The sequence below is a fragment of the Hemiscyllium ocellatum genome, chromosome 36 (assembly GCF_020745735.1).
Source record: "Hemiscyllium ocellatum isolate sHemOce1 chromosome 36, sHemOce1.pat.X.cur, whole genome shotgun sequence".
In the NCBI taxonomy this organism is placed as follows: Eukaryota; Metazoa; Chordata; class Chondrichthyes; order Orectolobiformes; family Hemiscylliidae; genus Hemiscyllium; species Hemiscyllium ocellatum.
Window position 1 is genome coordinate 42,705,026 of NC_083436.1, and position 65,209 is coordinate 42,770,234.

Below are 65,209 nucleotides of genomic sequence, written 5' to 3' on the forward strand. Positions count from 1 at the left end.
CACTGAGGAGTTTTCAGGCAATGGTACAAGGCAACTTCACCTCAATATACAACTCAGCATTGGATACACAGTATAACTTAAATCATTTCATATAATCAACTTAAGAAAAAAAATCTTAAAAGTTAGGTGATAAAAATGATGAATTTCCTATGTAACTACCATTTTCATTTGTCCTCAAATTACCTTCTAAAATAATTTTATCAAACCAGAATTAGCAACTTAAGGCTTTGTGCAAGTTATGATCAAGAAATAAAATTAAATTTACGTACATAAGAGCAGAAAATAATTGTCAAAGATCAGAAATTTCCAATAAGAAAATAACGTTAAAAGCATATAACCAAAAGCTACATTTATATAAAGCAAAATGTTAGCAATTGAAATACATACTCTTTGCACCTGATGCAAATAAAAAATCTTAGTCTCTTTACAAATTTCCAAACTCAAACAAGCTGCGCAGCATAAAGAGGGTAAGACATGGTGGCAAATTAGTAATGCCTCAGAGATTACAAAGGATGTGCAGCAGAGGAAGAGGCCATTCAGCTCAGGTGATCCCTGTACACAATTATATTCTATATGAGCCTCTTCATCACATCCAATCAACATATCTTTTCATCTTTTCACCCAAGCAATTATCCAAGTTTATTTTGAATGCATCCATAATATTTGTCTGATTCCTTATTAGATCTATTAATAACTCCTTAATTTTATGGCCTGGAACTTTAATTTCCCCCTCAAATAGAAGCATCTTCTCTGTGGGCGGCACGGTGGCACAGTGGTTAGCACTGCTGCCTCACAGCGCCTGGAGACCCGGGTTCAATTCCCGACTCAGGCGACTGACTGAGTGGGTCTGTGTGGGTTTCCTCCGGGTGCTCCGGTTTCCTCCCACAGTCACAAAGATGTGCGGGTCAGGTGAATTGGCCAAGCTAAATTGCCCGTAGTGTTAGGTAAGGGGTAAATGTAGGGGTATGGGTGGGTTGCGCTTCGGCGGGTCGGTGTGGACTTGTTGGGCCGAAGGGCCTGTTTCCACACTGTAAGTCTAATCTAATCTACAAGTACACAATCAAACCACTTCATAATCTTGAAACAAAAACAGAAATTGCTGTTCTGAAGAAGGGACAATGGATTCAAAATGTTCTACTTTCTCTCCACAGATGCTGTCAAATCTGCTGTGTTTTTCCAGATTTGTTGTTTCAGATTTCAGACGCTCGCAGTTCTTTTGGTTTTTCATCATCTTGAAACCTTCTTTCAGGTTATCCCTCATTATTTTTCCTCCCCAATCTGCTCAGTCTTTCCTGTTAGGTATAGCTTCTTATTCCTCACATCAAACTTACATGTTATATCCAGGGCTCAATATCCTTCTTGTATTTTGGAAAATATCATTCTGCATAGTATTTAAATGAGAATGTATTTTTCTTAAACTGTATTGATTGCCTGGTTTCTACCATGCTCTGTCAAAACGTCTCCCAGTTTACGTTTTGTGGTTCTATTCTCAATCCTTCAAAATTAGTTTGTCTCCTCCACCCTTTAACTATCACCTCTGTCTAACTAATCATTTTGTCAATTTTATTATGTTGTGAACGCGAAGAAATATTCCCGGATGCTCACTTCTAACTTATAAGTCATCAGCAAGAATCTGCAGAACTGATCATCTCTCTTGTTTCTTTGTCAAGGGAAGCTGCATGTTATGCAGAAAACCAGAGGAGAGATCCCTTCATGCCCATAATAAAAAGGTACTTCTCAGTTTATTATTTTCTGTCTTTACTTACGCCCAAAAATCTTCCACTGTATCAAATTTGGATATCAGACGCAAATTTGCTTGCCAAGTTTTATTTTTGTCATTCTTGAAGAACCAAAGTGCCCATCTACAAGAAAAATTATATATTCATAGTATTGAAAAGTACACAAATCTGGAAACAATTTTAATTAATGTTACTGAAAGCTAAGATTAAGGTTTCCCTATTGGAAAAACAAAATAAAAATCTTTAAAATAAATAAAGTTGAAATAGAAGGACCTAAGAAATCAATACTGTTGTTCCAAACAATCATAAATAGTTATAAAGTATTAATTCTGGGCTTTGTAGCAGACAGAATTTCCAATCATGGATAAGGTGCATTTTAAACAAAATGCTTTATATTCATTTTGTTTAATATTGGTAAAATTTGGCATATGTTGAAAAATCCAAATTTCAAATAATAATTTGCACTAATGGATTTTCTGAAACATATTGAGATTAAGCAAATCAATTCAAGTTATACACCAAACCAACACTGCAAATTTATCAGAATAAAATAGTATTTCCATATGATCTGATCACTTCCTCAGAATATCTTAATGCATTACTTTAGAAGTAAATCTTATTATTTAAGCAAATATGGCAGACAACTTGCAGAAAGATTCAAACAGCAAATTGCAAATTAATCAGTTTCTGGTGTTGGTTATTAAAGGAGGAATCTCAATCAGGACACCAAAAGAACTCTTGAGCTATTCTGAGTAACATTATGATCCAGTTATCAGGGCACTTGATTTTATATCTCAGCCAATAGACAAAACCTCTAAATACTACAGCACATTCTGTACCTTGTTGAGATTCCAAAGTGGAACTTGCTTCTAGAAGTTAGAATAGGAAGGAAGAATTATAAAGTACAGAAGAGACCCTTTGGTCCATCAATTCAGAATTGCCAAAAATATACTATTACATAAACTAGTACAACATTCGATACTTGTTAAGACTCAAGTTTTCCACTTCACTTCAAGTATACTCAATGACGCAACAAAGTCTGGCAAATGGAATCTGTCAACATTTAAATTATTCCAAAAAGAATTTGTCGGAAACTGATGGGTTCCAACTCTCTGCTAGTTCTCTTTCTATTCAATGCATGAAATGTCACACCTCTAACTTTAAAAAAAAATCACTAAATATGGTCAATGTTGGACTTTCTCAATCAATATGTGCTTGAAGTTCAGTTTAGAATTGTACAAAGAGGAGTCCATCAATTTTAGGACTGGCTAAATAAAATCATAATAGTATATGTCTGTGTCCTGGATCTAATTACTCTCAAAATGTTCAAGAAATCATCATCTTTTAAAAAAAGACTTAAAGTTGAGTGCCAAATTTAGAAGTCCACGAGAGCTTTGCCAAACTGTGTTTAGGAAAGAATAGCTTTTTATAATTGGTCTCAAACCAATGAGATGCAAGTTAAGACAGAATATTGTCTTTTAATGAGACGACATAGGAGCAAAACTAGGCCATTCAGCCCATCAGTCTACTCTGCCATTCAATGAGACCATGGCTGATCTAATAATCCTCAACTACACTTTCCTGATTTTCTTCCCTCAAAACCTTTGACTTCCTTACAGATTGAAAATCTGTCTACTGCAGCATTGAACATACTTTAAAGACCCCAGATTCAACAGCCCTCTGCAGTATAAACTTCCACAGATTTACAACTTTCAGAGAAGAAATTCCTCATCCATCATAAATGTGTGACTCCTCATGCTAATATCATGGCCTCCAATCAAATACTCTTCCACATGGTGAAATAACATTTCTACATCTACCCTGTCAACTCCCGGGAACCTATATGTTTCAATAATGTTCTCTTTCATTTTTCTAATCTTCCAATGAGTAAAAGCCCAATCTCGTCAATCTCTGCTCAAAAAAGACAATCTCTCCATACCCTGTATCAGCCTTATGAACCTTCTCTGGACTGCCTCAGCTGTCAGTGCACCTTTCCTGACATAAAGGACTGAAAAAATGTTCAATTTTCCAGCTGCAGTCTAACTAGTGCCTTAACAAGATTTCTATATTTTTATACTCCATTCCCTTTCAAACAAAGGTCAACACTTCATTTGCTTTTCCTATTATCCACTGGATTTAAATGCTATGTTTTGTGATTTATGCTCGAGGACTTCCAAATCTCTCTGTTCTGAAGCTTTCTACAGTCCATCTCCATGTAAATATTATATGGGAAACAGGGAGGAGTTTGGATTTGCCATGCACTCCAAGTTGCTGCCACTTTAAACTTAATGGAATTGAATGTGTAGTAGCATTCTTCACCATTCCAACACTACATAAATGATTGTGTAAACATACTGTGAACAGTTAGCAGCTACAGGGACTTGTTAATTAAGTCAACAATGAAAACCATCAAATGTTTTGTTGTTATTCTTTTACCTATTTTGTAATGGATGCTTTATATAGTGTTCAGGCTTCACTATTTCTGGACTTGCTGTCTCAGTTTTACTTTCTTCTTCTGAAGATTGCGATTGTGTAGTGGTTTCCTGCAGAAGAGAAATTATGGCCAGAAATCCTAAATACACAAATTTAACTGGATATGATTACATTACAATAAATGGTTAATATTGTGCAAATTGGATACATCAACAGCAAACAATATTTAGCTCCAACAACTGACCTTGCAGTTCCTGCTGGAAAGTGCTCAAAGAGTCATAGAGATGTACAGCACGGAAACAGATCCTTCGGTCCAACTCATCCATGCTGACCAGCTATCCCAACCCAATCTAGTCCCACTTGCCAGCACCTGGCCATACCCCTCCATACCTTTCCTATTCATATACCTATCTAGATGCCTTTTAAATGTTGCAACTGTACTATCCTTTACCACCTCCTCTGGCAGTTCATTCCACACATTCACCACCCTCTGTGTGAAAAGTTGCCACTTTAGTCTCTTATATCATTCCCCTCTCACCCTTAAACCTATGCCATCAAGTTCTGAACTCCCCCGCTCAAGGGAAAATACTTTGTCTATTTATCATATCGATACCCCTCATGATTTTATACAACTCTAAAGGTCACCCTTTAGCCTCCAACGCTCCAGGGAAAACAGCCCCAGCCAATTCAGCTGCTCCCTATAGCTCAAATCCTCCAACCCTGGCAACATCCTTGTAAATCTTTTCTGAACCCTTTTAAATTCCACAACATCCTTCCAATAGGAAGGAGACCAGAACTGCATGCATATTCCAAAAGTGGCCTATCCAATGTCCTGTACAGTCGCAATATGACCTCCCAACTCCTGTACTCAATACTCTGACCAATGAAGGAAAACATACCATATATCTTCTTCACTCTCCTATCTACCTGCGACTCCACTTACAAGGAGCTATGAACCTGCACTCCAAGGTCTCTTTTTTTCAGCAACACACATCAGGACCTTACCATTAAGTGTATAAGTCCTGCTAATATTTGCTGTCCCAAAATGCAGCACCTTGCATTTATCTAAATTAAACTCCATGTGCCACACCTCAGCCCATTGGCCCATTTGATCAAGATCCCATTGTAATCTGCAGTAATCTGCTTCACTAGACCTCCAAGTTTGCACATGACGCCAAAATATGTTCACGTCACTTGGGTGAATATTTAGTGAGCTCAGGATGAAGATCCACAGTCAAACAGTCCACAGACTGTCAGGGTCTAATTTCACATGGGAGTGCTGGAGTTATCCCAGTAAAACATTTCCCAATGGGAGAGACAAGTCTGCATTTTTTTTAATCTTTTAAAAGCAGCATGCATGTTTTATGCGTTGCATTCGGAAAGAATAATTGTAACACGCAAACTATTGCTTGTGACTAGATTAATACTGAAACTCCACAAAGTTCTTTGAATTGCCTAGTGAATAGTCAGGAATAGGCAGAGGACATCCATGCCTGGTGACCCTAGGTTTAAACTCTAGTGGATGATGAACTTCTTGATTGCAGCTGGAGCTTCATATTTGGTTCTGTGGCTCTGGGCTTTGGGTAGAAAGCATTAAGATTTGAAAACTCCAATTAGAAAATGAAAACATTAGGAGTGCCTGATGTAGAGATGGGGCCACAGTAAAGAATAGCTAACAATACGACATAGAATGTGAGCAAGAAAAAGAATGATAGGAGGCAAAGATGTTCTTCAACTCATGAGACAATTCAGTGCACAGAAGCCTCTAAGGCTGATACAAACAATATTTATCTATTCAGGTCTTTTCATTAAATCAGAGAAAAGAGCCAAAACTACAGGTTTTTTGAGCAAAGGGAGAGAAAGCGCACACCAGACAGAGAATCCCATGTGGTTTGTAGACGGGTGAGATACGTACCACTGGTTTCCAGAAATTTAGAACTTGAAGTGCAAACGAGCAAGCTTCTGCATGGAGAATTGATGTAAAGTTTGAAGGGGCTGGTTTATCAAGTACTACTATATTACGCACAGGATGGACAGAGTACAAACTGGCTCACGCAGCAAAAAGTCTTTAATCGCCACGCGAAACCCTTTATAAAAGAGGGGTTAGGTGACCACTAGTTTTCGAGCTACATCATTTGCAAAGTTCATTTGTAAGGCTTGGGACTCTTCCATGCAATGAGGGGTTCATAATAGGAGGCTTCACCTTTTCACTAAGTCATAATGCTATGCTCAACATTTCACATGCCTGCTAAACTAATGAGCAGCAATATACAAAACTGCCAGGAGCAGAAGGGGAATTTAGATTTCAATGTGCTGAGTCCAGCTAAAGTTCCAAGAAACATGCATAACATATGACATTTAGGGTGGATTGCTTTATTTTAGTATGGTTGCCCCTAACTCTGATTTGCATAGAGCACTGCAACTAAACATTTATTGTTCAGTTAATGCCAGAGCTGTGGCATATTGCAAAATTTGCTGCACAATTATCACAGTCTTTAGGAAGGGTGTGATAACATTATTCACGAGTATGAACATCTGAACTATTCGTATCTACCATTTCTGTCCACGACTTAAACCTCAATATACCCATTTCCTTGCACAAAGGCAAAATTCCTAAAACTAGGTTTTAGAGCAATTGCAGATACATTTACATATTGGGCTGAGTCCACAGTAAAAATTCGCATTTCAATAAGCATGTCATTAGCTACAGTTCAAAAACTATGTGGCAAACTACCTGTGAAAAAGGAACATGTAGTAAAATTGTTCACTTTTCATTTGTTCACTTTTTACATGTATGATTTAATTCAGTGCCATTTAGATATTCAGAAAAATGTAAAAATGCAAAACGGAAATTTGTGGAGAAGTTCGAATTAAATCTATACGGACGTTTCTTTTGGAAACTATTGTTCTTGGGAAAGAATACTAATGACATGTTAAAGCTTTGGAAACAAGGCAAATCCACAAGGAACAAAACCAGGAGAACCGTGTAGTAGATGTAATGAAAAAGCAATTTGTGTGTGTATTTTTAATATGGTAAAACAAAATACATATTGGAAACAACAACAAACAATGGCAATCCTGCTCATGAATGGTGTCACAAGACCTACCATTGAACTGAACAGTTTAAAATCAAATCAGCTCCAGAAGTGCAGCACACCCACAGTACCACCCTGGACTGTCACCTCAACAAGATTTTTGACTCTTTAGAATGGGATTTTAATCAATTATATTCTAAGTCAGGCACAAAGAATGCTGCCACTGAGCTAACTGACATGAATGCGTAATGTATTAAATCCAAAGCTAAGGAAACCCAAATAGACAAACAAGTTTCATTATCTGAATACATACCTCATAAATTAACAAGTGTAAATGTGGCATTCTTTACATACAGAAAAACATTACAATCAAAGTGTATGAATTTGGTCCAACTTCTCAGCTGATCAAAAACGTGTGCAGGATAAATTTGTTGATGCAGACTAAAATTTCATGAAGCTTGTGGCAAGACGAAATGAATAGTAAAATTATAAAAGTCAATGTAATTAGCTACTAGACATTATTTACAGTGAAAACCAAAAGCAGCAAAAGTAAAGCGAGACACTTAAACGAGTATGAGTATCAAATGATTAATTGAAGCACAAAAAATATTCTTTACACACTATAACAAATTATTTTTAATGGATTTTTCTACGGTACTTACATGCACCTGGAATTTCATCAGAAATCACACAAGGCCTTCAAAAAGACAGCCCATGATAAATAGAGTAACTTTAAATTGGTTCATGAAAATCAAGGTCTATTATCACATTTGTGCCATAGGGCCATTTCATAGCAATGAGTAGTTTTTTTATATGCAAATGCAGCAACACATCAGCACAGCAAAATCTAAATGAGGTTCGTAACATTTCTTTGGCTGATATCAAAAGGGATGGCTATTGACCCTGGTCTCAGAAAAACCTCACTGCTCTTCAAATCATGCCAGAGTTTTCTTAAAAGTATACATCCATGCAGCAGACTGAGGCTTAGTTGAAATTCTTATCGAAATGATGATATCTCTGACAATGTAGCATCAACAGATACTGCACTGACATATCAGCCTAAATTATGTCCTGCAAGTCCTTGGAGTGGAGCAAGAATTGACAAGATGGCATTGCTATATAGCTCAGTCATCAAAATAAACTCTGGCGTTAAGGCTGTTTTGTTTAAAGATTTACAAGTGGGATTAGAAGACATATTTAGGACCTTAAAGTGATGGAAGTGATAAATTCTTTCCATCTGCCTTAGTTATTTAGGAAGCAAAACGATGGAAGAATTAAAAGGGCATAATTATAAAGTGATTAGAAATTAGGGGAAATACTGGGAAGTATTTCTCATCACAGAGCACCACAGCTTTCTGAAATAGAATATCAAAGGCCGAGTGAGTTTGGATTTCTTGCAGTTCTCCAAGAGAAACTGGACAAGTTCCTGAGACAAGAGGACACCAAGTTATAAGATAGCTTGCAAAGTGGCTTGAAATAGAGGAATCAAGTTACTGCAGGATTACTTTCAATTGCTTTAGAGGGTTGGAAAGGAACTTCCACAGTATTTTTCTTTCTCCCTAAGTTGGAGCACAACAACAACATTGCACCGAGCTCTGGACAAAGTAGGTTTACAAAGCCAGTTAGTGTTTTTCCCATTTTATTTGTCTGAATGTTACTATAGTACAACCACAGTTTCACTGTCTAGACTATGCCTCCTTTATTATATTAAATAAATAACCTGTTCAAAGGTGTTATCACACAACTCTGGAGCAGGTGGGACTTAAATACAGGTATCCCAATCCAGAGGAAGGGACACAAGCCTTGCATCACAAGAACCCTTTCCTTATTTGTATACGTTTTTCCTTGCTACCGCAGAATAGAGACCCAGATACACTTTCTTTTCTATTAAACCTATTCAGAGATGTTATGACACACCTCTGTAGCAGGTAGAACTTAATCCCAGTTCATTCTTTGTACAACTACTTTACTACTTCCACCTGTCAGTAGTCAAACTTGAATATTATTTGACTACTATTACTTCTAAAACACTATTTTTGCCTCACATTAAAGTCAATCAAAACAACAAAGGAAAACTTGGAAGTATTTTCTTATTCAATTATAACTTAAATGTACAAACATTCAAACACCAAATGAGGTACTGAGAAGCAAAGTACATTTTCCTGCATTAGAAATTAGGGATGGGATGAGATGGTATGATGCACAGGAAGATATGAAGTCACAGAAATCTCCACATATAGCACAATTCATATTTGAATTACATTATTTGAATCAAAATGCATTGAGTTAAAGAATGTTTTTGGGCTTTACAATTTCCAAAAAGGGAAGTTTAGTCACACCTTAATTTATTAACAGGATGTTGGCATCAGTGGCAAATTCAGCATTTATTGCTCCATTCCAAATTGTCCTCGAATTCAGAATCATTTCAGAGGACTGTTAAAAATCAATCATACTGCTGTGGGTCCAAAGTCACATGTTGGCCAGGCCAGTAAGGATGGCAGATTTTCCTCCCTAAACGACATTCATGAACTAGATGGGTTCTTCTGATAATCAATGAGTTACATTGTCATCATTGCTGAGACTTTAACTGAATTCAAATTCCATCACCTGTTATGATGGGTTTTGAATTTATGTCCCTAGAGTATTAGTCTGGGTCTCTGGACTACTAGCCCATTGACATAACTAGGAAGTCACCATGTACCCAGTGATTTCTCAAATTTCCACTTACCCAAGATTCACGCTGAGCTACAGTTCCATTGACACCAGCAAGCCTTAGTATCTTAGCTAAGTAACCATTCACCATATTTACATCATGCAAGCAAGCACTGGTGGCCATTCAATTGTATAGGAAATAATCAACTCATTCTGCCTTGTTCCACATTAATACAAATGGAGTTCCACCACTGAACGTGAAATTTTCTCCCCTTTAGCATATTGTCTTCAGGCTATGTTATTGAACCTTGGTGATGGAAAATGTGCAAGCTGATAGTATAATCTACAACAGCCTAATAAAAGTAACATGGCACAAAAAAATGGCATTTTTAAGTATAGGGAGTATTTTGTGCAGGCAATGCTCTTTTCAGTGATAGCTTCTCTAATCAGAAGCTGCAACACAACTCAGTTTTCTGCATTATGATTACAATGATTCCTTACAGTGAGAGAACTTTGAGATGTTTCCGTACAGCCAAAAGTAAAACCTTACAGTTACATTTAAGATTATGCTGTATTCATAGAATCCGTGGTGTGGAAAGAGGCCCTTCGGCCAACAAGTCCACACCGACCCTCCGAAGAGTAACCCAAAGGACAAGCCTCATTCCTGACGAAGGGCTTATTCCGGAAACATCGAATCTCATACTCCTCGGATGCTGCCTGACCTGCTGTGCTTTTCCAGCACCACACTCTCAACCTCCATTCCCCTACGCTATTACTCTACATTTACCCCTGACTAATGCAGCTCACCTGCACATCCCTGAACACTCTAGGAAATTTAGCACGGGCAATTCATCTAACTTGCACATCTTTGGATTGTGGGAGGAAACCGAAGCACCCAGAAGAAACCCATGCAGACATGCGGAGAATGTGCAAACTCCACACAGACAATCGAACCAAGGTCCCTGGCACTGTGAGGCTGCAGTGCTAACCACTGAGCCATCATGCCACCCTAAGATCATCTTCTTTCAATATTATAAAGCTATAAAATTCAAGTAAATTTTCAAATATCAAGCTTTTTAAAAAAACAGATTAAAGGATTCATTCAGAACATTTAAAAGCACAGGGAGAATCAAAATCATATTCGTTGTTTGGCTACTGAGCCATAGATGAATATGAACAACATAATAAAAGTAAGTGAAAGGTTAATAATCTAAGTGGTAGATCTCATTTTACCATCTGTTGGTCTGGATAGCTGCCCCATCAGCTGTTAATATTACACTGTAAATGGCTGTTCTCAGAGATGAACATGGGCCAAAGATGTACACCATCCCCAATTTTCATTTCTAAACAATTTTATACTTAAAATGACTGGAAAGACAAAAGAAGATCAACACGTGAGAAAGAATCAGAAGTTCAAAAATGGTGGAATAGCATTGTTGAGAGTATAGTCCTGAGCCTTTAACGCATTTTTATAAAGATCTCAATTATAATTCAGAAATTCATTTGAGACACTGGGGAGGGGAAACGCGTTCTCCTTTACGACTTCTATCGACTTTGAATGAAGAACAAGCGATGCTACAGGTAGTGACTTTAAGTAACATCCACTCAGAAAAACTGACAAATTTTAAAAGAAAACAATGGCAACAGCGGATGGGGGACAAGGGTATTCAGCTTCTCCTCCCTTCTTTTTGAGGAGCGGGGTTGCGAGAAAGAAGGAAAGATGGGACGGACTAAAGAAAGAAGATTGGTGGAAGATGTAAAGTATAGGGACATGGGGGGGGGGGGGTGAAGGTGAAAGACTAGTGGGTCACCCTCCTCCTCCCCTCACCGCCACCAACACACACAGATACATAAGAAGTGTCAGCCGAAGATGAGGAGAAAGGATCACCTTCACTGACCGGCTGAGAGAATGAATGGTGGGGCCAGGTTGGATCTGAGCGGGGCCTGGCTCCAGCCGCCAGCTGCACAAACAGAGCGCCATGCTGCTGCTGCCGGGCCCCTATGCGTGTGTATGTGTGGACATGGATTCGAGGTTTTGTCCCCCAACCCCCAACATTCCCTCTCCGCCGGACGGTTGACGTCCGTTAATTACGCCTAGCCCCCCCCCCCCCCCCCCCGTCCGTGCCCCTCCTCCCGTTCTCGGGGTGTCCGTCTCTGTTGCTGCCTCAGCTGCCCACTCCTGAGGTAAATGTCACTCACCGACTCCACGGTCGCCATCTTGTGTCTGACTCCAGCCTCGAGCGCACCCACCGATTGAAGCGACCCGGGTCACGTGGTGCCGGCCCCGCCGGCTGAGCCCCGCCCTCCAAATCCCAACCCCACCCCCCCCTCACGGGAGCGCGCAACCGCCTCCCTCTCCCCCCGACACACACATGGCACAGGCTCACGTGATGCGTTCGCGCGCCGTCTCCCATTTTGAAAGAAAAGGTGACTCAAACCGCCCACTTCCACACCTGCCACGCCCCTTCCACTCATAACCACGCCCACTCAAGGCAGGCCCATGCCCTTTTCGATTCGCCCCGCCCTTCCCATTCAAACCACGCCCATGTTTCAGCCAAGTCACGCCCACATTGCGCTCCGCCCATCGTCACCCAAAACCGCGCCCCCATTCCACTCAAACCACGCCCCCCGTGAGTGCAGTCCACCCCTTTCCATCCAACTCATGGTGAAGTGCTCCAGCTGAAACTGGTCCTTACCCTCAATGATTTCTCCTTTGAATCCTCCCACTTCCTCCAGACAAAAGGGGTAGCCATAGGCACCCACCCAGCTATGCCTGTCTCTTTTAGGAGAAAGTGAGGACTGCAGATGCTGGAGATCAGAGCTGAAAATGTGTTGCTGGAAAAGCGCAAGAAGGGCTCATGCCCGAAATGTCGATTCTCCTGCTCCTGGGATGCTGCCTGACCTGCTGCGCTTTTCCAGCAACACATTTTCATGCCTGACTCTTTGTCAGCGACGTGGAACAGTCCATCTTCCATAGTTACACCTACCTTGTCCTCCGCTACATTGATGGCTGCATCGGTGCCACCTCATGCTCCCACACGAAGTTGAACAGTTCATCAACTTCACCAACACATTCCACCCCTTCCTTAGGTTCACCTGGACCATCTCAGACTCCTCCCTCCTCTTTCTGGACCTCTCCATCTCCAACAACAGTGCCCAACTCACCACTGACATCTTCTACAAACCCACCAACTCCCTCAGCTACGTGGATTACACCTTGCCACATCCTGCGTCCATTAAAAATGCTATCCCTTATTCCCCAATTCCTCCGCCGCATCTGCTCCCAGGAGAACCGGTTCCTCCACAGAACACACCAGATGGCCTCCTTCTTTAAAGACTGCAATTTCCCATCCCACGTGATTGATTATACCCTCCAGTGCATCTCATCAATTTCCCGCACCTCCGCCCTCAAACCCCATCCCTCCAACTGCAACAGAACTCCCCCCCCACCGGTTTTCACCTCCCACCCCACCAACCTCATATACATTGCGTCATCTCCCACCATTTCTGCCACTGACAGACACCACCACCACGCAAAGAACCATCCCTCCGCAACTACGGTGGCACGGTGGCACAGTGGTTAGCACTGCTGCCTCACAGCGCCAGAGACCCGGGTTCAATTCCCGACTCAGACGACTGACTGGAGTTTGCACATTCTCCCCGTGTCTGCGTGGGTTTCCTCCTGGTGCTCCGGTTTCCTCCCACAGTCCAAAGATGTGCAGGTCAGGTGAATTGGCCATGCTAAATTGCCCGTAGTGTTAGGTAAGGGGCAAATGTAGGGGTATGGGTGGGTTCCGCTTCAGCAGGTCGGTGTGGACTTGTTGGGCCGAAGGGCCTGTTTCCACACTGTAAGTAATCTAATCTAAAAAAAAACTACCTCGTCAGGTCCACACCTCACCCCCAACAACCCACCCTCCCCTCCTGACACCTTCCCCTGTCACCACATGAATTGTAAAACCTGCACCACACCTTCCCCCTCACCTCCGTCCAAGGCCCCAAAGGAGCCACCCACATCCATCAAAATTTCACCTGCACTTCCACACATGCCATTTATTGTATCCGTTGCTCCCGATGTGGTCTCCTCTACATTGGGGGGAAGGATGCCTACGTGCAGAGTGCTTCACAGAACATCTCTGTGACACCCGCATCTAGCAACCCCACCACCCTGTAGCCAAACACTTTAACACCCCCTCCCACTCCGCCAAGGTCCTGGGCCTCCTCCATCGCCACTCCCTCACCATTCAACGCCTGGAGGAAGAATGCCTCATCTTCAGCCTCAGGATCCTCCAACTCCATGGCATCAATGTGGATTTCACCAGTTTTCTCATTTCCCCTCCCCCACTTTATCCCAGTTCCAACCTTCCAACTCAGCACCATCCTCATGACCTGTCCTACCTGTCCATCTTCCTTTCCACCTATCCGCTTCACTCTCCCCCGACCTATCACCATTACCCCTACCTCCATCCACCTATTGCACTTTCTCAGCTACTTTCCCACAGCCCCACCCCCCTCCCATTTAACTCTCCACCCCCTAAGCTCTCAGCCTCACTCCTGATGAAGGGCTTTTGCCCAAAACATCGATTTTCCTGCTCCTTGCATGCTTCCTGACCTGCTGTGCTTTTCCAGCATCACATGCTTGACTCATGCCCCATTGCAATCAACCCCACTTTCGAGCCAAACCACACCGCTCCGTTACTAAGTCACGACCACTCCTGGCTCTGACCCCAACCAAAGCCACACCCCTGAAGTTCCACTTGCTCTGATGACTCACCAGGGCCCCGCTAATATGCTCCACTTCCTTGCTGCCAAACGTTCAATTTCCATTAAATCCACGTAGAGACAGGCACGGAGTGCACACTCATAGTTTACAGGATCTTCAACACATGATCAATGGGAAATGCAACAAAATCTAGTTCTGATGAAGGGTCACTGGAATCAAAACATTCACTCTGTTTTTCTGTCCACAGATGTTGCCTGACCTGTTGAGTTTCTCCACACTTTTTTTGTTTGTTTCTGGTCTCCAGCATTTTACATTAACAAAAATCTAATTCCTGGCAAATAAGAATCAGCGTGTCCTTTAAACTCGCCAACTTTCAGGGCATTTTAATTGTCATTGGATAGGCATATGAACGAGAATGGAGTAGTGTAGGTTAGATGAGCTTCAGATTGGTTTTACAGGGTGGCAACATTGAGGGCTGAAGGGCTTGCACTGCGCTGTAATGTTCTATGTTTATCAATTATTGAAATAAGCACATTGACTCCCACAGACTTTAATCTCCATTTCCTAAGGGTTTAATAAGGGAAAATATGTTTAACATTTTTTTCAATTAATGCCACCATCAACAGAAAAACTTTAAAAATCAGACAACACCAGGTTGTAGTCCAACAGGTTTATTTGGAAGTACTGGCTTTCGGAGCACCCCTCCTTTTTCAGCTGGTTTGGAGTAGGATCATAAAAGACAGAATTTAGAGCAAAAATTACAGTGTTATGCAAGTAAAATAATATATTTAACTTAGTGCACCCCAGTTCAACACCAGCTCCTCCACATCATCAACAGAGAAAAAAAAAATTCCTTTGGGGAAGATTAGAGAGGGAAATTTTACCAATTGCCAATTTTTTCCTTCTTTCCTTAGATATGGGCATCACAGGCTACATTGGCATTTTTTGCTGGACAAGGTGGTGTTGAACTGCTTTTCTGAATTACTGCTGTCCATGGGGTTTAGTTCCACCCACAGTATTGATTTCCAAGGCTTTAACTGAGCAACAGTGACTTTGTTCCAAATCAGGATGGAGTGTGGCTCAGAAAAGAACTTAGAGATAATGATACCCCAATGTACCTGCTGTCCTTGTCCTTCTAGTTGGTGGTGGCCAAATGTTTGGAATTTGCAGCTAATAAAGACTTGGCAAGTTACTTCAGTGCATCTTAGAGATGTAGTGCCTCCTTCAGCTGCTTTGCAAGGTGCTGCTCCTCAGTGTGAGGACACATTCTCAGTACTAGCCTGATCATCTTTCTGGAGGCCAGGAGTCAAGACGGCAGGGAAAGTTACCCTCCCAACTTATCACTGTTCCTATCTTGGACAAGATAACCTCTCACAGGTCCACGAAGAACACAATCAATGTCGGTGTAGGGCTAGGTTTTTGATCTAAAAGCCTCCTCACTTTTGTTAGAAACAAAAAGAAAGTGCAGATGCTGGAATCCAAAGCAAACAAGCAGGAGGCTGGAACAACACAGCAAACCAGGCAAAATCAAGAGGTGGAGAAGTTGACAGTTTGAGTTATTTGGCTAAGACATTGCTTAAGTGACCCTGGAGAATGAACACACTGTGTATGCTGGTAACATAAGGCATCCTCCAATCTGTGGGCATGGGAAAGATTGGCAACTTCTTCCCTAAGACAGCTCCCCCAGGATCAAGGATGAATGCTTCCCCTCCAGTCCGATGGGTTCTGAAATGGATGTTAGGTCCAGTGCAAGACCTGCAATCTCTGCACATACGTGACAGAGGTTACTTCAGAGATTGGGTAGGTGGGTTGTTTGGAAGTTTGTAGGCTTCTTCTAACATCTCAACCTCACCTCTAAATATTCCTGAGAAAATCTCTTGATGGTCTGGATGTAGGTTTGCTCACTAAGCCGAAAAGTTAGTTTTCAGACATTTCGTCACCATACTATGTAACATCACCAGTGAGCCTCCGAATAAAGCACTGGTGGTATAGCCCGCTTTGTATCTATGTGTTTTGGTTTCCTTGGGTTGGTGATGCAATTTCCTGTGGTGATATCATTTCCTACAGTGACATCATTTCCTATTCTTTTTCTCAGGAGATGGTAAATGAGATCCAAGTCAATGTGCTTGTTGATAAAGTTCCAGTTGGAATGCCATGCTTCTGGGAATTCCCTTGCATGTCTCTGTTTGGCTTGTCCTAGGATGGATGTGTTGTCCCAGTCGAAGTGGTATCCTTCCTCAACTGTATGGAAGGATCCTAGTGAGAGTGGGTCATGTATTTTTGTGGCTAGTTGATGTTCATGTATCCTGATGGCTAGCTTTCTGCCTGTTTGTCACATGCAGTGTTTGTTACAGTTCTTGCAAGGTATTTTGTAAATGACATTAATTTTGCTTGTTGTGCTTTGTCCGGAGACTCACTGATGAAGTTACCGAGTATGGTGATGAACGTCTGAAAACTAACCTTCCAGCTCAGTGAGCAAACCTACATCCAGAGCCTCAATCTGAACTACCAATCCTCTTGATGTATTTGGTATCATCTGAATGAGCCTTCTCCATTTGGGTCAGTCACAGGCCAGGATCTCTCATGTGGGCCAAGAATGTTTCACCTCATCAGGGAGATGTTGAGTACATCCTTAAGTATTTGTACCTTCCTGTGAGGTTTGTTATGGCCTAGGTCAGACCACTCAAAACATTCTTGAGCAGGCAACCCAGACCATAATTTTGCAGTTTGTTTTCATAAATGTACAGTGAGAATTACACAGAGTAAGCTAGCTAGACTGACTACTAAGTTTTAAAACAGACAGAAATTTATATTCACAAAATTACGCAATGAAACCCAAAGAACAGAATAAAGAACCCCGACAGAACTCAGTCTATCTGAACTAGACTTAATTGTGCTGTTCCGAACAACAATCCCAATAAGCAAACCTCCTTTAAAAAAGTTTAAAAATGGAACAGATGCTTATAGGGTGAAGTTAGAGGGACAGAAAGAGAGAGAGTTCCTGTTTCTATATAGCTGAATTCCTAACTGATTCTGGACTGAACTGCTCAGCTAGAGATTAGAGTAGTGCTGGAAAAGCACAGCAGGTCAGGCAGCATCCAAGGAGCAGGAAAATAAACGTCTCGGGCAAAAGCCCTTCATCAGGAAGAACTTCTAACCTTGATTCTAATCTCCAGCATCTGCAGTACCCACTTCTGCTCAGCTAGAGAGCTGACCACTCCCCTTTCATTGTACAGGTCACTCTAAAACATGACCACTTTGGCCTGAAGTCTCATCTGTTTACATATAAACAAAAAGGCCTCTCAATGCTCTTTAATCTCTCTATCAAACCAGTCTAATTGGAACTGGGAGCAGGTTTACAAACCCTCTAAAAAAAAACAAGGACACAGCATCCTTGAGAAAAGGAACAGCTTTCAGAAAAAAGGGACCAGCTTTGTTACAGGTTCCTGCAATGATTAAGTTCCAAGTCGAGCAGTTGCTCAGGAGTCTGGTGTCAGATATCACAATCAACATATCCTACCCACTGGAACTGGTTTTGAGGGATGACAGTCTCCATGCTGGATAAATTGCCTTGGGTGAGGATGTTTCTTTTGGACTAGTTAGTTGCCACCAGATATGGACAATCTTGTGAAGAAATCCCTGATGCTATTTCTTCAACGCTTTGACATACCTGCTGTAAATTGTCCAAGTTTCCAAGGCCTATGGGAGCCTGGAGATCACTGCTGCTCACTGACCCAAAACATTATGTTAGTTTTTATATCTTGGTCCTCAAATATTCTTTATCACAGCCTGATAAAGGCTGAGCAGGTAAATCGGAGGCAATGATGAATTTTGTTGCTTGTCTTCTTTCACTGAGAGGACACTCCCAAGATTAATATCAGAGCTATCACAGATGCTGCGATTGTGAATATTGAAGGGAGACAAGTCTGGTGTGGTACCTAATCCATTCTATCTGTCACAGGGAAGACCATTGTAAGGATCCATTTCAACCACCTCAGTATTCAAGGAACTCATTCCAGAATCACAGTGGGCTCCTCACTATTGACAGGCACCAGAGACATGATCTTCACAGTGCAGTAAATTCAAGAAAAGTGCAAAGAACATCGCCAATTATTACACAAGGCCTTTTTCAACCTCTCAGAAGTTTTTGACTCTGTTAACCATGAAAAGTTATCAAGAATCTTCCTCAAATTTTATGACCCTCAGAAATTTGACTCATCCTCTGCTGACATCATGCTGACATACAAGCTGTGATTCTCAACAATGGAACCACCACAAAGCTTATCTCACTAAGAACTGAGGGCTGTGAAGTTGCTCCAACACTCGTCATTTCCTTCATTGCAAAACTGTACTTCATCTCAAATTTCCACAGGCATGGAGATCATTTACAGAACTCACAGAAAACTGTTCAACCTTTACTGCCTTCAGTCCAAAACCAAAATCACCCTAACCTCAGTCACTGAGCCTCCATATGCAGAGGCTTGTGCATACATATGGACTCAATCAGAACTGAGCACCAGATCATTGTTGACTCCTTCCCCAAGGTATGGGAGAAAATGGACCTAGCACTAAACACCCAGAAAAATAAGGTCCTCTTTCAAACAGCACTCACAGTAAAACAGAGCTGAAAATGTGTTGCTAGAAAAGCGCAGCAGGTCAGGCTGCATCCAAGGAACAGGAGAGTCGGCGTTTCAGGCATAAGCCCTTCTTCAGGAATCCTGAAGAAGGGCTTATGCCCAAAACGTCGAATCTCCTGTTCCTTGGATGCTGCCTGACCTGCTGCGCTTTTCCAGCAACACATTTTCAGCTCTGATCTCCAGCATCTGGAGAGCTCACTTTCTTCCCACAGTAAAACATCCTTTCATCAATTAGGATCACACTGACGTCCTGTTGTGAAAAGCAGATAGGAAACAGATTTACACTTTGATATTCTCTTAAGTTAGCTCTATTAAAATTTGCAAACTTCTTTCCTTGCCTTTAGAAAGGTAATGCTTTTTGTTTATCTCAATCCAGTTCATGATTTAATCATTCTAAGTGATAGTCAAAAGTAGCACGTTTGTGTGATACCTGAGAATCAAAGAATGAGAAAGCACAGGGCCATTCAGGAGAAAGTGAGGACTGCAGATGTTGGAGATCAAAGTCAAAACGTATGGTGCTGGAAAAGCACAGCCGGTCAGGCAACATCCAAGGAGTAGGAGAGTCAACATTTCGAGCATGAGCTCTTCATCAGGAATCAGCTCTCCGGATGAAGAGCTCATACTCAAAATGACGACTCTCCTGCTCCTCGGATGCTGCCTGAATGGCTGTGCTTTTCCAGCATCACACTTTTCAACATTTGCCATTCAGTCCATTGTAACCATGGTAACACTTTGTTGAAGCTATTTAATTAGTCCTATCTTCTCCTTACTGTCCCTTTTTTTCTCACAGTTCAACAAGTTTTTACCTTTCAAGTATTATTCAAGCTCGAGGAACAACATTCCATTTTCCACTTAGGCACTTTATAGTCTTGAGGTCTCAATGTTGAATTCAATATGTTTAGAAACTGACTGCATTGTATCTGTTCTCTATTTTTCTTACATTGTCTCTCCTGACCCCCACAAAGGCCTTGTCTTGTTTAATTTGCACTTAGTAAAGACCAATTTTTTTCCTTTCACGCCTTAATTTAGTCATTTTACTTTTTTCCCTTTTCTATTAAAACGCCATTTGTCTTTTGTATTGGGCCTCTGCCTTTGTCAAAATCTTTCCAAAACCTTTTAGTTCAGATGAAGTCATGCCAGACTCAATGTGTTAACTCTGTTTCTCTCTCCATAGATGTTGCCAGACCCACTGTGTTTGTTTCAGATTTCCAGCATCTGCAGGATTTTATCTTTGTTCCTCAGTTTACCTGTATTGTAGACCAAACCTGACAAAAAGCACAGAACATATTTCTGTAATTAACAAGAATTTCAACTTATTATAAGTGAATAGACACTAGCTACAAGTAATAAAAAGCAGTTAGCATTTACCTCTAATTAAAACTCTAACCCATTTTAAACTCCCCCATTTACACACACACACACACAAACATGGATGTTTACAGAGAGATCTGGGTGTTCTTGTACACCAGTCAATGAAGGCAAGCATGCAGGTACAGCAGGTAGTGAAAAAGGCTAATAGCATGCTGGCCTTCATAACAAGAGGAATTGAATATAGAAGCAAAGAGGTGCTTCTGCAGCTGTACAGGGCCCTGGTGAGACCACACCTGGAGTACTGTGTGCAGTTCTGGTCTCCAAATTTGAGGAAAGACATTCTGGCTATTGAGGGAGTGCAGCGTAGGTTCACGAGGTCAATTCCTGGAATGGCGGGATTACCTTACACTGAAATACTGAAGCGACTGGGCTTGTATACCCTTGAGTTTAGAAGACTGAGAGGGGATCTGATTGAGACATCTAAGATTATGAAAGGATTGGACACTCTGGCAGCAGGAAACATGTTTCCGCTGATGGGTGAGTGCCGAACCAGAGGACACAGCTTAAAAATACGGGATAGACCATTTAGGACAGAGATGAGGAGAAACTTCTTCACCCAGAGAGTGGTGGCTGTGTGGAATGCTCTGCCCCAGAGGGCAGTGGAGGCCCAGTCTCTGGATTCATTTAAAAAAGAGTTGGATAGAGCTATCAAAGATAGTGGAATCAAGGGTTATGGAGATAAGGCAGGAAGAGGATACTAATTAGGAATGATCAGCCATGATCATATTGAATGGCGGTGCAGGCTCGAAGGGCTGAATGGCCTACTCCTGCACCTATTGTCTATCGGATGTAATGTGCAGAAGGAAAACTAGGAAAGCAGTCCACTGGTTTGTGGAGATGATTCTTGTGCTGATCAGATGACTACTCCTTGGTTTTCTTGATCCACATGCTTTCATAAGTTTGTAGGAGACACAAGATCAACTTATAAAAGGTCTCTGACTTATTAATTGAAAGTTACAGCAACTAGTAAAGGGAGAATAAACTAAAGTTTTTCTTTAGGCTTGAACTGCAGAGAACAGAGGCAGCTCCCAAGCTAGTGGAGATCTGTTGACCTCCCTCGATGTTGTTCAAGTCCCAGATTATTCAGTGACAGCAAACGAAACACACAGTCATTGGCAGATCCAAGGCCTTTAGCATCAATAAATGGTCATTAATCACAGACCAATCAGTTACGTTGTGCTGGCTAAATCTCCATTTGGACACATCCCAAGCTCCAGCTCATCTGCACCTTCTGCAACTACTGTTTGAAGTAGCAGTTGTGTAAACAGTGCTTACATTGAGCATCAGATTATTCGCTCTTTAAAAAAATTCTTCAGCAAGCCTTGGTTTTTAAAATATAGGATTTTTAAAAAAAAACCTATTTACATGTTTAATTCACTGCCAGTTCTTTTCCAGGAATGTTTCACCTTAAAAAAAAACAGTTATTCTCTCTCTGATGGGATTCTCCAATATGTCTTTCACCTTCGTCATGAGAAAAACTGTTAAATCTCAAATACCTTTCAGTTCTGATGAGAATCACTGATCTGAAATGTTAACTCATTCTTTATTGATGTTGTCCAACATAGCATTTTATGTTTCCAGTAATTTTCAACTTTTACTTCAGATTGTCAGCATCTGGATAGTTTTGCTTTTGTGCCAATTTTAACCTGCAGCAGAAGGCTTTGTTGATCAATGACAGCACAATGGTTGCTAATGTGGCATTTGTTGGATTCTGGATATTTGAAAAGGGCAGAAAGGCAAAGGATTTGATTAATGAGCGTGCCCTATTTTGTTGAGACAGTAGACAGCCAATATCTCTGTGACGGTAATCCATCAAAAAGTTGAACAATCAGCCTACAGGATAGTTCCGTTTCTCAATATCACAAAAACCTGGTTTCCTCCGGGTGCTCCGGTTTCCTCCCACACTCCAAAGATGTGCGGGTCAGGTGAATTGGCCATGCTAAATTGCCCGCAGTGTTACGTAAGGGGTAAAACTGTAGGGGTATGGGTGGGTTGCGCTTCGGCGGGTCGGTGTGGACTTGTTGGGCCGAAGGGCCTGTTTCCACACTGTAAGTAATCTAACCTAATCTAATATACATTTGAAGCTCATTGAATAAAGAAACAGCTTTGCTAAAGAAGGAAAAGATTTCATTTATAAAAAAACGATTAGAAACTGATGTGAATAACAATTTGGGACACACATTTCCACATCAACTTCCTTTTACATAAAATGTGCTTAATTGACTTGAGATGTTTGACAGGAATATTATGTAAAAAAAACTAAGCTACATAAAAATTAGATATTAAGCGAAATAAGAGGAAATAAGGACAGGTGACTGAAATGCACATTTATAGAAGTAATTTAAGAGGAAGAGAGAGAGAGAGAGGTGAAAAGTGGCCTCAGTTTGAAGGCAGCATTTCTGACCTGTGTGCCAAAGCAGCTGAAGGCATAGCTGCTAACATTGGCCAAATGGAATTGGGAATCAGTGAGGCCAGAACTGGAGCATCTAAAAGGCTCTTAAGAAATAAATATATGATCCCATTTCCTCCAATCTCAACTGTAACCCTCAGTTGTACGAAATCATGTGTGTTACACTTTAGGAAAGGCGTCAAGGGATTGAAGTGAGTGCAGGAGAAATCTCAGAGATTGTAGACTCTGAGGAAGTTAGAGAGGTATAAAAGGAACAAGGCTGTGAAGGACATTGAGCACAAGGATGAGAGTTTTATAACCCAGATAATTTTTGGATCAGGAGCCAATGCAGGTCAGAAATCACAGGAGTTTGACATTTGAAGCAAGTTCGGATGTGAGCAGTGTCGGACATGCTTGAGTTCAAACAGAAAGCGCAGGTCAGAGACAACTAGATGCTTTGTTTTCTCTTTATGCATTACTTTCTTTCTACACATTTGACTCATCTGTCTTTGTCTCCTTTTGTCTTATTTCTGTTTCAAAGTTTATTTGACAAATATAATGCAACAATTTTTTTGATGAATTTTCAGGTTCCGTGGTACCTTAAATATTATTAGCTGCTTAGAGATCGACAAGTTCATGTGGAGTACAGGATATTTATACAAAATTGACCAAGACTCTTTGCCACAGTGGTAGTATTCCTACCTCTAGATCAGGTGACCTGGGTTCATGAATTGGTTGCTCCAAAAACATGTCATAACACATCTGAACAGGTTGATTAAAAATATCTCCAGTATTAACAGGGAAGAGATATAAAAACAGAAAATCATAAACAAAGATTCACAAAATGACAATTATTTACACAGAATATGTACAGAATGAAAGCTAGATTCCCACATTTCATACACCAATGTTGTTGTCTCCCTTGATTTAGTACTTGTTTTACTTGCATTGAGAGAGTCAGGGTTTTATGCACTCTATTCTCTGATATTGCCAATTAATTCCCAAATACCCAAACAGCAGAGATAATGACCATCTTGAATAATCTTATTAGTTTTCCAATCATTAATTACTTCTGATAAGAAAGGATCAATTCCCTCCCCAATATAAATTCTATTGTTACCACATACACAGAAAGCTCTGCAAAAATTGTAGATGATTGTAGATGCATTGCAATTACCAGATTGCATAAGAGGTTTCAAGGTGGTAAAATAAATAGTTTGCCAGTTAACTAAAATAGCCATAGAGTCATGGAGATGTACAACATGGAAACAGATCCTTCCCTTTGAGAAGGGCACTGTTTGTCACTGGCCACTGGCACTCCACTGGTCACATACCACCAGTCTGAAAAATAACCCTCCACCACCACCCTTTTACCTTTGAGCTGGTTCTGAATCCAAATGGCTAGTTCTCCCTGTATTACATGAGATCTAAGCTTGCTAACCAGTCTCCTATGGGGAACCTTGTTGAACACCTTACTGAAGTCCACACAGATCACGTCCATCGCTCTGCTCCCATCAATCCTCTTTGTTACTTCTTCAAAAAACTCAATCAAGTTTGTGAGACATGATTTCCCACGCACAACGCCATGGTGACTATCCCTAATCATTCCTCGCCTTTCCAAATATGTGTAACTCATATCCCTCAGGATTTGCTCCAACAACTTGTCCACCACCGACATCAGGTCTATAGTTCCCTGGCTTGTCCTTACCACCTTTCTTAAATAGTAGCACCATGTTAGCCAACCTCCAATCTTCTGGCACCTCACCTGTGACTATCAATGATACAAATATCTCAGCAAGGGGTCAAGCATCACTAACCGGGCTTCCCACAGAATTCTAGAGTACACCTGATCAGGTCATAGAGTCATAGACATGTACAGCATGGAAACAGACCCTTAATTCCAACCCGTCCATGCCGACCAGATACCCAACCCAATATAGTCCCACCTGCCAGTACCCAGCCCATATCCCTCCAAACCCTTCATATTCATATACCCATCCAAATGCTTCTTAAATGTTGCAATTGTACCAGCCTCCAGCACATCCTCTGGCAGCTCATTCCACACACGTACCACCCTCTGCATGAAAATGTTGCCCCTTAAGTCTCTTTTATATCTTTCCCCTCTCACCCTAAACTTATGCCCTCTAGTTCTGGACTCCCCAACCCCAGGGAAAAGACTTTGTCTATTTATCCTATCCATACCCCTCATAATTTTGTAAACGTCAATAAGGTCACCCCTCAGCCTCCAACGCTCCAGGGAAAACAGCCCCAGCCTGTTCAGCCTCTCCCTGTAGCTCAGATCCTCCAACCCTGGCAACATCCTTGTAAATCTTTTCTGAACCCTTTCAAGTTTCACGACATCTTTCCGATAGGAAGGAGACCAGAATTGCACACAATATTCCAACAGTGGCCTAACCAATGTCCTGTACAGCCGAAACATGACCTCCCAACTCCTGTACTCAATACTCTGACCAATAAAGGAAAGCATACCAAATGCTGCCTTCACTATCCTATCTACCTGCAACTCCACTTTCAAGGAGCTATGAACCTGCACTCCAAGGTCTCTTTGTTCAGCAACACTCCCTAGGACCTAACCATTAAGTGAATAAGTCCTGCTAAGATTTGCTTTCCCAAAATGCAGTACCTCGCATTTATCTGAGTTAAACTCCATCTGCCACTTCTCAGCCCATTGGCCCATTTGGTCAAGATCCTGTTGTAATGTGAGGTAACTCTCTTCGCTGTCCACTACACCTCCAATTTTGGTGTCATCTGCAAACTTACTAACTGTACCTCTTATGCTCGCATCCAAATCATTTATGTAAATGACAAAAAGTAGAGGTCCCAGCACCGATCCTTGTGGCATTCCACTGGTCACAGGCCTCCAGTCTGAAAAACAACCCTCCACCACCACCCTTTGAGCCAGTTCTGTATCCAAATGGCTAGTTTTCCCTGTAGTCCATGAGATCTAACCTTGCTAATCAGTCTCCCATGGGGAACCTTGTCGAACCCCTGACTGAAGTCCATATAGATCACATCTATTGCTCTGACCTCATCAATCTTCTTTGTTACTTCATCAAAAAACTCAATCAAGTTTGTGAGACATGATTTCCCACGCACAAAGTTATGTTGACTATCCCGAATCAGGCAAGGACATGTACATCCTGTCCCTCAGGATTCCCTCCAACAAATTGCCCAACACCGAGGTCAGGCTCACTGGTCTATAGTTCCCTGGCTTATCCTTACCACCCTTCTTAAACAGTGGTACCACGTTTGCCAACCTCCAGTCTTCCTGCACTTTACCTGTGATTATCGATGATACAAATATCTCAGCAAGAGGCCCAGCAATCACTTCTCTAGGTTCCCACAGAGTTCTCAGGTACACCTGATCAGGTCCTGGGGATTTATCCACCTTTATGCATTTCAAGACATCCAGCACCTCCTCCCTTGTAATATGGACATTTTCAAGATGTCACCATCTATTTCCCTACATTCTATATCTTCCATGTCCTTGTCCACAGTAAACACTGACGCAAAATATTAATTATATATCTCCCCCAACTCCTGCAGCTCCACAAGTAGGCTACCTTGCTGATCTTTGAGGGGCCCTATTCGCTCCCTAGTTACCCTTTTGTCCTTAATATACTTGTAAAAACCCTTTGGATTCTCTTTAACCTTATTTGCCAAAGCTATCTCATATCCCCTTTTTGCCCTCCTGATTTCCATCGTTACTCCTACTTCTTTTGTACTCTTCTAAGGATTCACTTGATCTCTGTTTATACCTGACATATACTTCCCTCTTTTTCTTAACCAAACCCTCAATTTCTCTAGTTGTCCAGCATTCCCAACACTGTACAATTCCAATTAATAACTATTGAAGTGTTCTAATTGAGGCTTATATGGTAATTTATTTTCACAACAACAGGAAACAAATACAGATATTCTTACTTTGGTGGAGATCTTTATTTCTTTATTGTTTTATTTGGGATTTGAGCATTTAAGACCGTAAGACATAGGAGCAGAAATTAAGCCCTTCAGCCCATCAAATCTGCTCCACCAATCAATCATTGGTGATAAGTTTCTCAACCCCTTTCTCTCATAACCCTTGATCCCCTTGACAATCAAGAACCTATTTATCTCCATCTTAAATATATTCAATGACCGGCCTCCACAGCCTTCTGGCAGTGAAGTTGTTGGCCAACTTTCATTGCCTTTGAACTGAGTGACTTGTTTGGCCATTTCAGAAGGTGGTTACACAAGAACCACATCGCTGAGAGTCTGGAATCATGTCAGCCAGATCAAGTAATGAGAGCATATTTCACACTGTTGAACCTGATGGGTTTTTGATAGTTTCACGGTTACTGAATCCAGAGGCAGGTTAAGCAAGTGAGCAAAAACCCGGTCGATGAAACATAATATGTAGATACATATTTTATAGATAGTTTATACGTTTTGGCAAGAGAGAAATAGAGGGGTTGAATATTATTTAAATAAAGAGAGATTGCAGAAAGTTACAGAACTGAGAGATTCATGTTTCTATGAATTATGTCAATGGACTGAGGAGTGGCAGATGGAGTGTAATTTGAATAAATGCAAGGCATTGCATTTTGGTAAAATAATGAAGGGTAGGACTTATATTATTAATGGTCGACCCTGCGCAGTGTCGAAGAATAGAGAAACTTAGGGGGTTCAGGCACATGATTCTTTGAATTTTGCATCACATATAGACAGAGTGATTAAGAAAGCCTTGAGCATGCTTGCCTTCTTTGCTCATTGAGTATAGGAGTTGGAACATCACGTGGAGGTTGTAGAGAATGTTGGTGAGGCATCTTCTGGAGTACTCTGTGCAGTTCTGGTCGTCCTGTTATAGGAAGGATATTACTAAATTGGAGAGGGTTCAGAAACATTTACCAGGATATTGCCAGAAATAGAAGGTTTGAATTATAAAAAATAGGCTGGAAAGGCTGGGACTTTTCTCATTGCAGTGTAGGCGATTAAGGTGTGACCTTAGAGAGTTTTATAAATCATGAGGGGCATAGGTAAGGTGAATAGTAAGGGTCTTTTTCTCTAGCATGTGGGAGTCCAAAACTAGGAGGCATATTTTTTAAGGTGAGAAGAAAAAATTTTAAAAAGGTACCTGAGGGGCAACTTCTGTACAGACAGTGATTCATGTGTGGAAATTAACTTCTCGAGAAAGCAATAGATGCAGGTACAGTTACAACATTTAAAAAAACATGTTGTACATGTTCAGTAGATGAATAAGAAAGATTTGAAAGGATATGGGCAAAGTGCAGGCAGGTGGGATTAGTTTAACTTGGGAACATGGTTGGCATGGACAAATTGGATTGATTAATGACGACAAGAGCTGAAAATGTGTTGCTGGTTAAAGCGCAGCAGGTCAGGCAGCATCCAAGGAACAGGAAATTCGACGTTTCGGGCAAAAGCCCTTCATCAGGAATTCCTGATGAAGGGCTTTTGCCCGAAACGTCGAATTTCCTGTTCCTTGGATGCTGCCTGACCTGCTGCGCTTTAACCAGCAACACATTTTCAGCTCTGATACTCCAGCATCTGCAGACCTCACTTTTTACTTAGTGACGACAAGAACCGAGCAGCCAGGTTCAGCGGGAAATAGAGAATGTAAATGGCATTTTGGCCTTTATTTCAAAGGGAATGGAGTAAACAGTTAAGAAAGTTTGGAGCACAGCTGGAGTAATGTGAACAGTTTTGAGCTCCTCATCTAAGGAAGGACATACAGGCATTAGAACCAGTCCAGAGAAAATTCACTCGGTTGATCCCAGGTATGAAGGGGCCGTCTTACGAGGAGAGGTTGAGTAATTGGACCTGTACTCATTTGAATTTAGAAGAATGAAAAGTGATCTTATTAAAACATATAAGATTCTTAGGGAACATAACAAGGTAGATGTACAAAAAGATGGCTTTTCCCTTGTGGGAGAGAGTGTAGGACCAGAGAGTTATCATCTTAGATGATTTTTCTGGTAAGATAGCAGTGGAGGAGGGCTCATCAGGCTCAGGGTAGACCACCCCGTCACACACTCTCTCTGTCCTTCCCCACTGTCACACTCTCTCTGTCCCCACACCTTCACTCACACATTCTCTCTAGTCTACCCACTACACTCTGTGACTGAAGGACAGGGTCCTGCCATGGGCCGCATGCGCAGTGCTGTCTCCGAGCTGGGGTCCTCCACGATCCCGGCATGCCGCGGGTGTCCATCATGGCGGCGGACGGGGAGGTGGTGAGGCGCGTGTGTGAAACAGACGGTTGTGACAAGGAGGCGCGGCTGCAGTGTCCCACCTGCATCAAGCTCGGGATCCAGGGCTCCTTCTTCTGTTCGCAGGTAATAGCAGCCGGAGGGAGAGGTCACGGTGACGCCGGGAGGCCGCCCGCCGGACCCATGTCAGTGTTGGAGCCTGACCCTTAACCTCGACCCTCACCCCAACCTCTGACCCCTACACTCACCCTGACCCACGGGTCCCCCTCCCCCGCATTCCCTCTCTCCGGACACCCCTCACCCGACTCTATCTCCCCCGCCCCGGAGTATCCCCCAGACCGACTGCCCCCCCCACCCCCGCAGATACCCTCATACCTGGACAATCCACACCCCCCCCCCGACAACACCTCCCCCCCCGACAACACCTCCCCCCCGACAACACCCCCCCCCGACAACACCCCCCCCCCGACAACACCCCCCCCGACAACACCCCCCCCGACAACACCTCCCCCCGACAACACCCCCCCCGACAACACCCCCCCCGACAACACCTCCCCCCCGACAACACCTCCCCCCCGACAACACCCCCCCCGACAACACCCCCCCGACAACACCCCCCCCGACAACACACCCCCCGACAACACCCCCCCCCGACAACACCCCCCCCGACAACACCTCCCCCCCGACAACACCTCCCCCCCGACAACACCTCCCCCCGACAACACCCCCCCCGACAACACCTCCCCCCCGACAACACCTCCCCCCCGACAACACCCCCCCCGACAACACCCCCCCGACAACACCCCCCCCGACAACACACCCCCCGACAACACCCCCCCCCGACAACACCTCCCCCCGACAACACCTCCCCCCGACAACACCCACCCCCCGACAACACCCCCCCCCGACAACACCTCCCCCCGACAACACCTCCCCCCCGACAACACTTCCCCCCCGACAACACCTCCCCCCCGACAACACCTCCCCCCCGACAACACCCACCCCGACAACACCTCCCCCCCGACAACACCTCCCCCCCGACAACACCCACCCCGACAACACCCCCCCCGACAACCCCCCCCCCCGACAACACCTCCCCCCCCCGACAACACCTCCCCCCCCGACAACACCTCCCCCCCCGACAACACCTCCCCCCCCGACAACACCTCCCCCCCCGACAACACCTCCCCCCCCGACAACACCTCCCCCCCCGACAACACCTCCCCCCCCGACAACACCTCCCCCCCCGACAACACCTCCCCCCCCGACAACACCTCCCCCCCCGACAACACCTCCCCCCCGACAATACCCACACCCCGACAACACCCCCCCCTCGAAAGCACCTCCCCCCGACAATGCCAACCCCCTAATGGCACACCCCCCCGACAACACCCACACCCCGACGACAACACACCCTCCGTCAACACCCCCCCGACAACACCAACCCCCCGATAGCATCTACCTCCGACAACACCACCCCCGACAACACCACCCCCGACAACACCACCCCCGACATCGCACACCCCCCGACAACACCCCCCCCGAGAGCGCCCCCCCCGACGACAACACCACCCCCGACAGCACCCCCCCCGACAACATCCCCCCGACGACACCCCCCCGACGACAACACCACCCCCGACAAGATCCCCCCGACAACACCCCCCCCGAGAGCGACCACCCCCGACGACACCCCCCCCGACGACGACACCCCCCGACAGCACCCCCCTGACAATACCCACCCCCGTAAGCACCCCCTCACGATAGCGCACCCCCAACAACACCTCCCCCCCGACAACACCCCCCCCGACAACACCCCCCCCGACAACACCCCCCCCGACAACACCCCCCCCGACAACACCCCCCCGACAACACCCCCCCCCGACAACACCCCCCCCCCCGACAACACCCCCCCCCCGACAACACCTCCCCCCGACAACACCTCCCCCCCGACAACACCCACCCCCCGACAACACCTCCCCCCCGACAACACCTCCCCCCCGCCAACACCTCCCCCCCCCGACAACACCTCCCCCCCCGACAACACCTCCCCCCCCGACAACACCTCCCCCCCCGACAACACCTCCCCCCCCGACAATACCCACACCCCGACAACACCCCCCCCTCGAAAGCACCTCCCCCCGACAATGCCAACCCCCTAATGGCACACCCCCCCGACAACACCCACACCCCGACGACAACACACCCTCCGTCAACACCCCCCCGACAACACCAACCCCCCGATAGCATCTACCTCCGACAACACCCCCCCCGACAACACCACCCCCGACATCGCACACCCCCCGACAACACCCCCCCCGAGAGCGCCCACCCTGACGACACCCCCCCCGACGACAACACCACCCCCGACAGCACCCCCCCCGACGACACCCCCCCCGACAAGATCCCCCCGACAAGATCCCCCCGACAAGATCCCCCCGACAAGATCCCCCCGACAAGATCCCCCCGACAAGATCCCCCCGACAAGATCCCCCCGACAAGATCCCCCCGACAAGATCCCCCCGACAACACCCCCCCCGAGAGCGACCACCCCCGACGACACCCCCCCCGACGACGACACCCCCCGACAGCACCCCCCTGACAATACCCACCCCCGACAGCACCCCCTCACGATAGCGCACCCCCAACAACACCTCCCCCCCGACAACACCCCCCCCGACAACACCCCCCCCGACAACACCCCCCCCGACAACACCCCCCCCGACAACTCCTCCCCCCGACAACACCTCCCCCCGACAACACCTCCCCCCGACAACACCCACCCCCCGACAACACCTCCCCCCCCGACAACACCTCCCCCCCGACAACGCCTCCCCCCCGACAACACCTCCCCCCCCGACAACACCTCCCCCCCGACAACACCTCCCCCCCGACAACACCTCCCCCCCGACAACACCTACCCCCGACAACACCTCCCCCCCCGACAACACCTCCCCCCCGACAACACCTACCCCCGACAACACCTCCCCCCCCCGACAACACCTCCCCCCCGACAACACCTCCCCCCCGACAACACCTCCCCCCGACAACACCTCCCCCCCGACAACACCTCCCCCCCGACAACACCTCCCCCCCGACAACACCTCCCCCCCGACAACACCCACCCCGACAACACCCACCCCGACAACACCTCCCCCCGACAACACCCCCCCACGACAACACCTCCCCCCCGACAACACCTCCCCCCCGACAACACCTCCCCCCCGACAACACCTCCCCCCCGACAACACCTCCCCCCCGACAACACCTCCCCCCCGACAACACCTCCCCCTCGACAACACCTCCCCCCCGACAACACCTCCCCCCCGACAACACCCACCCCCGACAACACCCCCCCCGACAACACCTCCCCCCGACAACACCCCCCCCGACAACACCTCCCCCCCGACAACACCTCCCCCCCGACAACCCCTCCCCCCCCGACAACCCCTCCCCCCCCGACAACCCCTCCCCCCCCGACAACCCCTCCCCCCCCGACAACCCCTCCCCCCCCGACAACCCCTCCCCCCCCGACAACCCCTCCCCCCCCGACAACCCCTCCCCCCCCGACAACCCCTCCCCCCCCGACAACCCCTCCCCCCCCCGACAACCCCTCCCCCCCCGACAACCCCTCCCCCCCCGACAACCCCTCCCCCCCCGACAACCCCTCCCCCCCCCACACCCCCCCCCCCCCCGACAACCCCTCCCCCCCCGACAACACCTCCCCCCCCGACAACACCTCCCCCCCCGACAACACCTCCCCCCCCGACAACACCTCCCCCCCCGACAATACCCACACCCCGACAACACCCCCCCCTCGAAAGCACCTCCCCCCGACAATGCCAACCCCCTAATGGCACACCCCCCCGACAACACCCACACCCCGACGACAACACACCCTCCGTCAACACCCCCCCCGACAACACCAACCCCCCGATAGCATCTACCTCCGACAACACCACCCCCGACAACACCACCCCCGACAACACCACCCCCGACATCGCACACCCCCCGACAACACCCCCCCCGAGAGCGCCCACCCCGACGACACCCCCCCCGACGACAACACCACCCCCGACAACATCCCCCCGACGACACCCCCCCGACGACAACACCACCCCCGACAAGATCCCCCCGACAAGATCCCCCCGACAACACCCCCCCCGAGAGCGACCACCCCCGACGACACCCCCCCCGACGACGACACCCCCCGACAGCACCCCCCTGACAATACCCACCCCCGACAGCACCCCCTCACGATAGCGCACCCCCAACAACACCCACCCCTCGACAGCACCCCCACCCCCCCTGACAACACTACCCCTGACAATGCCAACCCCTTAACAGCACCCCCCCGACAACTCCCACACCCCGACGACAGCACACCCTCCGTCAACAACCCCCCGACAGCGCGCACCCCCCCGACTCTCCCCCCCCCCCGACTCTCCTCCCCCCCCCCGCCCCCCTTCATACTTGGAGAAGGATATCAACTTTACAAAAGTTGGCTATGTGGAATATATAATTTTATAGTGCTGCTCTAAATAGTTGTATTTTGGAAAATGCACTTTCAAAAAAGGATTTTGCGGAAAGATTGTGATATACTGTATGGAAGTTACAGTGGTGCCTTGCAGCATTATTATGGTTATTAGCTGCATTGTTGTGAGATGTGTGTGGCGGTAAATCATGGAAATATTAGGCTGTCAGTATGGTTTTAAATGTCGTTAAAACCTTCAGTGTGTTTATTGTCACCTACTGCGTTTTGTATGTGTTTGTTTAGTCTAGTGCAGTCAGGCTGTAATATACTATTGTCACTTTATTTCCATCTTTCTCTGTTTTAAGAAAGAAAGACAATTAAAAATAAATGTTCTTCTTGTTTTTGGTATGCTAACAGTTCATGAAATGGTCAATGAAGTGGGAAGGCAGTAATTGCAAACTTGAGCTGATGGTATTTCAGTAAGATATTTTAAGGGGACTGGGAGAAATGTTTGGTGAAAGAAGTTTCGGAAAGCAGCTGGAGGGACGAGAGAGATGACAAAGATGTGCAAGTAAATCAAGGGGGACAGTGTCTTACACTATTATTCAAAATAGTAAAAGATGCCAAAAAGCTACGGGAAAGTAGAGTAAGCTGTACAACCATAGAAAGGTTTGAAGATGATGATTTTGATACATTGGGCAGAGATATAAATAACCAATGACAGCAACAAGGATAGGAAATAGATGACCAGCTGTTTCTACTTCTGGAGTGTGGTCAGTGATGTTCTGTTTGTATTGATGTTGATCAATTTTTTAAAAAAAACCCACCTCCTGTGACATGGTTGGCTTAGAGGGAGGAGAATTCTTGAAATATATCCAGAAGAGACTTTTAGGAACCTTCAACTAGAAAGGGGCAAAGAGGATTTGAAATTTAATGTCAGGTCCTTTGCAATTTTGTCCCCTGCCTCCCAAGCAGGCTGAGATACATTTCATGTGACTTGAGGATGTACCCAGTTAACTGAGTGGCTAAATTCTCGGAAACAAAGCTGGGAAAGTGGTAAAAATGTCTGTGGAGTATATTTCAATGGTAGTGACCATAACTTGGTAAAGATTTAGGGTAGTTATGGAAAAAGCCAAAGATGAATCTTTGTCTGCTATGGTTAGCAGTGAAGAAGATTGACATTAATCTGACGACCAAGGACTGGGCAACAATTAATGTACCATTATTCAAGATAAACTAGGGAACTACAGGCCAATGAGGCTAACCTCAGCACTAGGACAGAATTAATCTCCACTTGGAGAGAGTAGGATTAAACAAGGCTAGTTAGCATGGCTTTGTCAGGGGGAGATCATGTGTATCAAGGTTGTCTTAACTTTTTAAGTTAAAAATCATACAACATCAGGTTATAGTCCATTAGTTTATTTGGAAGCACTCGCTTTCGAAGCGGTGCTCCTTAGTCAGCTACCTGATGAAAGAGCAGCACTCCGAAAGCTCGTGCTTCCAAATAAATCTGTTGGGCTATAATGTCGTGTCATGACTTTTAACTTTGTCCACCCCAGTCCCACTAGCACCTCCATGTCGTGGTTAAATTTTTAAAGGTGTGCATTCTTGTAGAGATGAGGGTGTTGTGTGATACATTAATTGTCGTCCAGTCCTCTAGGACCTCTTCTGTCGTCAGATTAATGTCATTCTTCTCCATTGCTAACCATAGCAGACTAAGATTCATCTTTGGCCTTTTCCATAACTACCCTAAATCTTTACCAAGTTATGGTCACTACCATTGAAATATACTCCACAGACATTTTTACCACTTTCCCAGCTTTGTTTCTTAGAGTTCAGTTAACTGGGTATACATCCTCAAGCCACAATGAAATGTATCTCAGTCTGCTTGGGAAGCAAGGGACAAAATTTGTCAATTCTCACATGGGAGACCAGTCAAAAATAAAAACCTATGGGATCCGGGGCTGTTAGGCAAATTGGATCCGAAGTCAAAAAGTGTAGAGCTGGAAAAGCACAGCAGGTCAGGCAGCATCCGAGGAGCAGTAGAGTCGATGTTTCGGGCATAAGTCCTTAATCAGGAATCAAAATTGACTTCATCACAGGAAGCAGAGGGTGATGGTCAAAGATTAATTTTGTGACTTGGAAGCCTGTGTCCAGGAGAGTACCACAGGATTTGGTGCTGTGTCCCTTGTCATAGGGTACGTTAATGATCTCAACACAAATCTAAGAGAGATGACCAGTAAGTTTGCAGATGACATGAAAATTGGCGTGGTGAATAGTGCAGGTCCAAACCTTGTACTACAGGATCATATTGATGGGATCGTCAGATGGACAGAACAGTAGCATGTCGAATTTAAAAATATGAGGTGATGCCTTTGAGAAAACTAACACGGCAAAGGATTATAAACTGAATGGTGGCACCCTCGGAAGAACACGAAAACCTTGGATAGTGTACGTGTCCAGAGATCCTTGAAGGAAGCAGGGCAGATATAAGCAAGGTGTTTAAGAAGGCATTTGGATACTTTTATTAGTTGAAGCATGTAATATAAGCGAAGGGAGGTTATCATGGAGCTGTACCAAACTTTAGTTGGGCCACAGGTGGAATAGTACATTTGCCTCCAGTCGTTGCACTGTTGGATAGATGTGATTTAACTGGAGAGGGTGGGTAAGTGATTCACCAGGATGTTGCCTGGGCTTGAGTGTTCCAGTTATACAAAGAGATTAGAAAGACTGGAGTTTTTCTCTGTGAGGTGAAACCTGATTAAAGTGTACCGAGTTATAAGGAACATTTAGGGGATAGATAGTAGAGAGAGTCAATAACTACAGGGCAAAAATTTAAAGTAAAGTGCAGGAGGTCTAGTGGAAAATAATTTTCAACAAAAGGTAGGTGTGTATCTGGAAATCACTGCTTGAAAGGATGGTAAAGGCAGAAACCCTCATGACGTTTTAGTAGTATTTTCAGGATCCCTTGAAATATCATAGAATACAGGGTTACAGGCCAGGTGCTGGTGAGGTTAGAATAGGTAGGTGCTTGGTGACTGGTGTGAACATGGGGTAAAGGACCTGTCTGTGCTGTAAAACTCTGAGGTGTTGACTAACTGTACTGCCCAGTGTGTTTCTGAAACCTGCAGAGCAGAACGGCAGTCAGTTCTATTCCAGATTTATGATGAGCAGTATGTCAATAGCACTCTCCATTTGACCACGTCAGTAGTGAGTGGGAGTTAAAAGCAAAATCCTCCAAAAAAGATCTTGTTTCTGATTGCAGCTATAGCTGAATAATGGATGGGCTTGAATCAATCTGAGTGATTTGATTCATGCTATTTCTTTAGTTTCCTGTGCAATATTAGCAAGTTCCAAGCTATGTTTTGTAATCCCATATGAGTGAATATAAACGTATTGACTCTTGGAAAAGATTTTACTGTGTAGGCCATCAGTAATCAGTTCTGTTTATTTTCTAAATCTGCTGATGTGGACTTTGTCCCTTAGTAACTCTTGATTCAGTGATCAGGACAGGTCCTGAAGCTAACTTACCTAATATATTATCTCAGCCCAGAGGCACTATGTCAGATTGCAGTATTTCAAAAGACCTTTGCGTTATTGAAGTAGGATTAAATCTTTGGCCTTCTATTTAATAATAACTTGCTGAGAAACGAGAAAGAACTTCTCTCCAAAGCACCAACCTTCACAATCTCAGCACAAATGATGCTTCACAACTAACAGAACACTCTCAAAGTGTAGATATTGAATGTGTGTGTTTCCTATATTATGTGCAGCTGCATTCAGTATGTGCTTAGCAAATTCCTGCATATAGCAGTGTGGTGATGACCATCTGTTCTTCATATAGTTGTGGTATAACTATTGTAACAGGACATAGGAAGATACCCCTACACTTAGTCAAATTGTACCATGGGATTTTTACATCCCTGAGAGAGCAAACGGGGCTTCAATTTAACATCTCATCCAAGAGACAGCCTGTCTGATGGCATTTCCTTAGTGTTGCACTGAAATGTCAACCTTTGGAATGGGCACAAGTCCAGCACTGTGATTCCAACCCATGACCTTCTAAATCAAATGAGAGAGCGCCTCCATAAGCCAAGGCTGACAGCTTGTAATATTAATATTTTTTTAAAAGGTTTGCGCAAACTGTTTTGTGCTGCTTATTTGAAAATCACTCCAATTTGGTCATTTAGTCAGCTTGAGTTGCCCTATGTGGCACAAAATTATACAATTCATATTGAAACCAAATTTGCTGAATTGAGAGTATGGTACAAAAGAATGCGTTAAATTCTCATTTTACTGTCATTGTTTTGTTCAGTTCAGATTATTGGGTAATACGAGGGAGCATAGGTTTAAGGGAAATGTGTAAGGGAAGTATTTTTTATGCAGGATGATTAGTACCTGTGTTGCCAGGGTGGTGATAGAAGTAGATGTATTAGCAAAGTTTTAAGAGGCATTCAGGCAGACGTGAACAGGTAGGAGTACAGGGATAAGGACCACGTGCAGGCAGGTGGGATTAGTTAGGAATGGTATCGTTGTTAACACAGACATGGTGGACTGAAGGGCCTGTTCCTTTGCTATGATGTTCTATGTTCCAAATGCCATATACACAGAAAAATGATGTCTGTTTGTCAGAAGCAAGTTTACCTGTATTTTCTCATTGAGTCCACATTTAGTGCATTCAAGAGTTAATATGAACTCTCTTTTGTGTTCTCTTATCTGGACAGCTGTTTTTTTTCTTTTAATAATCTGTTCGTTCCATGTATTGTGTGTCCATCTAATACAAAAAAACTTCTCTATACTGCATATATGAATTTATTTTGATGGCTTTGTTCCCAATCATGATTCAAACCTATTTGAATGCTTTTACTAGGATTATGCCTTTTAAAATAAAGTTTTTTGCTGTTTGCCAAAGTTGAAAATCCACTTTAACTTTAGAGAATGCCACTTAGCACTCAACTACTGCTGTCAGAAATCTGCCAAGTGATTGCTAGTGCTAATATTGTATGAAACGTGATCAGCTATGATGCACTTGTTGACTGCTCAAAAACTAAAGCTGATTTCTAAAATTACTTCAGAGCCTTTGTGCCATACTAATGAGCCAAATGTTAATGACTCTGCAGACCTTGCACAAACCTTATAGGCAGACTAGTTTGCGGTAAAGCTGGTGGGGCATTTGGTTCATTAGTGCGTCAGTGAATGAACTGTATGATGCAAAATCCTGTGGCATGATATGATTTCAACAGTGGATAGCTCAGTGATTTATAGGAGCCACCTGTTAACTACATCATTAGAAATACCAGTGTTGACATTTGAACTAAGTGCCCCAACGCAAGGGAAGAAATAGGTGCTTAGTCTGCAAAGTTCTTAATGGTTTTGTTAAAGTGTTTACTGTTCACATAGTAAAGACATCAAATGAAGTGAACTTTCTTATTCAAACAGCATAACAGTATAACCATGCTGTAGTTTCAATCTCTCCAATTGGAGTATCTACATTAGGTTGCCATTTATAGACATTTGTTCTCCCACCCCAAATTAATAGCATTACGTTTTGGTGACCTGTCCTTCAATTACACAACGCTGTGTAATCTATAATATTAAATTTAATTTTGGGCGAAATCTGTTCACATCTGCAGAAAATTACACACTGACCACTTATTATGCTAAAGCACCAACATATATTAAGTGAATCCTAGTGTTTTCAAACAGGAGCCATCACTGGAGCTGTATTTTAAAAGGACACAATGCTATCAATAATTCTAAAAATCATAATTTTAAAGGCAATTTGGAATCCTTTTACATGCAGTAATCCGAGCTCTTAAACAAATTTGCCATTGATAAGGACTGGTTGAAACACCAAATTTGGAAATCAGTTTAGACTGTCAAGGATTGGCTGTAAACTTTAATTTCCAAAATATCCTGGGAATTGAGGGTAGGCATTATGATTTGTGTCGCATCTTGTGATCGTGTTATGGCATCGGGTTGCTACTGTTAATTTGTTTTTTAAAATGTTGTTTTATACATACACACATATAAAAAGTATAGGTTGAACTTTTTTGTTTCTGATGGTGTTAACTGACAATATTTTTTGTTAAATTTTACAGGAATGTTTCAAAGGAAGTTGGTCAACTCATAAGCTCCTCCATAAGAAAGCCAGTAAGTACTTTGTGGGTGGCTGTGGCCATAGGCATTTCTGTGTTTATCACAGCTTAGTGCGGTAGGGCCTAAGTCACTCCAAAGACCTGAATACAAAAGTTAGACTTATATTGCAGTGCACTACAGAGGTAGAAGTGTGCTGTTAGAAGTGGAGTCTTTCAGAAGAAATGTTTAATTGAAGCTTGTCTGCATTTCCAGTGGCATAAAATATCCCATAGCGCTCTTCATTAGAAAGGTTGAGGCACTCTCCTTTGTACTCTGGGTCTAATATTTACTCCTCTGTCCACCTTACAAAACAAATAGATCATCTGGCCTTTATCACATTGTGTTTGGGAACTTGCTGTGCACAACTTGGCAGTTGTGTTTCTTCCATTACACCTCCGATTATACTTTGGAAGTAATTCAATGTTAAGCACTTTAGGACATATCACTGCTCTGAAAAGTGCTGTTTGAATGCAGTTTTTCTTATGGACCTGGAATATGAGTAGCAGATAAAACTGTGTAGTTCTGAGTACCGTGCGTGTTTGATTTAAAATTGTACATCCATTTTATATCAAAAAATTGCAACCTAGAAGATATATAAATGTTTATCACATTTGTATCAGTTGGTAAACATGTTCTCAGCAACTTCAAACCACACCTGAATAGCTCAAGAACATACAAATGAAAAGTGAGGACAGCAGGTAGACAGCCGACAATGAGGAATAGAACAAAGAAAGAACAAAGAACATTTACAGCCCAGGAACAGGCCCTTCAACCCTCCAAACCCAAGCCGATTCAAATCCACTGTCTAAACCTATCACCCAATTCCTAAGCACTTCTATCCCTCTGCTCCCCACCTACTCATGCATCTGTCCAGATACACCTTAAATAAATATACCGTGTCTGCCTCTACTACCTCTGGTGGCAACACATTCCAGCCACCTACCACCCTCTGTGTAAAGTACTTTCCACGTGTATCTCCCTTAAACTTTCCACCTCTCAACTTGAATGCGTGACCTCTTGTTATTGAGTCCCTCACCCTGGGAAAAAGCTTATCACTACCCATCTTGTCTATACCTTTCCTGATTTTGACGACCTCAATCAGGTCCCCCCATAATCTCCTTTTTTCTAATGAAAACAATCCTAACCTACTCAACCTCTCTTCATAGCTAGCACCTTACATACCAGGCAATGTCCTTGTAAACCTTCTCTACACCTTCTCCAAAACGTCCACATCCTTTTGGTAATATGGCAACTAGAATTGTATACAGTATTCGAAAGTATTGTACAAGTATAACATGACCTGCCAATTCTTATATTCAGTACCCCATCCGATGAAGGCAAGCATACTATATGCCACCTTGACTGCTCTGTCCACCTGTGCAGCTACCTTCAGGGTACATTGGACCAGAACTCCCAGATCTCTCTGCTCATCAACTTTACCCAAGGGTCTTCTGTTTACAGTATAGTTGGCTCTAGAATTAGACTTCCCAAAATGCATCACCTCACATTTGCCCGAATTGAACTCCAGCTGCCACTTCTCCGCCCAACTCTCCATTTATTTATATTCTCCTGTATTCTTTGATAGTCCCCTATGCTTTCTGCCCCTCCACCAATCTTTGTGTCATCTGCTAACTTACTGATCAGATCAATAATGCCCACTTCCATGCCAAGCTTCTACCTCTAATCTCAACATTCTTCATGTCCCTCTCCTCAATGAATACTGAATCAAAGTAATCATTGAGAATCTCACTCATTTTCTCAGGTTCAACACACAACCTTCATTCCTTTATCCTTTAGTGGACCAACTCTTTCTTTAGTTATACTCTCGCTTCTTATATATGAATAAAAGGCCTTGGGATTCTCCTTAATTCTGCTCACTAAAGTTATTTCATGACCCTTTTAAGCCCATTTGATTCCTCGCTTAAGGTTGGTTCTACTCTCCTGATATTCCTCCAAGGCCTGTTCTGTTCTTAGCTGCTTGGACCTTATATACGTTTCCCTTTTCCTCTTGGCTGGTCACACAATTTCTCCTGTCTTCCACGGTTCATACATCTTGCCTATCCTATTCCTTGTTTTCAAAGGAACATGCCTATCCTGCACTATCTTCAACCTATCTTTGAAAGCCTCCCGCACATCAAATGTGGGCTTCCCTTCAAATAGCTGTTTCCAATCCACATTTCCCAGCTCCTGCCGAATTTTGATGTAATTGGCCTTAGGACCACTCTCATCTTTGTCTACGAGTATTCTAAAAATTACTGAATTGTGGTTACTATTTCCAAAGAAATCCACCACTACAACTTCTACCACCTGGCCTGGCTCATTCCCCAATACCAGACCCAATATGGCCCCTTCCCTTGTCGGACTGTCGATATACTGCTCTAGAAAACTCTCCTCGACACTCCTTACAAATTCTGCCTGATCCAGACCTCTGACATTAAGCCTATCTCAGTCAATGTTGGGAAAATTAGAATCTCCCATCACCACCACCCTGTTGCCTCTACATCTTTCCATAATCTGTTTACCTATTTGTTCTTCTACCTCACACTCATTGTTGGGAAGCCAACAGCCCCAACAATGTAACTGCACCCTTCTTATTTCTCAGCTCTACCCATAACGCCTCACTGCTCAAGCCTCCATAGTGTCCTCCTTTGTAATACCATCAATGCAACTCCTCCCCCCCCCCCCCTCACTTTACTTCCTTCCCTGTCCTATCCAAAGCATCTTTTTTTAGATTAGATTACTTAGTGTGGAAACAGGCCCTTCGGCCCAACAAGTCCACACCTACCTGCCGAAGCGCAACCCACCCAGACCTATTCCCCTACATTTACCCCTGCCCCTAACACTACGGGCAATTTAGCATAACCAATTCACCTGACCCGCACATCTTTGGACTGTGGGAGGAAGCCGGAGCACCCGGAGGAAACCCACGCAGACACGGGGAGAATGTGCAAACTCCACACAGTCAGTCGCCTGAGGCGGGAATTGAACCCGGGTCACTAGCGCTGTGAGGCAGCAGTGCTAGCCACTGTGCCACCCATCTATATCTTGGATGCCAAGGAAAAATCAGTAAATGTCAGGGCGTCCAAAAATGCTGTGCATAAGATGAGTTGCTTCTTGAAGTGTGTCAGTGTTGTACTGTCTCAGAGTTTGATCTTCAAATTGCAATGTGGCATTTAGCCAGATAATTTATTTTGGTTGTTGGTTGAAGGAATAAGTATCACACCAGTTCACCAAAGAGAATCTTGAGGTTTTCTTGGGAGAGATGGTTGTGGGATTTCATGTTTACCTGAGGGGGCTGACCACCTCTGTTTAATGTCTCATCGAAAAGATGGTGCCTCTAATAGTGCAGAATGTCCTGCAGTTCCACACTGCCGTGTCAACTAGATTTTGTGCTCTGGGACAGGCTTGAATTCTGAAACTTTTGACAGGAAATGAATGTGTAACAGATAGAGTGGTTTATCCCTTTTCATTTCTAACCTGTCAAATGCAATCTAGATGTTCAGCAACAAGGTTTAGCCATTTCACTTTAAGCAAGATAACAATCTGAGCAATTAGGGATGGGCAATAAATGCTGGCCTAGCCAGAGACATGTACAGGATTGTCTTAGCGACTAGCTTTAGGATCTTGAATACTTCGGCCAAATTCAACCTTTTTTAGTGCTTCATTGCAACTCGCATGCATGTCACAGGTATCAGATGGACACTACAAGATACCCCCTTTTTCTCAATACAGTATTTACAGGCCCTATGGGCTGAGTGTTAGACTGATGGAGCCCACTTGCATTAAACACCAAAAGCAAAGTGCAGTAGTTGGGACTTGTGTTATCTCAAAGTTATGATTTTGTAATTGAGATTCCTCCCACAATGAGCCAGCAAATAAAACCAGCATGGAAAATGATTCTGAAATGCTGTATTATAGAAAATGAGTCTGGTCAATGAACACAATTATAACTTGTTTTCCATTACAGAAAATGAAAAGTCTAAAGAAGAATCCTCCAAAACTGAGAAAGATGAAGTTAACACTGATCCCTGGCCTGGCTATCGATACACTGGCAAATTGAGGCCGCACTATCCATTGGTATGTTGAAGACCAATTTTGCTTGAGTAGTTGACAGCACATTTTGGCATCGTGACTTCTGGAACAGTTTTATGTTGAATTAAAGTGGAACCTTTAGTGAACGGGCAGGAAGGAGTCAAATTGGTTATAGACCGAATTTCTGCTTATGCAGAACAGAAGTAAGCCATTCAGCTTTTTAAACGTATACCTACTTGTGGTACTGTGGCTTTCTTAGTACTCATGCCTTCTAAAAATGTAAAACTCATAGTTTGAAATTTTCAATTGACCCCCAGCTTCAACAACTTTTTGAGGTAGAAAATTCCAAATTATTACTTGTCTTTGTGTGAAGAATTGTTTCCTATCTTCAACTCATTGCTCTAATTTTAAGTTATGGACTTTGACTTACCAGTGAAAATAGTTTCTCTCTGTTTATCCTATCAACCCCTTCAGTCATCAAAAACACTTCAATCAGATCACCCTTTAAACATCTATATAGATAAAAGAGAATTAAAACTTAGTTGATGCAAGTTGCTTATGATTTAAACCACAGAAGAACCCATTTAATAATCACAGTAAGTGGGAATCAGTTTACTGAAAATTGGATAAAAGCAAATTACTGCAGATGCTGGAATCTGAAACCAAAAGAGAAAATGCTGGAAAATCTCAGCAGGTCTGGCAGCGTCTGTAAGGAGAGAAAAGCTTTGACAAAGGGTCAGTTAGACTTGAAACGTCAGCTCTTTTCTCTCCTTACAGATGCTGCCAGACCTGCTGAGATTTTCCAGCATTTTCTCTTTTTGGTTACTAAAAGTTGGAACCTTCCTAACTGGTGTTAGCATGATGTGTTATTTCCCAGCTGTTCATTGGTTGTGCATGTCACTAGAGAGAAGTATCAGCCATATAAAAGATTTCTGTCTAATATCTTTATCCTTGTATGTCCTCTAATGTCCTTGTTGCTCTGTTATTTGAAGAAAGACTATACAGTTTTCTACTACAGAAAGCCAGTTGAAGGATTTAGCTGGAGCTAATCTTTAAAATGTTCTATATATGTTTCAGAATTAAAAATTACTCCCAACCCAGAACTACAAATTATATTTATAGGAGCTGAAGTGAATCTCTAGTTAATGCCCACAATCTGCACACAATTTAAAAACTAATGTACAATTAACAGAGAGATATTTCCAGAATTTGAAATAAGCAATGAAAATGTGAATAGTAAGTAACATGGTGAGAATGTTGACTTTTTAGCGTGGACACGAAAAGAGAGGTTTCATTAATATATAATTTCCAAAAGTGTAATCAGAAATTTGAAGAATGTATGCCAATATATTGCATTTTCTTTCTTGCCTAGACCGCCATGAGACCTGTGCCAAGTTACATCCAATGGCCTGATTATGCTCATCATCCTTTGGGTATCTGCCATTAAGTTTCAAATAATAATTGCTCAGATGAGTACTTGTGTAATCTAAAGGCTTTCTTTGGCTCAAAGCTTGAAGCTTATTACTGACATTAGTGTAATTAAAGTGAGAGAATTTGTTGCTACAAAATACATTTATCATTGTTCCTAAATTTCTGTGTAAAATGACTAATCAGCAGTCAAGCATGCATTACCCTTCAGATTAAAGGATAGGCATGCTAATAAGCTGGTCTCTCATTCACCCAGAAGAGTGTTCAGTGGAAGTGATGCGGCATGTATGAAGGGAAAATTGATGGGAATGTGTACTCCATTGTCCAGGGTACCTTAGTCAAAGCTTTACATAGAACATATAGTGGAGAAACAGGCCATTCAGCACAACTAATCTGTGCTTTACATGAGCTCTTTCCACCCTACATCATCTCACCCTGTGTGCATAATGTGATATTCCTTTACACCCTTCTACGTTTATCTAGCTCTTCTGTATTGAAACAGCTTCACTATTCTTAACCGGGTTTTAAAAAACGATTCTAAAAGCACCTTCCAACCACTGACCACTACCATTTAGAGGGGCAAGGGCAGCAGGTGGAAACATGGGAACACCACCATGTGCACATCCCTTGAACCACACACCATCCAGTCTTGTAATGCGGCACAGTGGCTCAGTGGTTAGCACTGATTCCTCACATCATCAGGTACCCAGGTTCGATTCCAGCCTCAGATGACTGTCTGTCTGTGTGGAGTTTGCACATTCTCCCTGTGTCTGCATAGGTTTCCTCCCACAGTCCAAAGATGTGCAGGTGCAGGGTAGGTGAATTGGCCATGCTAGATTGACCATAGTGTTAGGTGCATTAGTCAGAGGGAAATGGATCTGGATGGGTTACTCTTTGGAGTGTCGATGTGGACTTGTTGGGCCGAAGGGCCTGTTTCCACACTGTAATCTAATCTAATCAATGTTCCTTTTAAGTCAAAATCCTGCTATTTCCTCCCTGATGGTAGTGTGGGTCAAAAAACAGCACTTGGACTGCAGTGGTTCATGAGCTCAACTCACCACCATTCTCTCAAAGGGCAACTAGGGACGAGCAATAAATTCTGGTCCAGCCAGGAACACCTATATCTCATGAGTAAATTTAAAAAAAACACAAGTTTCTCCTGTATTCCCTTTTGGATTTGTTAGAATTATCTTAAATTTATGCTCTCTAATTTTTATTTGCTCCAAATCCAAAGATGTGCAGGTTAGGTGAATTGGCCATGCTCAATTGCCCATAGTGTTCAGGGATGTGTAGGTTAGGTACATTAGTCAGGAGTAAATGTAGAGTGATAAGGTAAGGGAATGGGTCTGGGTGGATTAATCTTCGGAGGGTCAGTGTGGACATGTTGGGCCGAAGGACCTGTTTCCATTCTGAGGTTCTATGATTCCCCTTTATCAAAAAAGCAGAATTGCAGGTGATGCTGATGCCCTCACCTTCAAAGTGTGGGAGTGAGCTATTAACTCATCTAAGACCAACAGTAGAGTTCAGAGATGGACATTTTGGCTTCATAATGGAAAGAAGTACCATCAAACCAATATTCATCTTGTGCCAAACAATGCAACAAATTTGAAGGTGAAATAGGCAATTTAGTTCCTTAAGCCTGCTCTACCATCAGTAGCAGTTATTCTGTTTGTATTTTGCATTCCATATTCTCATCTGCCCTGATAACCTTTGATTTTTTTTTTAACTTGAGAATCTATCTACTTTTGACTTAAAAATGTTAATTGACTCTGCTTCCACTGTCTTCTGACAGAATTTTGGAGTTGTACAGCCTTCTGAGAGAAAATAATTAAAATAGTGTTTTGTAATTCTGGACTCCCCCATGAGGGATTCTCCCTCAAGAGAAAACATCTTTTCCATGTCAGCCCTGTCAAGGTCATTTGGATTTTATACACTTCAACTAAGTCACCCATTGCTCTTCTAAATTCCAGTGAAAACGAGCCCAGTCTGTCCAACTTTGCATCATTAGACATTGATCATTCCAGGTATCAATCTAGTCAACATTTGCTGAAGTGCCTTCACTGTATTGAGAGATAAATATCTTCTAAGTAACTTGTTCACTGATGTTATTGCATACCTCTGGGAACAGATAGGCCTTGAACCCATTCCTTTTGACTCAGAAGTAAGGATACTACCACTGCATCACAAAAGCCACCTTGTCTATTGAGAGATATTGCAAGGGGCATAAGGATTTACACCTTGCCTTTCTTGACCTGGAGCAAGCATGCAACAAGGTGCTGAGGAGGAAGAGCAGGAATGTCAGGGAGTGAGAAGAAAGAAGAGATGTGGTACTGGAGAAGTGGATCACCATCACTGAAGACATATGTTTGGACTTGTGTGCCTCAGTGAGGTTTGAAGGGTCTACAAGGCTCAGTCCTCAGACTTTCTTGTTTGCCATTTCTCCACACTGAAGAAAGTCAGAACTGTCCCACCCTGGACCATGCTGTATGTGGATGATGTGACCAATCGTTATTGAAAGTGTGGAAAAGCTACAAGCAAGTATAAGTCAACAGCAAAAGAAAATAGCAGGTTAAAAATGTGTGGTAAGAGTTGCCTATCCCTGGATTGCTCATTTGCAGACCAATTAAGAGACAGTGGCACTGTGATGACACCAGAATTCAGGTCCCGCAGTTCAATTATCCAGCAAGACAGCAAGTTGCAGAGGAAGGTCATACACTGGATAACTGCAGCGTAGAATAAGTGCAGACTGGCAGTCGGCATTCTTGACAATCAAAGATTGCCACTTTTGGCTAAAGTAACAGATCTATAAAGACCTGTCTATGTCTGGCTCTGTTGTAAGGTGGTGAGACCTAGTCCTTAAAGAGATCAGACGATAGAAGGCTCACTTTGCGGTATGAGGACATTGAGGTAGGTTCAGCTTGTCTTGAAGAGACCAGTCCTGTAATGACAACATCCAGGAGAAGGACTCAGTGATGAGTGTCCAGGAATGCTTAGGAAAGGACACGAGGAAGGTATGGCACTTCACCTGAAGGTTAGGATGTTGGAATGGGCTGTCCCAGGGAAAAGGAAGACCAAGAAGGAGATAGGTGTGAACCAAGACCCCACCTAATGGGGAAAAGGGAGAGAAAAAGAAAGTTGTGATGTCCCAAAAGTGCACACATACCAAGACATCCATCCTAGCACCTTCATTGTGTTAAAAGCATTTGAAGTAATTCCTCAGTCTTTGAGATTTCACCTGTTTCCTGATGGTTATAACTTTTCAGTTCTTACATGGATGTTTTAAATGTCTTTACACCTTCACCTGTGTGTGTGGGTCCCTTAGGTAAAATAGTGACCAGAACTATGCACAACACTCCAACCAGCTTTCTGTACAAGTTTGCACATACATACTTCCCTTGTTAATTTGAATACTCTTAATATCAAAGCCTGTGTCATCCTTTGTTTTCAATGTCAGTAACCTGGGAGAGTGGATGGAATTTGTCCATCATCATCATCATCATGCTATCAAGCTTATTATTAAGTACTGGTTGCATATTTTTGAAGAGAAATTTAATATAATTAGCTTTTCATTTATGTTTTGTGCTCTCATTCAAGGTGTTTCTGAATCAGAGCAGTCCTTAAAGGGAACTTCTCAAATCAAAATTCTGCCACCAGAGGACATAGAATCAATGCGGGTCGTATGCAAAGTGAGTTGCCAAACTTTGACTCATCTTCGATGTAGCTGAGTTTGTACTGAAATAAAACTCAATATCTCACTGACTATTTTGGCCTGCAATCCTGAAATGAAAGTCAACTCACTCCCCATCCCTAATCTATGTTGTTTATAAAGCAAACCAGTTTATGGAATACTCTACATACTCTTAATAATGGAAAGCTGCTGTCCTTGAATGTTGCAAAGTGTTCAATTGAAATGAGCTCTTCTGCACCACCTCTCTTAACAACTTGGATTTATATAACATCTTTAACGTATGAAAAGAGTTGTGACATTTCAAGACAAATTTTGACAATAAGCATTGGGCAGGTGTCTGAAAGCTTGGTCAGTTCGGTTTCAGGGGATGCCTTAAAGGGTGAGTGAGAGATAGAGAATTATAGAGGTTTAAGAAGAGAATTTCAGGTTTGAGTTTCTTGGTAGGTGAAGGCTGATTCTCATTGATGGGGTGATTAAAATCCATTTGGACAAAGAGCCAGATTTGGCAAGATGTGCAGATGTGGAGAGAAGGAAGGGTGAGGCATTGAGAGGATTTCAAAACAACAATGAGAATTTCCAAAATTATTTTGCTCAAAATATATATTTGAAAATTCTTTGTATCTGCTTTAGGGTCTTATATTAAGCTGAGGACTTAAAATTTTGTCAGGATTCTAGCCCAGGAAATTATAACCTGTGTGATAATTGGTCTTGTTTCAAATGCCACTGGCAATTAGCAGAGATGAGGAACTTCTATCCAGAACAGGCTCTCAGCTGTAAAGTCACAGAACGCTACATGTTAATGTTTCCAAAAGGGTTTTCTTCTTGCACTGAGAGCATTTACGTGATGATTGGTGCTAATTGTAAGGCTGTCTCCTTCATTCCCATTTTAAGTAAAAATTGCAGCACATACATAGTGTGAGGAAAACCATTATTAGAAGTCACATTAAACATCCGTAATAAGATAAAATATAAGCTCTTAATCTTTTCCAGGACTAACTTTGAAAGCACAGGTTTTGTACTATATTTAGCTTGTGGTGTGGAAATTTTGCGTAAGTAGATGTATTTTATCAATAAGTCATCAGAATAGATCTTTTTTTATTTCAAAATGGTGAAAGTTTGCTGCTAGTGTGCAGACTTGAAAACGGCAAGTGGGACATTGGTACAGCAATAGCTTTCATTCGTGTAGACCGTAATCATCATAAAACATCCCACAGGGTACTCGTAGGAGCATTACACTCTACTGTGATTTCATAATCCCTGACTAATTAAAATGAGAAAGTGATAGCCATTTTATATAGACCAGACCTGCAACTGGTGCACGTGCACTTATACCCATTATATATTTGAAATGTCTTATTTGTTGGAACTTGCCATCTAACTTTAAACGGTTCTATTTGTGTTGCAGTTTGCCCGGGAAGTACTGGACGTTGCTGCAATGATGGTGAGGCCAGGGGTAACAACTGAGGAGATAGATCATGCTGTTCATCTGGTATGATGGTTCATATGGTTCATCTTAAAATAAAAATGAAGCGTAAATAACCAAAGTTGAGCAAACTGACCTTAACCTTTGAAGCATCATATTTTATACAAATCCTTAACCTTCTCCTCAAGGCTTGCCATTGATGTACAAATCAATACTTGAGGAAGAGCAAGTTTTTCACTGACCTACTGTAATTAAAATTGGATAATAAATCATTATCTTCTTTTACTCTTTCTTGCCTCCCCCTCTTTCTGAGCGAAGAGTATTTTCCATTTGAGTGTCAGGAGCTCTGAGTAGTAGAATACTTCAAGCTTGTTTACTGATTTGATTAAATTTGCTAATGTAACACTGCCTTTATATTATGGTGCAATGCTCCATTACTGTAACACCCGTGAGCATCTAGTGATTTCACCTTAAATGGGAATGTAAATATTATCCAACTGCTCTGCGGACAGTTTTAAAGTTGCAGATTACAACATCCTTCTTGTTTCACTTATTTCAGTCAGAAGCAAGTGAACAATCAGATATAGTTGTGTATTTTACAGCTGCCAAATTCCCTCTGGTTGTCTGGGTTGTAGGTTGTAATTGATCACTTGAATAAAGGTTCAGATCAATTGGCGACACACAGAAGAAGTGTTTTTGTTGTTAGTGTTGCTCGTGTTATTTTGGACATTGTGTACAGTCAACAAATTGTTTTCACAAAAGCGCCTGCTTTAAATGATGAGAACAATAATGTCAACTTTTAACCTTTAAATATCATCAGTTGTATATCTGATGATATTTAGCAAGTTCATCTTTGACATTGTCCTCATTAACATTATTTTGCCTTAATATTGGTAAGTTAATGTAGCTTGTACCTCATTGAGCACTGCAAAACTTATTTTAACACTGTTTCCCATATGCCCTGATTAGCCCCAATAGATATAAAAGAGACCTAACAGGCAACTTTTTCATGCAGAGGGTGGTACATGTATGGAATGAGCTGCCAGAGGAAGTGGTGAAGGCTGGTACAACTGCAACATTTAAAAGGCTTCTGGATGGGTATATGAATAGGAAGGGTTTGGAGGGAGATATGGGCTGGGTGCTGGCAGGTGAGACTAGATTGGGTTGGGATATCTGGTCAGCATGGATGAGTTAGACTTGAAGGGTCTGTTTCCATGCTGTACAGCTCTGACTTTATGACTCTATATATAAGAAATAAACAAATATGGAAAATTGTTGGAGCTCCTGCATAGATACTTGAACATCATTCGTCACTTTGTAGTTTGATTTCTTGGACATATTCCTATTTTTGGCCTAACTAATCTCCTAACCATGTCAGTAATTGCTCTCAATTCCATGCTTTAGTTTTGCTTTAGGACTGTTATTTGGAATCTTTGAGGGTGTTTGACAAGTCCATAAGACCTACAGTATATCCATTCTTCTGACTACAGCATCAGCTATTTTAATTAAAGTTTGATGGATCAACACATTCAGGATATTTCTCTAATCCTCTCAATTATCTCCAAATTGATAATTCCATCCCTGTTCATAAGCTCCAAGAAATACTTTGGATGGAATCTCAAGTAGTGAAATTGGCAGGGGATCCGGAGATGAATTTATCGAAGCTACGTTAGCCACAATAATGGGCTTACTTACAATTTCTCAAGTGTGAACATAGTCAAAGATTAAGATGCAAGATAACTATTTTTGCTTGTTTAATGAAGACTGGCATTTAAAATTAAATTTCTGTATTTGAATTGATCCAGATCTGAATGTGAGAAGCTAACCAGTGTTCTCTTTATTTAGGCCTGCTTAGCACGCAATTGTTACCCATCACCACTAAACTATTACAATTTTCCCAAATCATGCTGTACTTCGGTAAATGAGGTGATCTGTCATGGAATCCCAGATGCACGGCCATTGCAAGAAGGTGACATTGTTAATGGTGAGTAATAACACAGCAAGCGATACTGAGTGTGTAGGAAGATAACAAAAAGCATCGACTTACACAGTGCCTTATTCTGTGTCTCAATAATCCATAGTATTCTTTCTGCACAGCCCATTCAGTAAAATTTGTTATCAAGCACTCTGTTTACTGGAATGCTCCACCAATCAGAGATTCCAGTATCCCCTCCAGGGTCACTGATGCCAATGTTACTAAATCTGAAGTGATTGTAAGAGTCACCTGTAAAGATTCCAGTACTTTTCCTTCAGAACAGAGACAAAGATGGGTTCCCAGCATCTGCAAGTTGCAGTGGATGTTAAAGCATGTTTTGATTACATTCCTACAGTTTACCATAAACTGCAATGGGTTAACTGCTATTTTGAGTTTACCAAAACCACTCTATCCTGACACATGATGAGTAATGAAATGTTTGTATTTTTCCGCAGTGGACATTACGGTTTACCGCAATGGCTTCCATGGTGATTTAAATGAGACTTTCTTTGTCGGTGAAGTTGACGAAGGCTCAAAGAAACTGGTGCAGACTACCTATGAGTGTCTGATGCATGCTATAGATTCAGGTGAGGAAATATGACTTAAATGTTCCATCTTTGAACATAGTGTGTGCAAAGACAGAACTCTTGTAAAACTGAGCACATTCCTCATTGGGAGTATCCTCAACATTAACAACCCTCCAAAAAAAACATAGAATTTACAGCAAAGAAGCAGACCATCTGGGCCAACCATGCGAGACTGATATTTGTGATCAACTTTAGCTTCCTCATTCCTCATCTCACTCTATCAGTGTAACTCTCCATTCCTTTATCCCCTGTATTCACTTCAAACACTGCCTGTGTAATGAGTTCCACACTTTCACAAGTCTCCAGGTGAAGAGGTACTCTCTATTGAGTTTCTCAGTCTGTATGTTATATTGAAAGCCCTCAGTTTTGTTCTTCTCCATAAGTGGAAACAGTCTGTCTCTGTCTTCTCTTATCATTTTCTTGAAAGAATCCGTGTCTGTCAGACGACAGGCTTTGCGCTATTACAGCAAGAGAGGACCTTGCTAAACGTGCCAAGCCAGGACTTTTATGTAGCTAATCTCCATCACTGAATCCTCAAAATAAAACCCACATGGAATTGTGGAGAGACGCAGACACTGCCACATGTCACTGAGGAGTCGGCCCCTCCTCAGATCAAGTGGCAGACTAATCACCTTAGATTCAGCAAGTGAGAAGCTATTGCTTGGCTTTGTGAATCTGCATCTGCCAAATAATATTAAATAAGCTGTTTTTAAAGAGCTCCATTAGATTAATCTGTCCACTTTCTCTTTTTGAGAGAAATCAGCCTGTTCATCCTTTCCTGACAGGTGTAACCTTGCTGCAATCACCAGCAGAACTAACAAATCATCCTAACAATATTTATGTTGGTCACAGTCCACAACTTTGCATCCAGGTTACCTGAGCAATGAGGTACATTGTGTTATACTGAAGTTTTCGCCAGATCTACTTGTTTGAGTTCCATGTCTCCATATTACAATTTCTCTTTCTGTTTCTTAGCTTGATACATTTTTTGTAACAAATAATGCCATCGCAATATGTTTTCTTTGCAGTAAAGCCAGGTGTTCGGTACAGGGAATTGGGTAATATTATACAGAAACACGCACATGCAAACGGATTTTCGGTTGTTCGAAGCTATTGTGGACATGGTATCCACCGACTGTTTCACACCGCCCCCAATGTGCCACATTATGCCAGTAAGTCATGCCTGCTTAATCTTGTATAGGTGAAATTCAAATGCTTGCTTTCATTACTGTGTTTAACCTTCTTTAGAGATGTGCTCAGTGATTCTTTTTTAAGAAAAATTTCTAAGATCTTTTCTGTCCCATTCTGACCCACATTCTTAATTCCCCACCAACCTGATGCAAAATTGGTTTTCAATGAATGTCACAGAGGCGTGAATAAATTTTAATTTTTACTGTTGAGTGAAGCATGTGATAGACTCCCAGACCACCTGCTTTCTCTGTTAGCAAGATGGCTGAGCAAGTCATGTATGTACAGCTTCACTCAATACATAATCTCATTTTACTTGTGTGACAAAGTGCGCGTTACGTAACTTTGACTAGTGAAAGAACTGTGGGTGGGGATATGCAAACTTTCTTTTTTAACCTGGCATCTGGAGTGTACTCTTCGAGGAGAAAGTGAGGTCTGCAGATGCTGGAGATCGGAGCTGAAAATGTGTTACTGGAAAAGCGCAGCAGGTCAGGCAGCATCCAAGGAACAGGAGATTCGACGTTTCGGGCATAAGCCCTTCTTCAGGAAGCAAGGATGCCTTCCTGGAAGAAGCTCTCTTCCTCCCATTCCTGAAGAAGGGCTTATGCCCGAAACGTCGAATCCCCTGTTCCTTGGATGCTGCCTGATCTGCTGCGCTTTTCCAGGAACACATTTTCAGATCTGAAGTGTACTGCCTGAAAGGTTGGTGGAAGCAGTATGTCGAACCTAATGAATTTCAAAAGAGTAGTGGATAAATATTTGAAGAGAAAAAGCTTTCAGGACTATGGGGGAAGAGCAAGGGCTAATTGAATCATTTTAAAGTTAAAAATCACACAAAGCCAGGTTCTGGTTCAACAGGTGTATTTGGAAGCACTAGCTTTCGGAGCGCTGCTCCTTCTTCAGCTAGCTACCTAATGAAAGAGCAACACTCTGAAAGCTTGTGCTTCCAAATATACCTGTTGGACTAGGACCTGATGTTGTGTGATTTTTAACTTTATCCACCCTCGTCCAATTGCGGCTACTCCACATCATGGTCACTCATTTAAAGAGGCAGCAAAGGGATAGTGGTCGAATCGCCGTTGGTCCTTTGTCATTCTATGATTCTCAGATCCTTGTGCAGAGAAAGTTTACTTTACAGTGCAGTATTTGCCCTAAGGTTAATACTTGGCTCTTTCAAGCATCCAGCAGTCCTCTGATAAAATAATGCAAGCTATAAATACTAATTTGTTGCCAGTAAGACCTGGAGTGTTATCTGTTCCAAACTTGCAGGACAATTTTATTTTTATTGCATTAAAATCTGTGTGTGGAAAGTCGACAAAGAGCAAAACTCATGAACTTTATAAGCATGAAATATTATTGACTTAAGTCTCACCTGGAAATTACTTTAACCAGAATGTTTTATTTTTAATTTTAAGCATGATTTGCAGTTTATGATTTCTTTTGTGGTTTTGGCTGAGTTTTCAGGTAACCTAAGTCCATTAACTCCTGTATGTTGGTGCTTTATTTCACCTGTGACTAATTTACAGATGGCACAGATGTTCCTAGATTTAGTTTTCGGTTAGAGCAATTCAAAGTAAGTTGTCTTGCCCAGCTTTCTCCCAGCTTAATCTGATTAATTTCCAAAGTAAACATGCTGTGCTTTGAATATTTTTTCTGTAATGAATTAGAATTCCTACAGTGTGGAAAAAGGCCCTTCAGTCCAGCAAGTCCACACCGACCCTCCAAAGAGTAACTCCTCCAATCCCATTTCCCTATTACTCTACTCATCCCCGAACACTATGGCCAGTTTAACATGACCAATCCACCTAACCTGCACATCTTTGGACTGTGGGAGGAAACTGGAGCACACAGACATCGAGAGAATGTGCAAACTTCACACACAGTCACCCAAGGCTGGAATCGAGCCCAGGTCACTGGCACCGTGAGGGAGCAGAATAGGCGAAAACTGCTCATAGTATTCTAAATTGTGATCTAAGTCACTTTTTTTTTTTACTATTCCTGCATGGTTGCTGTTTCAATATCAAATAAGCAGGAATCTCATGTTTAAACTTGTCGTTTTTTTTTGACAACTGATTTGATATACTGAGTTTCAAAATTTGTGTTCTGTAATGTTTTGCAGCAAGATTATAGTCTTTATTTTATTTATTTTGCAGCAACTGGTATATAAAAGATAGGCCCTGTATAATTTTTGCGGTTGCCAATGTGAATAAGAACATAAGAACTCGGTCCAGGAGTAGGCCGTCTGGCCCTTTGAGCCTGCTGTGCCATTCAGGAAGATCATGGCTGATCTTTTCATGGACTCAGCTCCGTTTACCCTCCCTCCCTCCGAAACCTTCATTGTTCAAAGAATATCTATCTTAGCTTTAAAAACATTTACTGAAGTAGCATCAACTACTTCACTGGGCAGGGAGTTCCACAGATTCACAACCCTCTGGGTGAAAAAGTTGCTTCTCAATTCAATCCTAAATCTGCTCCCCCTCATTATGAGGCTATGCCCTCTTAACTTGTTTCACCTGTTAGTGGAAACATTCTCTCTGCTTCTATCTTATCTATTCCCTTCATAATTTTATATGTTTCTATAAGATCCCCCCTCATTCTTCTGAATTCCAATGAATATAATCCCAATCTGCTCAGTCTTTCCTCATAAGCAAACCCCCTCAACCGTGGATTCAACCTAGTGAACCTCCTTTGCACTGCCTCCTGTTCCACTACGTCCTTTCCCAAGTAAGGAGACCAAAACTGCACCCAGTACTCCAGATGTGGCCTCACCAGCACCTTGTACAGCTGCAACATCACCTCTCTGCTTTTAAACTCAACCCCTTTAGCAATGAAGGACAAAATTCCACTTGCCTTCCAAGTTACCTGCAGAACTATCTTCTGTGATTCATAGGTCCCTCTGCATAGCAGTATGCTGCAACTTTTTGCCATTCAAGTAATAATCCTTTTTATTCCTACCAAACTGGATCACTTCACATTTATTAGCATTGTATTCCACCTGCTAAACCTTTGACCACTCATTTAAAGTATTTGTGTTCCTCTGAAAGGTTTCCTAGTCCTCTGCACATTTTGGTCTGCCGCTCATCTTAGTGTCATCTGCAAACTTTGACTCACTACATGTGGTTCCCAACTCCAAATCATCTATGTAATTTGTGAATAATTGTGGTCCCAACGCTGGTCCTTGAGGCACACCAATTGATTGCCAACCAGAATAGCACTCAGTTATCCCCACTTTTTGCTTCCTGTTAGTCAAACAATCATCTATCCACGTTGATACTTTACCCGTAACACCATGTATCTTTATCTTATGGAGCCGCCTATTGTGCAGCACCTTGTCAAAGTCCTGTTGAAAATCTAGGTTCATCACACCTACTGGGTCCCCGTGGGCCACTCCTCATAATATCTTCATAGAATTCCAAAAGAGTAGTTAAGTGTGACCTGCGCTTCATGGACCCATGCTGCGTCTGCCCAATGGGACAATTTCTATCTAGATGTCTTCCTTGATAATAGACTCAAGCATCTTCCCCACATTCCTGATGAAGAGCTTATGCTCGAAACGTCGATTCTCCTGCTCCTCGGATACTGCCAGACCCGCTGTGCTTTTCCAGCACCACACTTTTTGACATTGATTATTCCTGTCTCATTACACAGGACCAGATCTAGGACAGCTTCTTCCCTCATCAGTTCCATTACATACTGTTTAAGAAAACTATCGCGGATATACTCAAAAACTCCTTCTCAATGTAACCCTGACTGAGCTGGTTCAACCAATTGACGTAGAATAAAATCCCCCATGATAATTGCCATTCCACTTTCACAGGCATTAGTTATTTCATTGTTTATTGTCCATCCCTATGTGATGTTATTATTTGATGGCCTATATGCTACTAGTGACTTTTTTTAACAAATTAAAGGCACCAATTTTTTCATGAAGGAATTTATTAGAAGAGCATACAGAAATGTTTAAGTCAAGCCTGATAGACTGGTTAGTAAGATTAGATCACATTGGGATCCAGGGGAAGCTAGCTGGTTGGATGTAAGTTGGCTTGAAGGTAGGATTGAGAGGGTGTGGTGGGAGATGTTTGCTTTTCGGACTAGAGGCTTGTGGCCTGCAGTGTACCACAGTACGGGGTCTCCTGCTTTTGATCATATTTATCGAAAGGATAAACATGAAAGGATTCAGAAACGATTTACAAGGATGTTGCATGGGCTGGAGGATTTGAGCTTTGGGAGAGGCTGAACAGAGCTGAAAATGTGTTGCTGGAAAAGCGCAGCAGGTCAGGCAGCATCCAAGGAACAGGAGATTCGACGTTTCGGGCATAAGCCCTTCTTCAGGAATTATTCCTGACCTCACTTTCTCCTCCGAGAGGCTGAACAGGTTGGGGCTGTTTTCCCTGGACTATCGGAGACTGAGGGGGTGACCTTATAGAGATTTATAAAATCCTGAGGGGCATGGATAGGGTAAATAGACAAAGTCTTTTCCCTGGGATGGGGGAGTCTAGAACTAGAGGGCGTAGGTTTGGGGTGAGGGGGAAAGATATAAAAAGGCCCTAAGGGGAACATTTTTTACAGAGAGTGGTGTGTGTATGGAATGAGCTGCCAGAGGAATTGGTGGAGGCTGGTACAATTACAGCATTTAAAATACATCTGGACGGGTATATGACTAAGAAGGGTGTAGTGCTGGCAAATGGAACGAGATCACATTGGGATGTTTGGTCATCATGGGCAAATTGGACCGAAGGGTCTGTTTCCATGCTGTCTATCAAATGTGATACAGTGCAACTTGTTGGTCATGAGTCTTTCTTCAACTCCACCACACTCAAACCTAATCAGTCATCCAAAACCCAGGCATAACGGAAGCCAAGGGCACAAGTGAAGAATCCTCATAGAAATTCCTGTCTGACTACCCAGTAGTGAATTTCTGTATAGTAGCAGATTTCTGTGAGGTCTCCATCCTACTGTTGACTATCTTTGTAAGAATGCGATTGAGAATTTAACCATGGATTTGTCGTTTCAGAAAATAAAGCTGTTGGAGTGATGAAACCTGGTCATGTGTTTACGATTGAACCCATGATTTGTGAGGGTAAGATGCTAATGACTTGTTTCACAAAGTTTTATTTAATTTGTACTGAGTTGGTAGAACAATGGAATGCTATGCAAATTTATTCTGTTTACATAAAAACTTATAAAATGGCTTGAAAATTATTGTCTCCTTTGGGAACATTCTCAACATACAAGAAAGTCTGAATTAAAATAGCAACAACAGTGGGCTACTTTTGTTGCATTATTCTAAAATGTTAACATTTGCTATAGGTTAACAATATCTATTTTAAAAAAATAGAAACCAAGCACAGGTTCATTTCTGTAAGAATAGAACTGGGAAACTGGTGAGGTCATAAAACACTTGTATCAAATCTTAGTTAAATCATATTTTGGCAGCTGTCCATAATTTTTGTCTCCAGAAGATTGAAAGGAAAAAGGATTTGTAGAAAGTGAGAAAGAATTGACAAGAATTGGAGCAGCACCTTTATCAGGAGAGAGTGAGAGACTCCCATGTAGGCGGAGAGTAGAACTGGTGATGCAGTTTAAGAATTACATTAAAAATCTCACAACACCAGGTTATAGTCCAACAGGTTTAATTGGAAGCACTAGCTTTCAGAGCACTGTTCCTTCAACCACCACCTGATGAAGGAGCAGCGTTCCGAAGGCTAGTGCTTCCAATTAAACCTGTTGGACTATAACCTGGTGTTGTGTGATTTTTAATGTAATGATTTTTAACTTTGTACACCCCAGTCCAGCACTGGCACCTCTGAATCATAAGAATTAAGGGTTTCCCATTTAAGTCCAAGGTAAGAATTCTTTTCTCCTGTTACTCTGTGGAAGTCTCTCCACCTGGAGGCTGTGCCATTAAATAAGTGCGAGACCATCTTGTGGCAGAAAGTGGAATTGCGGCCAAGCCAGGTCGGCCATGACTTTATCAAATGGTGGATCAGGCTTGGGGGATTTGAATTTCTTTAATGTCTTGTATTTGTGCATGCTGGCTGAGTGTCTGCCTCTTGTGTTGTATCATTTACTGATTTGCTACAGATGTATTTGTAAATAGTTTGATGGTTTCACAATTTAAAAAGAACCCTATTCTGTTTCCTGCCTGTCAGGGGCATGGCATGATGAGACATGGCCAGACAGCTGGACTGCAGTAACTAAGGACGGCAAGCGTTCTGCACAATTCGAGCACACCCTTTTGGTTACGGAGACTGGCTGTGAGATCTTGACAAGACGCCTGGAGGACAATGGTCGGCCTTATTTTGCATCACAGTTGTAGCCCAACCTCCTTACTCATGCACCTGCTGGCAACTTCTTGCTGTCTTCACCTGGAATTCAACAAATGCCTTAAGGCACTTGATTTTGTTTTGGTTCGGATGCTGCAAAGCACTGGATGCACAAACACTCTGTTTGCAATATATCATCTTGTCTCTTCCTCCCCCTCCCCAGAACACCTCTGGTCCCAATGGCACCTTTCTTGCTTGTATCTTAAATGTTTCTTATTTGAATAAAATTTGTGGCTTCTGTCTTTAGATTGTGAGCTATTATAAAAGACAATGGAAATTGTGACTAGTTGCTGTAAGGTTAGTTGGTAAATGTCCTCCAAAAAATTGATGTGGACATAAATATTTATGTTAAAATGACGGAAGAAGACACTACTCATTCAGAAGAGAAAAGGCATCTATTATAAACTTATCTGGCTGGAGATTCTTTCCTGATCAGATATAACTTGAAATACTGATTGTTCTGATGGAGAATATTCAATACTGTCAAAACCTTTTGCCTAAATTAACAGTTATATTCATTTTATGCCATGATTAGACAAGCTAAGTAATTTTTAAATTAAATTTGTAAATGTCTTATTTTTTTCCTAATTGTTGAAATGCTGGTCATAATGTTGGTTCAGTGTCATTGACGGGGTTAAGGCTTGGGATCTGGGAATGTGGGATTTTGTGTTTCTTTTTTAAACTTTTACTTTATTCTGGCCTCATTGCGGGACTTGAAAATCAAATTTAAACACCCTGCCTGTATAGAAGACATTGTGTTACATCTAAAAAGTGGACCCTACAGAATCTTAAATCTACTGGAAAAAGTTATTGTCTTCCTGCATTCCTGCACACTTCCTCCAGTTTTAACTTGAACAAAGCTGCAGACCAAATAGATTGGGGAAATTGACTCACTGTTTTCGGTCGATCTTTTATTAGCCTCGTGGACAACCACTTGTCCTTTGAGAGGTGTTGTTGGGAATTGGCTGGTTTGCACAATGAAAAATTAGCTTTCTAACTCTACTGAATATCGCAAAATCTCTTAGAATCCTATGTGCACATTTGAAAGATTGGTAACTCCAACCCAAATTTAATGATTGCACGTTGGATGTGATGGAATGCTGTTGAAAAGGTCCCCCCCCCCCCATCATTTCTGAGCTGGTTTCCCTCTGTTGATGCAGCGACTCTCACTAAAGTATTGCACCATGGCCTCCTTTCCTACCCACTTTAATTCCTCTGGTTCTGTAAGTCTGTTTCTGTGCTGGAGTTCCCCTTACTGCTACATTGCTGGAGCTGTGTGGGTTACCTTGTCAAGTCCTATTCATCTTATTATAATGGGGATTAGAACAAGAAGGGTTTTGATTTAAAACCCTTTCATAAAATAAAGATGTGTAATCCACCAGTAGTGATGATAAGAGTTTCATCTGAAGGAATCAATGTCTTTGCATCCCAGTATTGAAACATAATCCTGAAGAGCTATTTGTTTTAAAAACAGAGTGAGGAAGATCCATCTGGTTGAACTGTTGGAGTCAGCATGAGCTGCACCTCAGTGAGTGTTATCACAAAGTTGGCAATGGTTAGGGGCTAGGTGTAGATGGTAAAAAATCTGATACGTTTGCTTAGGTTGGAACAACTGTACAACTTATTTGTTAGACCTTGAGAGCAAGTTTGGTCATTTTACTAGTTTGCTATTGGGGTCCTGCCTCTGTACAATAAAAATATAAAAATCACAGGTTTATTTGGAAGTCCAAGCTTTCAGTGCACTGCTCCTTGGTCAGGAACTCCTCTAGCTCCCTTTGAAGGAGCAGCCCTCAAAAGCTAGTGCTTCCAAATAAACCTGTTGGACTATAACTTGGCGTTGTGATTTTTAACTTTGTCCACCCCAGTCCAACATTGGCACCTCCGTATTATAATAAAAATATAAACCACCTTAAAATTCACTTTTTGGATGTGGGCAGCATTGACAACAGCAGTTGTTACATCTCCCCAATTGCCCTGGATGCAATCTTAGTGGTGTGGACGCTCCCACAATTTTTTTTAAGGAAGCAAGGTCCAGGATTTCAACCAAGAAACATTGAAGGAACAGCAGCCCAGTTCTGAGCCAGGGCAGTGCTTGACTTAGAGAGGAACCTGCAGTGGTGATGCTCCAATGCCCTGGCCATTCTGGGAGATAGAGGTCATTGATTTGGAAGATGCTATGCAAGGTAGTTTAATGTGTTGCTGCAGTGCATCTTGTAGCTGGTACACACGGCCACCAATTTGATATAATACTGAAACTGGTAAATGAAATGCTCACCAATGGCTGCTTTGTCCTGGACGGAGTTGAGTTTCTTGGATATTAATATCCTTCACTGAATTCTTCTGTTTCTTTATTCTGTTCCTCTAACCGATTGCAATCCCCTGCAGCCTTGGTTAGACACGTTTATTACGTTTCTGTTTGTAATTGGCTATACTTATTTCAAATAGTGAAAAGTACCCCTACGTTTCAAAATTTTCTTAGTTTGATAATCTTGGTAAAGTCCAAGAGAGAAATTGAATGTGTTCGTTCTTCATCATGTCCTTTCAGTCTATGCTCTGTTTGATCTCCTATTGCCAAACTCTCAACACCTCAAACACCACCACCAATCCCCCAGCCACCCCAACCCCTAAGTAGTTGGAACCTTAATTGTGCCCCAGTTCAGTCAGTTCTGATCGGGACATGGGACCTTATGAAAATCTTTCCATTGTGCAGTCCTGTACAGATAGATTTTTTTCTACATTCATTTGTGTCTTTGAACTTCAGCCTTTTGTTCAGATGAAGATAGGATTGCCTTGAATTGCAGGATGGATCCTGTTGCTGAGTTAAGTATAATGTACCTTACCCTTGTCTAACTACGAAATGCAGTGCCTGATGTAATTATTTCCTACCTATGGCAGCTATAGCATGTGCACACCATTTTGAGTGTGATTTAATTGTAAGTGTAAAAATTGGGCTAAATATGTAATCTGTGTGGTGTAGGACTCTGGTGGTACAGTGGTAGTGACCCTCCCTCTGAGCCAGGAGGTCTAGTTTCAAATCCCACTTGCTCCAAGGATGTGTAATCACATCTGAACAGATTAATTAAAGGCATCCAAAATCTCTGTCACAGTTTGGATACAGAAATTACAAAGATATATCTTTGCAGAAGATAACCTTGCTAAAGGGGTTCCATAGCAGTCATTATCGGTTGGTTTAGAGCTGGGTTCATTGGTTTGTTAAGTGATAAATTCTTGAGTGAGAAATGTCTCCATTAACACACAAGTAATTAGTGCATTTATAATTAGCCTTGTGTAGCAGTGATGCTGTGATTAAGGAATTTTGAAATTGGGTGTCTTTGTTCTGTAAATGGATACATGTGCTCTGTCCATGTCAGCAAACTGACAACGAAAAGGTACAAACAAGATTTTAATATTTTAAGCCAATAGTTGTGATTCTCAGGTTATATTTGTTAGTTAGAAGATTTTTTTTTGTAGTAACAGCATCAGTGGATCAATCAAAGTGACCTTTTGTTCTTTCTGTCCCACCCTCTGTCCAAATCCTACAATTGTTTACATCAAGTTGCAAACTTCAAGTGCATCTAGTTACATTTTTAAAATTTGTTTTAGTCTGATTTCCTTCTCCCCACATGTCACCACAACCAGTTGTCGAATTTGCAAGGTTTTTTTGCATTCAATTCTTGGTGCTGAAATCCAATATTGTGATTATTTCCTAAATTGCTGGTTGATGGCTTTATATTGGTATAATTAAACTATATTGAACAGATTACAAGAACTGCCATTGAAATAAGCCATGTTGAGTTTTATATAAACATGATGTGCAAATAATAAATGAGTTACACATTTTTGTATCACTTTTCTTAGCCTGTCTGAGAAAATACATTTGCTTATTTATCAAGTACAGGATCTCTGAATCCTTCTGGCCTGCGGTAAAGCAGGAATCAACTTGAGGTTTCTTAGTATAGCATTGGCACTGATTATATATAACTGTTCCTCCTGATTTGCAGTGGACCACTCTGAATCTCCAGTTTGCAACCTTTCCCACTTCCCAGCACCCCCTATAGGGGTGGCACGGTGGCGCAGTGGTTAGCACTGCTGCCTCACAGCACCAGGGACCCGGGTTCGATTCTAGTCTTGGGTGACTGTCTGTGTGGAGTCTGCACATTCTCCCCATGTCTTTGTGGGTTTCCTTTGAGTGCTGCAGTTTCCTCCCACAATCCAAAGATGTGCAGGTTGGCGTGAATTGGCCATGGGAAATTGCCCATAGTGTTCAGGGAAGTGTAGGTTTGGCACAATAGTTGGGTAAAAAATATAGGTAGGGGATTAGGTATGGGTGGCTTACTCTTCGGAGGGTCAGTGTGGATTTGTTGGGCCTGTTTCCATACTGTTGGGATTCTAATTCTATTCTTAACTGAACTTGCTGCCCAGGACACTCTTGAGATGAGCAGCAAAAGACATCTTCAACTTGATTCCCATTTTATGTTTTAAGTTTGTGAAACTTGATGCAGAGCTATAGCTCATCACCAGAGCCATCGTTCACACTGAGGGGTCTGGGGATATTTGGTGCGAGGGTGGCTAAGGAGGTTCAGCAACAAGAGAAAAGATCAGAGAGCAGGAAAGCCCACTTCAAGGTGGTTAAGAAACATCTTATGTCAGACAACACTTGTAATGCTAAACGAGGTTACAGGCCCCTTTAACTTAAATTATGACAATGTTAAATGGGACTTAAGACAGGTGAAGCCACTTAATACATCAA

At 42.7% G+C, this 65,209-nt stretch overlaps 2 protein-coding genes across 2 annotated transcripts in view; one reads left to right on the forward strand and one right to left on the reverse strand.

Annotated features, from left to right (window-relative positions):
- The window catches only part of eif4eb (eukaryotic translation initiation factor 4eb), a 24,329-nt gene extending 12,191 nt beyond the window's left edge, over positions 1 to 12,138 (reverse strand). The window contains exons 1-3 of the mRNA XM_060851303.1: positions 12,059 to 12,138; positions 4,176 to 4,282; positions 1,767 to 1,862 (exon numbers count right to left, since the gene is read on the reverse strand). Coding sequence (XP_060707286.1) covers positions 1,767 to 1,862; positions 4,176 to 4,282; positions 12,059 to 12,076 — 221 coding nt within the window. The 5' untranslated portion in view covers positions 12,077 to 12,138. The remainder of the gene's footprint in view (positions 1 to 1,766; positions 1,863 to 4,175; positions 4,283 to 12,058) is intronic.
- A 17,061-nt stretch (positions 12,139 to 29,199) lies between these two features.
- On the forward strand, positions 29,200 to 60,705 carry metap1 (methionyl aminopeptidase 1). Its single transcript, XM_060851599.1, has 11 exons — positions 29,200 to 29,329; positions 39,776 to 39,827; positions 43,780 to 43,889; positions 45,217 to 45,277; positions 48,867 to 48,958; positions 50,366 to 50,449; positions 52,229 to 52,367; positions 52,814 to 52,945; positions 53,974 to 54,117; positions 59,148 to 59,213; positions 60,286 to 60,705. The coding sequence occupies exons 1-11, from the start codon at positions 29,207 to 29,209 to the stop codon at positions 60,450 to 60,452; spliced, it is 1,170 nt and encodes a 389-aa protein (XP_060707582.1). The 5' UTR covers positions 29,200 to 29,206; the 3' UTR covers positions 60,453 to 60,705.
- The last annotated feature ends 4,504 nt before the right edge of the window (positions 60,706 to 65,209 follow it).

Bases quoted from the DNA above. Each gene is read 5' to 3' on its own strand.
- metap1 (XM_060851599.1), top strand. From the start codon at position 29,207: ATGGCGGCGGACGGGGAGGTGGTGAGGCGCGTGTGTGAAACAGACGGT. The intron at 29,330-39,775 runs GTAATAGCAGCC...TAAATTTTACAG, and splicing joins GCTCCTTCTTCTGTTCGCAG to GAATGTTTCAAAGGAAGTTG. The intron at 52,368-52,813 runs GTGAGTAATAAC...ATTTTTCCGCAG, and splicing joins AGAAGGTGACATTGTTAATG to TGGACATTACGGTTTACCGC.